The sequence below is a fragment of the Oscarella lobularis genome, chromosome 17 (genome assembly GCF_947507565.1).
Source record: "Oscarella lobularis chromosome 17, ooOscLobu1.1, whole genome shotgun sequence".
Classification (NCBI taxonomy): domain Eukaryota; kingdom Metazoa; phylum Porifera; class Homoscleromorpha; order Homosclerophorida; family Oscarellidae; genus Oscarella; species Oscarella lobularis.
This window is the reverse complement of record NC_089191.1, coordinates 2216169-2288257: the sequence shown is the minus strand read 5'-3', so window position 1 is coordinate 2288257 and position 72089 is coordinate 2216169. Positions and strand designations below refer to the sequence as shown.

Sequence of the window (72089 nt, the reverse complement as noted above, 5' to 3'; positions counted from 1 at the left end):
AGAGGGATGGCTGCGTCTGCCTCGTCGGATTGGAGGAACAACTACACGGTAAAACAATTGACAAAGGGGAAAACAAAGAAAAGTACCTGGCGTCCGCCAAAGTCTTGAGCGAATAAACGTCTCGAACAACTAAAGACATCTTAAAAATAAAACCTATGAATAGAATCCGTACTACATACTGTAACTCTTTTCATCGATCCTCGCTCTTCCTATTGTGTTTGTCCTCCTCCCATATCCATTCCCATACGTTCTCCTCTCTCTTCCAATAGCCTTCTCCTAACCGAAAGAAATTAAAAATGAAACCTAAGAATAGAATCCGTACCTCATACTGTAACTCCTTTCATCGATCCTCGCTCTTCCTACTTCCTACGAATGTCTTCCTAAAAGGAAGGAAAAGATGTTAGGGAATCATTGAAAAATGATCTCTACTGTCTACGTTACTTACCTTGTGACGACGTCGGCATCGACGAAAGTCGGTGCTGGCGACGATTCCAGGGGAGTAGTGACGACATCAGACGTACCTAATGAGAAATCATAGGCCAAATACGTCTAAGAAAATTTGAAGAGAGGTTCACCTTGGTGGGAAACTTCCAAGGCGCCGATTGTCCTTCTAAAAGGAAGGAAAAGATGCTACGGAATCATTGAAGAATGATCTCTCCTATCTACGTTACTTACCCGAGAAATTAACCCCATCACCACCCACACCCATATAATCTACCTAGAGAAAATTAATTAGAAATGATGATTCAACAAGCTAAAACTACATCACTTACCATCGATCCCCCCTAGACAGCCCTCCCTCCTCCTGATCATAATTCCTTCCTTCCCACTCGCGTCCCTTGCTCGTATCCTTCCTCCTTACACCCTTACACACCTAAAAAATGAATTAGAGACTTCTCAATAGCTACAACTCTACCTATATCACATACCTTTGCTCCCTCGATAGTCATCCTCCCTCCTGATCATAATTCCTTCCTTCCCACTCGTGTCCCTTGCTCGTATCCTTCTTCCTTACACTCTTACACATCTAAAAAAACGAATTAGATACTCCTTAATTACTAAAACTCTACCTCCATAACATGCCGTCGATGCCTTGATAGTCATCCTCCCTCCTGATCATAATTCCTTCCTTCCCACTCGCGTCCCTTGCTCGCATCCTTCTTCCTTACACTCTGACACATATAAAAAAACAAATTAGAGACCCCTCAATAACTAAAACTATACCTACATCACATACCTTTGATCCTTTGATAGTCATCCTCCCTCCTGATTGATTTTCCCTCTTTCCTATTCGCGTCCCTTGCTTGTGTCCTTCCTCCTTAGACTCTGACACATCTAAAAAAACGAATTAGAGACTCCTCAATAACTAAAATTCTACCTACATCACATACCTTTGATCCTTTGATAGTCGTTCTCCCTCCTGATTGCTTTTCCTTCCTTCCCACTCGTGTCCCTTGCTGGTATCCTTCTTCCTTAAACTCTTACACATCTAAAAAAACGAATTAGAGACTCCTCAATAACTTAAATTCTACCTACATCACACACCTTTGATCCATAGATAGTCGTCCTTCCTCCTGATAACTTTTCCGTCCTTCCCACTCGCGTCCCTTGTTCATATCCTTTTTCCTTACAGTCTTCCACATCTAGAAAACGAATTAGAAACTCCTTAATTACTAAAACTCTACCTCCATCACATGCTGTTGATCCCTTGATATTCCTCCTTCTCCTTGCTCGCTTGTTCCTCTTCTCCCTCGCGTCCCTTGGTCTTGTCCTCGTTCCTCCCATTCCTATGTACACGCACTTATCTTTCTCCTCATCCCCACACTTTTCTTTCTGCTCATTTCAACACTTTTCTCGAACGTTCGAACGAGGATTCGAACGGGGAATTGAACGTTCGAACGAGGATTCGAACGTTCGAACGTGGAATGGGGAATCGAACGTTCGAACGAGGGGTTCGAACGTTCGAATAGGGGTTCGAACGTTCGAATAGGGGTTCGAACGTTCGTATAGGGGTTCGAACGTTCGAACAGAAGGGTTCGAAAGTTCGAATGGGGGTTCAAACGTTCTAACGGAGGGTTCGAACGTTCGAATAGGGGTTCGAACGTTCGAATGGGGGTTCGAACGTTCGAACAGGGGGTTCGAACGTTCGAATGGCGGTTCTTACGTTCTAACGGAGGGTTCGAACGTTCGAACGGAGGGTCCGAACGTTCGAACAAGGGGTTCGAAAGTTCGAATGGGGGTTTGAACGTTCGAATGGGGTTCGAACGTTCGAATAAGGGTTTGAACGGGAGGTTCGAACGTTCGAATGGGGGTTCGAACGTTCGAACGTGGGTTCGAACGTTCGAATGGGGGTTCGAACGTTCGAACGGAGTTCAAACGTTCGAACGGGGGTTTGAACGTTCGAACGGAGGTTCGAACGTTCGAATAGGGGTTCGAACGTTCGAATGGGGGTTCGAACGTTCGAATGGGAGGTTCGAACGTCCGAACGGGGTTCGAACGTTTGAATAGGGGTTTGAACGTTCGAACGTTCGAATGGGGGTTCGAACGTTCAAACGGGGGTTCGAAAGTTCGAATGCATGACAAATTGTCCCAGGACAAATTGTCCAGGGGACAAATTCTCCCAGGACAAATTGTCCCCAGGACAAATTGACCACAGGACAAATTGTCCCCAGGACAACCTTCCTTCCCACTCGTGTCCCCCTTGCTCGTATCCTTCTTCCTTACATTCTTACACATCTAAAAAAACAAATTAGAGACTCCTCAATAACTTAAATTCTACCTACATCACATACCTTTGCTCCCTAGATAGTCGTCCTTCCTTCTGATTGTTTTTCCTTCTTTCTCATTCGCGTTCCTTGCTTGTATCCTTCCTCCTTACACTCTGACACATCTAAAAAACAAATTAGAGGCTCCTCAATAACTAAAACTCTACCTACATCACATACCTTTGATCTTTGATAGTCGTCCTTCATCCTGATTGTTTTTCCCTCCTTCTCATTCGCGTCCCTTGCTTGTATCCTTCCTTCTTACACTCTTACACATCTAAAAAAAAAATTTAGAGAACTCCTCAATAACTAAAACTCTACCTACATCACATACCTTTGATCCTTTGATAGTCGTCCTTCATCCTGATTGTTTTTTCCTCCTTCCTATTCGCGTCCCTTGCTTGTATCCTTGTTCCTTACACTCTTACACATCTAAAGAAACAAATTAGGGACTCCTCAATAACTAAAATTCTACCTACATCACACATACCTTTGATCCTTTGATAGTCGTCCTTCACCCTGATTGTTTTTCCTTCCTTCCTATTCGCGTCCCTTGCTCGTATCCTTGTTCCTTAAACTCTTACACATCTAAAGAAACGAATTAGGGACTCCTCAATTGCTCAAAATCTACCTACATCACACACCTTTGATCCCTAGATAGTCGTCCTTCCTCCTGATAACTTTTCCGTCCTTCCCACTCGCGTCCCTTGTTCATATCCTTCTTCCTTACAGTCTTCCACATTCTAGAAAACGAATTAGAAACTCCTTAATTACTAAAACTCTACCTCCATCACATGCCGTCGATCCCTTGATATTCCTCCTTCTCCTTGCTCGCTTGTTCCTCTTCTCCCTCGCGTCCCTTGGTCTTGTCCTCGTTCCTCCCATTCCTATGTACACGCACTTATCTTTCTCCTCATCCCCACACTTTTCTTTCTGCTCATTTCAACACTTCTCTCGAACGTTCGAACGAGGATTCGAAAAGGGAATTGAACGTTCGAACGAGGATTCGAACGTTCGAACGTGGAATGAAGCATCGAACGTTCGAACGAGGTGTTCGAACGTATGAATAGGGGTTCGAACGTTCGAATGGGGGTTCGAACGTTCGAACAGAATGGTTCGAAAGTTCGAATGGGGGTTCGAACGTTCTAACATAGGGTTCGAACGTTCGAATAGGCCTTCGAACGTTCGAACAGGGGGTTCGAACGTTCGAATGGGGGTTCAAACGTTCTAACAAGGGGTTCGAACGTTCGAATGGGGGTTCAAACGTTCTAACAAGGGGTTCGAACGTTCGAAAGGGAGGTTCGAACTTTTGAACGAGGTTCGAACGTTCGAACGGAAGTTGGAACGTTCGAACAGGGGTTCGATAGTTCGAATGGGGGTTCAAACGTTCGAATGGGAGGATCGAACGTCCGAACGGGGGGTTCGAACGTTCGAATAAGGGTTCGAACGTTCGAATAGGGGTTCGAACGTTCGAACGTTCGAATGGGGGTTCGAACGTTCGAACGGCGGGTTCGAAACTTCGAATGCATGAAAAATTCTCCCAGGACAAATTGTCCCAGGACAAATTGTCACCAGGACAAATTGTCGCCAAATTCCAAACCACAGTGCTCTACGATGAAGGGAAAGACTTCTACGAGACGTTCGAAACGAGTCCGAAACGCAAAAGTTGGATTTAGGGAAATTTTGACCAAATTTCGATCGCACGCGAAAAAAACCTTTTCGTGCCTTTCAGCCATCCCAAATCCTCCTCAAAAAACCAAAAAAACGGCAGCAGAAGCGACTGCACGGCGCAGAAAATCGAAGGACAAAAATCGATTTTCCAATTCGCGACTCGTTTCGTGAAAAAGCGCACAACTCTGCAAGGAGACGTCGCACGAGCACCGCACCGGTGCCATTCGATTCGTCGTGGTCTCACAAATAAAACCTGGTACAACGTTTACCAATTTTCGCCAATTTTTGACATAAAATTAAGCAAAACAAACAATACGCCTACGCGCGTACACCGTAAACGACACCACCTTAACCGTGCCGCCACTCCGCGACGGCGCGTCGTACGACGATAAGCGGCACTTCGATCGAGAGGGCATATGGTGCAGTTTACAAATTGCCGCCACTCGACGGCATTCGAGTCGCCGTTTGCCGTAGAGCACGTGCGAAAGAAAGGGAACACGCCCCCTTTTACGGACACATTAATTCGGCAAAAACGACGCCGAAAGCGACGCTTCGCGTCGCAAAACGTTCTAAACCGTCTCGAATCCTTCGTTTTGAAGCCATTCGAAACGAAAAATTCACTATTCGAAGCTCGCGCCACAACTTGGCGACGCGACGCGTTCGTACGCGCGCTCCGCGGGCGACGAACGCTCTAAAACTGCTTCGTAACTATCTACTACTTACATTTTGACGTCGCTCGGACCTTCGCATCGTAGAAAACGAGCCAGAAACAGTGTTTCTTCGAAAGGGGACGCGCGCGCTAACATAACCACGTGACCTCACGGGTTTAACAATGTGACGTCATAAATAAACTATTACAAATCGGGGTTTCAAACTGCTACGCCTATAGAATGGCACGGAAACACGTACAGAGCGGTTTCGCGAAGATTGGACGAGTGTAATTTGTCCCCAGGACAAACTGTCCACGGACAAATTGTCCCAGGAAAAATTGTCCCCAGGACAAATTGTCCCAGGACAAATTGTCCCAGGACAAATTGACCCAGGAAAAATTGTCCCAGGACAAATTGTCCCAGGACAAATTGTGCCAGGACAAATTGTCCCAGGACAAATTGTGCCAGGAAAATTTGTCCCAAGAAAAATTGTCCCAAGGAAAAATTGTCCCAGGACAAATTGTCCCAGGACAAAATTGTCCCCAGGACAAATTGTCCCAGGACAAATTGTCCCAAGGACAAATTGTCCCCAGGACAAATTGTCCCAGGACAAATTGTCCCCAGCACAAATTGTCCCAAGGAGAAATTGTCCCAGGACAAATTGTCCTAGGACAAAATTTCCCCAGGACAAATTGTCCCCAAAACAAATTGTCATAGAACAAATTATCACAGGACCAATTGTCCCCAGGACAAATTGTCCCCAGGACAAATTGTCCCCAGAACAGAACAAATTCTCAAAAAAATTACAGGGAAATTACAGGGGGTTACCCAACGTGTCTCTCCTGTAATAAATTACAGGGATATTACAGGGGGTGTATATATTCTGGCAGGCGGTGTACGTAATCCGCCAGCAAGCGGTGTATATATTCCGGCAGGCGGTGTACATATTCCGGCAGGCGGTGTAAATATTCCGGCTGGCGGTGTATACATTCTGGCAGGCGGTGTAAGCACTCAGCCAGCAGGCGGTGAAAATTTTCCGGCAAGCGGTGTACGTACTCCGCCAGCAGGCGGTGTAGATATTCTGGCAGGCGGTGTAAGTACTTCGCCAGCAGACGGTGTATATATTCCGGCAGGCGGTGTATATATTCCGGCAGGCGTTGTATATATTCCGGCAGGCGGTGTACGTACTCCGCCGGCAGACGGTGTATTGTGGGAAATTGTCGTCCGGGACTGCAGCCCGTGACGATAATGGCCCCTCCCTAGTAGGTTATAATAGTCTGTACGCGTGTGATTAGTTAGTTGGGTTAGTGTTGTCCGGTGTAGTGTAGCGTCGAGTGAGTGTGTGCGACCGACTAAGAATAAAACGACTGAGCGCTCATCCGACCCGCATCGAGACTAGATTCGCGACAGTATATATTCCGGCAGGCGGTGTACGTACTCCGCCGGCAGGCGGTGTAGATATTCTGACAGGCGGTGTACGTACTCCGCCGGCAGGCTGTGTATATATTCTGGCAGGCGGGGTACGTACTCCGCCGGCAGGCGGTGTACATATTCCGGCAGGCGGTGTATATATTCAGGAGGGCGGTGTATATATTCTGACAGGCGATGTAAGTACTCAGCCAGAAGGCGGTGTATATTTTCCGGCAAGCGGTGTACGTACTCAGCCAGCGGGCGGTGTATATATTCCGGCAGGCGGTGTATAAATTCCGGCGAGCGGTGTACGTACTCCGACAGCAGGCGGTGTAGATATTTTGGCAGGCGGTGTACGTACTCCGCCGGCAGGCGGTGTATATATTCTCGCAGGCGGTGTACGTACTTCGCCAGCAGGCGGTGTATATATTCCGGCAGGCGGTGTATATATTCCAGAAAGCGGTGTACGTACTCCGCCAGGAGGCGGTGTAGATATTCTGGCAGGAGGTGTACGTACTCGGCCGGCAGGCGGTGTATATATTCTGGCAGGCGGGGTACGTACTCCGCCGGCAGGCGGTGTATATATTCCGGCAGGCGGTGTAAATATTCCGGCAGGCGTTGTATATATTCCGGCAGGCGGTGTACGTACTCCGCCGGCAGACGGCGTATTGTGGGAAATTGTCGTCCGGGACTGCAGCCCGTGACGATAATGGCCCCTCCCTTGTAGGTTATAATAGTCTGTACGCGTGTGATTAGTTAGTTCAGTTAGTGTTGTCCGGTGTAGTGTAGCGTCGAGTGAGTGTGTGCGACCGACTAAGAATAAAACGACTGAGCGCTCATCCGACCCGCATCGAGACCAGATTCGCGACAGTATATATTCCGGCAGGCGGTGTACGTACTCCGCCGGGAAGCGGTGTAGAAATTTTGACAGGCGGTGTACGTACTCCGCCGGCAGGCTGTGTATATATTCTGGCAGGCGGGGTACGTTTTCCGCCGGCAGGCGGTGTATATATTCCGGCAGGCGGTGTATATATTCAGGCAGGCGGTGTATATATTCAGGCAGGCGGTGTAATTACTCAGCCAGAAGGCGGTGTACGTACTCCGCCAGCAGGCGGTGTATATATTCCGGCAGGCGGTGTAAATATTCCGGCAAGCGGTGTACGTACTCCGCCAGCAGGCGGTGTACGTACTCCGCCGGTAGGCGGTGTATATAATCTGGCAGGCGGTGTATATATTCTGGCAGGCGGTGTACGTACTCTGTCGGAAAGCGGTGTACGTACTCCGCCGGCAGGCTGCGTAGATATTCCGGCAGGCGGTTTGCGTACTCCGCCGGCAGTCGGTGTATATATTCCGACAGGCAATGTACGTACTCCGCCAGCAGGCGGTGTATATCTTCCGGCAGGCGGTGTATTCCGGCAGGCGGTGTATATATTCTGGCAGGCGGTGTACGTACTCCGCCAGCAGGCGGTGTATATATTCCGGCAGGCGGTGTATATATTCCGGAAAGCGGTGTACGTACTTAGCCAGAAGGCGGTGTAGATATTCTGGCAGGCGTTGTAATTACTCCGCCAGAAGGCGGTGTATATATTCCGGCAGGCGGTGTAGATATTCCGGCAGGCGGTGAACGTACTCCACCAGAAGGCGGTGTATATATTCCGGCAGGCGGTGTAGATATTTTGGCAGGCGGTGTATATATTCTGGCAGGCAGTGTACGTACTCCGCCAGCAGGCGGTGTATGTATTCCGGCAGGCGGTGTAGATATTCCGGCAGGCGGTGAACGTACTCCACCAGAAGGCGGTGAATATATTCCACCAGGCGGTGTAGATATTTTGGCAGGCGGTGTATATATTCTGGCAGGCAGTGTACGTACTCCGCCGGCAGGCGGTGTTTATATTCTGGCAGGCGGTGTACGTACTCCGCCGGCAGGCGGTTTTATATATTCTCGCAGGCGGTGTACGTACTCCGCCAGAGGCGGTGTATATATTCCGGCAGGCGGTGTATTCCGGCAGGCGGTGTAGATAATCTGGCAGGCGGTGTAAGTACTCCGCCAGCAGGCGGTGTATATATTCCGCCAGGCGGTGTATATATATTACGGAAAGCGGTGTAGATATTCTGGCCCGCGGTGTACGTACTCAGCGGGCGACGAACGCTCTAAACTGCTTCGAAACTATCTACTACTTACCTTTTGACGTCGCTCGGACCTTCGCATCGTCGAAAACGAGCCAGAAACCGTGTTTCTTCGAAACGAGACGCTCGCGCTAACATAAGCACGTGACCACACCGGTTTAACATGGTGACGTCATAAATAAACTCTTAACAATCGGGGTTTCATATTGCTACGCCTATAGAATGGCAAGGCAACACGTACAGAGCGGTTTCGGGAATATTCGAAGAGGGACAATTTGTCCCCAGGACAAATTGTCCCAGGACAAATTGTCCCAGGACAAATTGTGCCAGGACCAATTGTCCCCAGGACAAATTGACCAAGGACAAATTGTCCCCAGGACAAATTGTCCCAGGATAAATTGTCCCCAGGACAAATTGTCCCTGGATAAATTGTCCCCAGAACAAATTGTCCCAGGACAAATTGTCTTTAGGACAAATTGTCCCCAGGACAAATTGTCCCAGGACAAATTGCCCCAGGAGAATTTGTCCTGGGACAATTTGTCCTGGGGACAATTTCTCCCAAAAATTACATCGAAATTACACGGGGTTAGCCAACGGGTATCTCCTGTAATAAATTACAGCGAAATTACAGGGGGTTAGCCATCGGGTCTCTCCTGTAATAAATTACAGCGAACTTACACGGGCTAGCTAAGGCCCTGAAGATAAAGTTGAGGGCCTAAACTCTAATTCTAAGACCCTGAAGATAAAGTTGAAGGCCCAAACATTGATTCTAAGGGCCTGAAGATAAAGGTCAGGGCCAAAACTCTGATTCTAAGGACCTGAAGATAAAGTTGAGGGCCTAAACTTTGAATCTAAGAGCCTGAAGATAAAGTTCATGGCCAAAACTCTGATTCTAAGAGCCTGAAGATAAAGTTGAGGGCCTAAACTTTGATTCTAAGGACCTGAAGATAAAGTTGAGAGACTAAACTTTGATTCTAAGGACCTGAAGATAAAGTTGAGGGCCTAAACTTTGATTCTAAGGATTTGAAGATAAAGTTGAGGGCCTAAATTTTGATTCTAGGGACCTGAAGATAAAGTTGAGGGCCTAAACTTTGATTCTAAGGACCTGAAGATAAAGTTGAGGGCCTAAACTCTGATTCTAAGGCCCTGAAGATAAAGTTGAGGGCCTAAACTTTGATTCTAAGGTTGTGAAGATAAAGTTGAGGGCCTAAACTTTGATTCCAAGGACCTGAAGATAAGTTGAGGGCCTAAAAATTGATTCTAAGGCCCTGAAGACAAAGTTGAGGGCATAAACTTCGATTCTAAGGCCCTGAAGATAAAGATGAGGGCCTAAACTTTGATTGTAAGGCCCTGAAGATAAAGTTGAGGGCATAAACTTCGATTTTAAGGTTCTGAAGATAAAGATGAGGGCCTAAACTTTGATTCAAAGGACCTAAAGATAAAGTTAAGGGCTTAAACTTTGATTCTAAGGAGCTAAAGATAAAGTTGAAGGCCTAAACTCTGTTTCTAAGGCCCTGAAGATAAAGTTGAGGGCCTAAACTTCGATTCTAAGGCATTGAAGATAAAGTTGAGGGCCCAACGGGTCTCTCCTGTAATAAATTACAGCGAAATTACAGGGGTTAGCCAAAGGGTATCTCCTGTAATAAATTAGAGCGAAACTACAGGGGTTAGCCAAAGGGTCTCTCCTGTAATAAATTACAGCGAAATTACAGGGGCTAGCCAACGGGTCTCTCCTCTAATAAATTACAGCGAAATTACAGGGGGCTAGCCAACGGGTCTCTCCTGTAATAAATTACAGCGAAATCACAGGGGGCTAGCCAACGGGTCTCTCCTGTAATAAATTACAGCGAAATTAGAGAGGGCTAGCCAAGGGGTCTCTCTTGTAATAAATTACAGCGAAATCACAGGGGGCTAGCCAACGGGTCTCTCTTGTAATAAATTACAGCGAAATCACAGGGGGCTAGCCAACGGGTCTCTCCTGTAATAAATTACAGCGAATTTACAGGGGGCTAGCCAACGGGTCTCTCTTATAATAAACTACAGCGAAATTACAGGGGGTTAGCCAACGGTTCTCTCTTGTAATAAATTACAGCGAAATTACAGGGCCTAGCCAACGGGTCTCTCATAATGAATGAAATTGAATGAAAACGAAAACATGTGAATTCAAATAAAAGCCTGTGCATTAAAATGAAAGCCTGTGCATTCATATGAAAGCCTGTGCATTCAAATGAAAGCCTCTGCATTCAAATGAAAGCTTGTGCATTCAGATGAAAGTCTGTGCATTCAAATGAAAGCCTGTGCACTCAAATGAAAGCCTGTGCATTCAAATGAAAGCCTGTGCATTCAATTGAGAGCCTGTGCACTTACTTGAGGCAATGTGGATTCAAATGAAAACATGTGCATTCAAATTCAAATTTCCTCAATGTCTTTTCTGTTGTAGGTACTCAATGTGTTTTCTGTTGTAGGTACTCAATATGTTTTCTGTTGAAGGTACTCAATATGTTTTCTGTTGAAGGTACTCAATGTGTTTTCTGTTGTAGGTACTCAATGTGTTTTCTGTTGTAGGTACTCAATGTGTTTTGTAGGTACTCAATATGTTTTCTGTTGAAGGTACTGAATGTGTTTTCTGTTCAGAATAAATGCAGCATTATTCACAATAAATGCAGCATTTTGTCAGAATAATTGCAGCATTTATTCTGAATAAATGCAGCATTTATTCAGAAGAAGGCAAAAGGCAAAGGGAGAAGGCAAAAGGCAAAGGGAGAAGGCAAAAGGCAAAGGGAGAAGGCAAAAGGCAAAGGGAGAAGGCAAAAGGCAAAGGGAGAAGGCAAAAGGCAAAGGGAGAAGGCAAAAGGCAAAGGGAGAAGGCAAAAGGCAAAGGGAGAAGGCAAAAGGCAAAGGGAGAAGGCAAAAGGCAAAGGGAGAAGGCAAAAGGCAAAGGGAGAAGGCAAAAGGCAAAGGGAGAAGGAAAAAGGCAAAGGGAGAAGGCAAAAGGCAAAGGGAGAAGGCAAAAGGCAAAAGGGAGAAGGCAAAAGGCAAAAGGGAGAAGGCAAAAGGCAAAAGGGAGAAGGCAAAAGGCAAAAGGGAGAAGGCAAAAGGCAAAGGGAAAAGGCAAAAGGCAAAAGGCAAAAGGCAAAAGGCAAAAGGCAAAAGGCAAAAGGCAAAAGGCAAAGGGAAAAGGCAAAAGGCAAAAGAGAGAAGGCAAAAGGCAAAAGGCAAAAGGGAGAAGGCAAAAGGCAAAAGGGAGAAGGCAAAAGGCAAAGGGAAAAGGCAAAAGGCAAAAGGCAAAAGGCAAAAGGCAAAAGGCAAAGGGAAAAGGCAAAAGGCAAAAGAGAGAAGGCAAAAGGCAAAAGGCAAAAGGGAGAAGGCAAAAGGCAAAAGGGAGAAGGCAAAAGGCAAAGGGAAAAGGCAAAAGGCAAAAGGCAAAAGGCAAAAGGCAAAAGGCAAAAGGCAAAAGGCAAAGGGAAAAGGCAAAAGGCAAAAGGGAGAAGGCAAAAGGAAAAGGCAAAAGGGAGAAGGCAAAAGGCAAAAGGGAGAAGGCAAAAGGCAAAGGGAAAAGGCAAAAGGCAAAAGGCAAAAGGCAAAAGGCAAAAGGCAAAAGGCAAAAGGCAAAAGGCAAAAGGCAAAAGGCAAAAGGCAAAAGGCAAAAGGCAAAAGGCAAAAGGGAGAAGGCAAAAGGCAAAAGGGAAAAGGCAAAAGGCAAAAGGCAAAAGGCAAAAGGCAAAAGGCAAAAGGCAAAAGGCAAAAGGCAAAGGGAAAAGGCAAAAGGCAAAAGAGAGAAGGCAAAAGGCAAAAGGCAAAAGGGAGAAGGCAAAAGGCAAAAGGGAGAAGGCAAAAGGCAAAGGGAAAAGGCAAAAGGCAAAAGGCAAAAGGCAAAAGGCAAAAGGCAAAGGGAAAAGGCAAAAGGCAAAAGAGAGAAGGCAAAAGGCAAAAGGCAAAAGGGAGAAGGCAAAAGGAAAAAGGGAGAAGGCAAAAGGCAAAGGGAAAAGGCAAAAGGCAAAAGGCAAAAGGCAAAAGGCAAAAGGCAAAAGGCAAAAGGCAAAGGGAAAAGGCAAAAGGCAAAAGGGAGAAGGCAAAAGGAAAAGGCAAAAGGGAGAAGGCAAAAGGCAAAAGGGAGAAGGCAAAAGGCAAAGGGAAAAGGCAAAAGGCAAAAGGCAAAAGGCAAAAGGCAAAAGGCAAAAGGCAAAAGGCAAAAGGCAAAAGGCAAAAGGCAAAAGGCAAAAGGCAAAAGGCAAAAGGCAAAAGGGAGAAGGCAAAAGGCAAAAGGGAGAAGGCAAAAGGCAAAGGGAGAAGGCAAAAGGAAAGGGAGAAGGCAAAAGGCAAAAGGGAGAAGGCAAAAGGCAAAAGGGAGAAGGCAAAAGGCAAAAGGGAGAAGGCAAAAGGCAGAGGGAAAAGGCAAAAGGCAAAGGGAAAAGGGAAAAGGCAAAAGGGAAAAGGCAAAAGGCAAAAGGGAGAAGGCAAAAGGCGAAAGGGAGAAGGCAAAAGGCAAAGGGAAAAGGCAAAAGGCAAAAGGCAAAAGGCAAAAGGCAAAAGGCAAAAGGCAAAAGGCAAAAGGCAAAAGGCAAAAGGCAAAGGGAAAAGGCAAAAGGCAAAAGGGAGAAGGCAAAAGGCAAAGGGAGAAGGCAAAAGGCGAAGGGAGAAGGCAAAACGCAAAGGGAGAAGGCAAAACGCAAAGGGAGAAGGCAAAAGGCAAAGGGAGAAAGCAAATGGCAAAGGGAGAAGGCATAAGGCAAAGGGAGAAGGCAAAAGGCAAAGGGAGAAGGAAAAAGGAAAAGGGAGAAGGCAAAACGAAAAGGGAGAATGCAAAACGCAAAGGGAGAAGGCAAAACGCAAAGGGAGAAGGCAAAAGGCAAAGGGAGAAAGCAAAAGGCAAAGGCAGAAGGCAAAAGGCAAAGGGAGAAGGAAAAAGGCAAAAGGGAGAAGGCAAAAGGCAAAAGGGAGAAAGAAAAAGGCATAGGAGAAGGACAAATTGTCCTAGGAAAAAGTGTCCCCAGGACAAATTGTCCAAGGACAAAATGTCCCCAGGAAAAATTCTCCCCAAGACAAATTGTCCCAGGACAAATTGTCCCAGGACAATTTGTCCCAAGACAATTTGTCCTGGGGACAAATTGTCCCCAGGACAAATTCTGAATAAATGCAGATTTAATTCTGAATAAATGCAGAATTAATTCTGAATTAATGCAGAATTAATTCAGAATTTATTCTGAATTAATTCTGAATTAATGCAGAAAAAATGCGGAATTTATTCTGAATTAATGCAGAATTTATTCTGAATAAATGCAGAAGTTATTCTGAATTAATGCAGAATTTATTCTGAATTAATGCAGAATTAATTCTGAATAAATGCAGAATTAATTCTGAATTTATTCTGAACTAATGCAGAATTTATTCTGAATTAATACAAAATTAATTCTGAATAAATGCAGAATCAATTCTGAATTAATGCAGAATTAATTCAGAATAAATTCAGAATTAATTCTGCATTAATTCAGAATTAATGCAGAACTTATTCTGAATAAAAGCAGAATTTATTCTGAATTAATGCAGAATTTATTCGGAACTAATGCTGAATTTATTCTGAATAAATGCGGAATTTAAACTAAATTAATGCAGAATATATTCTGAATTAATGCAGAATTTATTCTGAATTAATTAAGAATTTATTCTGAATTAATGCAGAATTAATTCAGAATTTATTCTGAATTAATTCAGAATTTATTCTGCATTAATTCAGAATTAATTCTGTATTTATTCAGAATTAATTCTGCATTAATTCAGAATAAATTCTGAATTAATGCAGAATTTATTCTGAATTAATGCAGTATTTATTCTGAATAAATACAGAAGTTATTCTGAATTAAAGCAGAATTTATTCTGAATTAATGCAGAATTTATTCTGAATAAATGCAGAATTTATTCTGAATTAATGCAGAACTTATTCTGAATTAATTCAGAATTAATTCTGAATTAATGCAGAATTTATTCTGAATTAATTCAGAATTAATTCTGAATTAATGCAGAATTTATTCGGAACTGATGCTGAATTTATTCTGAATAAATGCGGAATTTAAACTAAATTAATGCAGAATTTATTCTGAATTAATGCAGAATTTATTCTGAATTAAAGCAGAATTTATTTTGAATTAATGCAGAATTTATTCGGAACTAATGCCGAATTTATTCTGAATAAATGCGGAATTTAAACTAAATTAATGCAGAATTTATTCTGAATTAATGCAGAATTTATTCTGAATTAATGCAGAATTAATTCAGAATTGATTCTGAATTAATTCAGAATTTATTTTGAATTAATTCAGAATTTCTACTGAATTAATGTAGAATTAATGAAGAATTAATGAAGAATTTATTCTGAATTAATGCAGAATTTATTCTGAATTAATGCAGTATTTATTCTGAATAAATACAGAAGTTATTCTGAATTAAAGCAGAATTTATTCTGAATTAATGCAGAATTTATTCTGAATAAATGCAGAATTTATTCTGAATTAATGCAGAACTTATTCTGAATTAATTCAGAATTAATTCTGAATTAATGCAGAATTTATTCTGAATTAATTCAGAATTAATTCTGAATTAATGCAGAATTTATTCTGAATTAATTCAGAATTAATTCTGAATTAATGCAGAATTTATTCTGAATTAATGCAGAATTAATTCTGAATAAATACAGAATTAATTCTGAAATGCAGAATAAAAGATCGTGAACTTACGTAGACAAGGTGCTTCAGCTTTCTTTTCAACATTCTATATTCTTTACGAGAGCTATGCTGCCATGAAGCATCCATGATCGTATGTAAGGTGAAGAAAACGACAGGCGCTCCGTCGTGAGTCGACGATACGTCGGCGATCGTTCTAAAAGATCGCTCGTACACCCCGAAACGCCATGACGACGAAAAACTTAGCAATAACCGTTCAGAAAGTGACGGAACACGACAAGAAGTCGATCAAGAACCTCAAACTCGCTCGCTAAGCGATGCACTTGAGACGAACGACGAGCAGGGCTTTTCGAGTGTAACGCGCGCTAAAACATCGCGAAAAAATCTCACATTCTCTGAATAAACACAGAATTTATTCTGACTTAATGCAGGATTTATTCTGAATTAATTCAGAATTTATTCTGAATTAATTCAGAATTTATACTGAATTAATGTAGAATTAATGAAGAATTAATGAAGAATTTATTCTGCATTAATTCAGAATAAAATTCAGCATTAATTCAGAATAAAATCTGCATTAATTGAGAATAAATTCTGCAATAATTCAGAATAAATTCTGCATTAATTGAGAATAAATTCTGCATTAATTCAGAATTAATTCTGAATTAATTCAGATTTTATTCTGAATTATTGCAGAATTAATTCTGATAAAATGCAAAATAAATTCTAAATTAATGCAGAATAAATGCGGAATTTATTCTGAATAAATGCAAAATTTATTCTGAATTAATGCAGAATTTATTCTGAATTAATGCAGAACTTATTCTGAATAAAAGCAGAATTTATTCTGAATTAATGCAGAATTTATTCGGAACTAATCCCGAATTTATTCTGACTAAATGCAGAATTTATTCTGAATTAATGCAGAATTTATTCTGAATTAATGCAGAATTTATTCTGAATTAATGCAGAATTTATTCTGAATAAATGTAGCATTTATTCTGAATTAATTCAGAATTAATTCTGAATTAATGCAGAATTTATTCTGAATTAATGCAGAATTTATTCTGAATAAATGCAGAATTAATTCTGAATTAATGCAGAATAAATGCGAAATTTATTCTGAATTAATGCAGAATTTATTTTGAATGAATTCAGAATTTATTCTGAATTAATGCAGAATTTATTCTGAATTAATGCAGTATTTATTCTGAATAAATGCAGAAGTTATTCTGAATTAAAGCAGAATTTATTCTGAATTAATGCAGAATTTATTCTGAATTAATGCAAAATTAATTCTGAATAAATGCAGAATTAATTCTGAATTCATGCAGAATTAATTCAGAATTTATTCTGAATAAATGCAGAATTAATTCTGAATTAATGCAGAAAAAATGCGCAATTTATTCTGAATTAATGCAGAATTTATTCTGAATAAATGCAGAATTTATTCTGAATTAAAGAAGAATTTATTCTGAATTAATGCAGAATTAATTTAGAATTTATTCTGAATTAATGCAGAATTTATTCTGAACTAATGCAGAATTTATTCTGAATTAATACAAAATTAATTCTGAATAAATGCAGAATCAATTCTGAATTAATGCAGAATTAATTCAGAATTTATTCTGAACTAATGCAGAATTTATTCTGAATTAATACAAAATTAATTCTGAATTAATGCAGAATTTATTCTGAATTAATGCAGAATTAATTCAGAATTTATTCTGAATTAATGCAGAATTTATTCTGAATTAATGCAGAACTTGTTCTGAATAAAAGCAGAATTTATTCTGAATTAATGCAGAATTTATTCGGAACTAATGCCGAATTTTTTCTGAATTTATTCTGAATTAATGCAGAATTTATTCTGAATTAATGCAGAACTTATTCTGAATTAATGCAGAATTTAATCTGAATAAATGTAGCATTTATTCTGAATTAATTCAGAATTAATTCTGAATTAATGCAGAATTTATTCTGAATTAATGCAGAATTTATTCTGAATAAATGCAGAAGTTATTCTGAATTAATGCAGAATTTATTCTGAATTAATGCAGAATTTATTCTGAATTAATGCAGTATTTATTCTGAATAAATGCAGAAGTTATTCTGAATTAAAGCAGAATTTATTCTGAATTAATGCAGAATTTATTCTGAATTAATGCAAAATTAATTCGGAATAAATGCAGAATTAATTCTGAATTAATGCAGAATTAATTCAGAATTTATTCTGAATAAATGCAGAATTAATTCTGAATTAATGCAGAAAAAATGCGGAATTTATTCTGAATTAATGCAGAATTTATTCTGAATTAATGCAGAATTTATTCTGAATAAATGCAGAATTAATTCTGAATTAATGCAGAAAAAATGCGGAATTTATTCTGAATTAATTCAGAATTAATTCTGAATTAATGCAGAATTTATTCTGAATTAATTCAGAATTAATTCTGAATTAATGCAGAATTTATTCTGAATTAATTCAGAATTAATTCTGAATTAATGCAGAATTTATTCTGAATTAATGCAGAATTAATTCTGAATAAATACAGAATTAATTCTGAAATGCAGAATAAAAGATCGTGAACTTACGTAGACAAGGTGCTTCAGCTTTCTTTTCAACATTCTATATTCTTTACGAGAGCTATGCTGCCATGAAGCATCCATGATCGTATGTAAGGTGAAGAAAACGACAGGCGCTCCGTCGTGAGTCGACGATACGTCGGCGATCGTTCTAAAAGATCGCTCGTACACCCCGAAACGCCATGACGACGAAAAACTTAGCAATAACCGTTCAGAAAGTGACGGAACACGACAAGAAGTCGATCAAGAACCTCAAACTCGCTCGCTAAGCGATGCACTTGAGACGAACGACGAGCAGGGCTTTTCGAGTGTAACGCGCGCTAAAACATCGCGAAAAAATCTCACATTCTCTGAATAAACACAGAATTTATTCTGACTTAATGCAGGATTTATTCTGAATTAATTCAGAATTTATTCTGAATTAATTCAGAATTTATACTGAATTAATGTAGAATTAATGAAGAATTAATGAAGAATTTATTCTGCATTAATTCAGAATAAAATTCAGCATTAATTCAGAATAAAATCTGCATTAATTGAGAATAAATTCTGCAATAATTCAGAATAAATTCTGCATTAATTGAGAATAAATTCTGCATTAATTCAGAATTAATTCTGAATTAATTCAGATTTTATTCTGAATTATTGCAGAATTAATTCTGATAAAATGCAAAATAAATTCTAAATTAATGCAGAATAAATGCGGAATTTATTCTGAATAAATGCAAAATTTATTCTGAATTAATGCAGAATTTATTCTCAATTATTGCAGAATAAATGCGAAATTTATTCTCAATTAATTCAGAATTTATTCTGAAATTATTCTAGATTAATGCAGAATTTATTCTGAAATAATGCAGAATTTATTTTCAATTATTGCAGAATTAATTCTGAATAAATGCAGATTTAATTCTTAATTAATGCAGAATAAATCGGGAATTTATTCTGCATTAATGCAGAATTTATTCTGAATTAACTTAGAATTTCAAGGAACAATTGTAGAAGGAAAAATTGCCCCAGGACAAATTGTCCTGGGAACAAATTGTCCCCAGGAAAAATTGTGCTGGGGACAAATTGTCCCAGGACAAATTGTCCCAGGACAAATTCTCCCAGGACAAATTGTCCCCAGGACAAATTGTCCCCAGGACAAATTGTCCCAGGACAAATTGTTCCAGGACAAATTGTCCCCAGGACAAATTGTCCCCAAGACAAATTGTCCCCACGACAAATTGTCCCAGGACAAATTGTCCCAGGACAAATTGTGAAGGACAATTTGTCCCCAGGACAAATTGTCCCCACGACAAATTGTCCCCAGGACAAATTGTCCCCAGGACAAATTGTCCCAGGACAAATTGTCCCAGGACAAATTGCGCCAGGACAAATTGTCGTAGGACAAATTGTGTCAGGACAAATTGTCCCAGGACAAATTGTCCTAGGACAAATTGACCCCAGGACAAATTGTCCCCAGGACAAATTGTCCCAGGACAAATTGTCCTAGGACAAATTGTCCCCAGGACAAATTGTCCCCAGGACAAATTGTCCCAGGACAAATTGTCCCAGGACAAATTGTCCCCAGGACAAATTGTCCCAGAACAAATTGTCCCACGACAAATTGTCCCAGGACAAATTGTCCCAGGACAAATTGTGCCAGGACAAATTGTCGTAGGACAAATTGTGTCAGGACAAATTGTCCCAGGACAAATTGTCCTAGGAAAAATTGTCCCAGGACAAATTGTGCCAGGACAAATTGTCGTAGGACAAATTGTGTCAGGACAAATTGTCCCAGGACAAATTGTCCTAGGAAAAATTGTCCCAGGACAAATTGTCCTAGGACAAATTGTCCCCAGGACAAATTGTCCCCAGGACAAATTGTCCCAGGACAAATTGTGCCAGGACAAATTGTCCCCAGGACAAATTGTCCCGAGGACAAATTGTCCCAGGACAAATTGTCCCAGGACAAATTGTCCCCAGGACAAATTGTCCCAGGACAAATTGTCTTAGGACAAATTGTCCCCAGGACAAATTGTCCCCAGGACAAATTGTCCCAGGACAAATTGTCCTAGGACAAATTGTCCCCAGGACAAATTGTCCCCAGGACAAATTGTCCCAGGACAAATTGTCCCCAGGACAAATTGTCCCAGGACAAATTGTCCTAGGACAAATTGTCCCCAGGACAAATTGTGCCAGGACAAATTGTCCCCAGGACAAATTGTCCTGGGGACAAATTGTCCCCAGGACAAATTGTCCCAGGACAAATTGTCCCAGGACAAATTGTCCCAGGACAAATTGTCCTAGGACAAATTGTCCCAAGGACAAATTGTCCCCAGGACAAATTGTCCCAGGACAAATTGTCCTAGGACAAATTGTCCCCAGGACAAATTGTCCCCAGGACAAATTGTCCCAGGACAAATTGTCCCAGGACAAATTGTCCCAGGACAAATTGTGCCAGGAAAAATTGTCGTAGGACAAATTGTGTCAGGACAAATTGTCCCAGGACAAATTGTCCTAGGAAAAATTGTCCCAGGACAAATTGTCCTAGGACAAATTGTCCCCAGGACAAATTGTCCCCAGGACAAATTGTCCCAGGACAAATTGTGTCAGGACAAATTGTCCCAGGACAAATTGTGCCAGGACAAATTGTCCCCAGGACAAATTGTCCCGAGGACAAATTGTCCCAGGACAAATTGTGCCAGGACAAATTGTCCCCAGGACAAATTGTCCCGAGGACAAATTGTCCCAGGACAAATTGTCCCAGGACAAATTGTCCCCAGGACAAATTGTCCCTGGACAAATTGTCCTAGGACAAATTGTCCCCAGGACAAATTGTCCCCAGGACAAATTGTCCCAGGACAAATTGTCCTAGGACAAATTGTCCCCAGGACAAATTGTCCCCAGGACAAATTTTCCCAGGACAAATTGTCCCCAGGACAAATTGTCCCAGGACAAATTGTCCTAGGACAAATTGTCCCCAGGACAAATTGTGCCAGGACAAATTGTCGTATAACAAATTGTGTCTGGACAAATTGTACCAGGACAAATTGTCCTAGGAAAAATTGTCCCAGGACAAATTGTCCTAGGACAAATTGTCCCCAGGACAAATTGTCCCCAGGACAAATTGTCCCAGGACAAATTGTGCCAGGACAAATTGTCCCCAGGACAAATTGTCCCAGGACAAATTGTCCCAGGACAAATTGTCCCCAGGACAAATTGTCCCAGGACAAATTGTCCTAGGACAAATTGTCCCCAGGACAAATTGTCCCCAGGACAAATTGTCCCAGGACAAATTGTCCTAGGAAAAATTGTCCCCAGGACAAATTGTCCCAGGACAAATTGTCCTAGGACAAATTGTCCCCAGGACAAATTGTCCCCAGGACAAATTGTCCCAAGACAAATTGTCCCAGGACAAATTGTCCCAGGACAAATTGTCCCCAGGACAAATTGTCCCCAGGACAAATTGTCCCAGGACAAATTGTCCCAGGACAAATTGTCCCCAGGACAAATTGTCCCAGGACAAATTGTCCTAGGACAAATTGTCCCCAGGACAAATTGTCCCCTGGACAAATTGTCCCAGGACAAATTGTCCTAGGACAAATTGTCCCCAGGACAAATTGTCCCCAGGACAAATTGTCCCAGGACAAATTGTCCCAGGACAAATTGTCCCCAGGACAAATTGTCCCAGGACAAATTGTCCTAGGACAAATTGTCCCCAGGACAAATTGTCCCCAGGACAAATTGTCCCAGGACAAATTGTCCTAGGACAAATTGTCCCCAGGACAAATTGTCCCCAGGACAAATTGTCCCAGGACAAATTGTCCCCAGGACAAATTGTCGCAGGACAAATTGTCCTAGGACAAATTGTCCCCAGGACAAATTGTCCCCAGGACAAATTGTCCCAGGACAAATTGTCCCAGGACAAATTGTCCCCAGGACAAATTGTCCCAGGACAAATTGTCCCAAGACAAATTGTCCCAGGACAATTTGTCCTGGGGACAATTTGTCCTAGGACAATTTGTCCTGGGACAATTTGTCCTGGGACAATTTGTCCTGGGACAATTTGTCCTGGGACAATTTGTCCTGGGGACAATTTGTCCTGGGGACAATTTGTCCTAGGACAATTTGTCCTGGGACAATTTGTCCCCAGGACAAATTGTCCCCAGGACAAATTGTCCCAGGACAAATTGTCCTAGGACAAATTGTCCCCAGGACAAATTGTCCCCAGGACAAATTGTCCCAGGACAAATTGTCCCCAGGACAAATTGTCGCAGGACAATTTGTCCTAGGACAAATTGTCCCCAGGACAAATTGTCCCCAGGACAAATTGTCCCAGGACAAATTGTCCCAGGACAAATTGTCCCCAGGACAAATTGTCCCAGAACAAATTTTCCCACGACAAATTGTCCCAGGACAAATTGTCCCAGGACAAATTTTGCCAGGACAAATTGTCGTAGGACAAATTGTGTCAGGACAAATTGTCCCAGGACAAATTGTCCTAGGAAAAATTGTCCCAGGACAAATTGTGCCAGGACAAATTGTCGTAGGACAAATTGTGTCAGGACAAATTGTCCCAGGACAAATTGTCCTAGGAAAAATTGTCCCAGGACAAATTGTCCTAGGACAAATTGTTCCCAGGACAAATTGTCCCCAGGACAAATTGTCCCAGGACAAATTGTGCCAGGACAAATTGTCCCCAGGACAAATTGTCCCGAGGACAAATTGTCCCAGGACAAATTGTCCCAGGACAAATTGTCCCCAGGACAAATTGTCCCAGGACAAATTGTCCTAGGACAAATTGTCCCCAGGACAAATTGTGCCAGGACAAATTGTCCCCAGGACAAATTGTCCTGGGGACAAATTGTCCCCAGGACAAATTGTCCCAGGACAAATTGTCCCAGGACAAATTGTCCCAGGACAAATTGTCCTAGGACAAATTGTCCCCAGGACAAATTGTCCCCAGGACAAATTGTCCCAGGACAAATTGTCCTAGGACAAATTGTCCCCAGGACAAATTGTCCCCACGACAAATTGTCCCAGGACAAATTGTCCCAGGACAAATTGTCCCCAGGACAAATTGTCCCAGGACAAATTGTCCCAGGACAAATTGTCCCAGGACAAATTGTCCCAGGACAAATTGTGCCAGGACAAATTGTCGTAGGACCAATTGTGTCAGGACAAATTGTCCCAGGACAAATTGTCCTAGGAAAAATTGTCCCAGGACAAATTGTCCTAGGACAAATTGTCCCCAGGACAAATTGTCCCCAGGACAAATTGTCCCAGGACAAATTGTGTCAGGACAAATTGTCCCAGGACAAATTGTGCCATGACAAATTGTCCCCAGGACAAATTGTCCCGAGGACAAATTGTCCCAGGACAAATTGTGCCAGGACAAATTGTCCCCAGGACAAATTGTCCCGAGGACAAATTGTCCCAGGACAAATTGTCCCAGGACAAATTGTCCCCAGGACAAATTGTCCCTGGACAAATTGTCCTAGGACAAATTGTCCCCAGGACAAATTGTCCCCAGGACAAATTGTCCCAGGACAAATTGTCCTAGGACAAATTGTCCCCAGGACAAATTGTCCCCAGGACAAATTTTCCCAGGACAAATTGTCCCCAGGACAAATTGTCCCAGGACAAATTGTCCTAGGACAAATTGTCCCCAGGACAAATTGTGCCAGGACAAATTGTCGTAGGACAAATTGTGTCTGGACAAATTGTCCCAGGACAAATTGTCCTAGGAAAAATTGTCCCAGGACAAATTGTCCTAGGACAAATTGTCCCCAGGACAAATTGTCCCCAGGACAAATTGTCCCAGGACAAATTGTGCCAGGACAAATTGTCCCCAGGACAAATTGTCCCAGGACAAATTGTCCCAGGACAAATTGTCCCCAGGACAAATTGTCCCAGGACAAATTGTCCCCAGGACAAATTGTCCCAGGACAAATTGTCCTAGGAAAAATTGTCCCCAGGACAAATTGTCCCAGGACAAATTGTCCTAGGACAAATTGTCCCCAGGACAAATTGTCCCCAGGACAAATTGTCCCAGGACAAATTGTCCCAGGACAAATTGTCCCAGGACAAATTGTCCCCAGGACAAATTGTCCCCAGGACAAATTGTCCCAGGACAAATTGTCCCAGGACAAATTGTCCCCAGGACAAATTGTCCCAGGACAAATTGTCCTAGGACAAATTGTCCCCAGGACAAATTGTCCCCAGGACAAATTGTCCCAGGACAAATTGTCCTAGGACAAATTGTCCCCATGACAAATTGTCCCCAGGACAAATTGTCCCAGGACAAATTGTCCCAGGACAAATTGTCCCCAGGACAAATTGTCCCAGGACAAATTGTCCTAGGACAAATTGTCCCCAGGACAAATTGTCCCCAGGACAAATTGTCCCAGGACAAATTGTCCTAGGACAAATTGTCCCCAGGACAAATTGTCCCCAGGACAAATTGTCCAAGGACAAATTGTCCCCAGGACAAATTGTCGCAGGACAAATTGTCCTAGGACAAATTGTCCCCAGGACAAATTGTCCCCAGGACAAATTGTCCCAGGACAAATTGTCCCAGGACAAATTGTGCCAGGACAAATTGTCCCAGGACAAATTGTCCTAGGACAAATTGTCCCCAGGACAAATTGTCCCCAGGACAAATTGTCCCAGGACAAATTGTGCCAGGACAAATTGTCCCCAGGACAAATTGTCCCCAGGACAAATTGTCCCAGGACAAATTGTCCTAGGACAAATTGTCCCCAGGACAAATTGTCCCCAGGACAAATTGTCCCAGGACAAATTGTCCTAGGAAAAATTGTCCCCAGGACAAATTGTCCCAGGACAAATTGTCCTAGGACAAATTGTCCCCAGGACAAATTGTCCCCAGGACAAATTGTCCCAGGACAAATTGTCCCAGGACAAATTGTCCCAGGACAAATTGTCCCCAGGACAAATTGTCCCAAGGACAAATTGTCCCAGGACAAATTGTCCCAGGACAAATTGTCCCCAGGACAAATTGTCCCAGGACAAATTGTCCTAGGACAAATTGTCCCCAGGACAAATTGTCCCCAGGACAAATTGTCCCAGGACAAATTGTCCTAGGACAAATTGTCCCCAGGACAAATTGTCCCCAGGACAAATTGTCCCAGGACAAATTGTCCCAGGACAAATTGTCCCCAGGACAAATTGTCCCAGGACAAATTGTCCTAGGACAAATTGTCCCCAGGACAAATTGTCCCCAGGACAAATTGTCCCAGGACAAATTGTCCTAGGACAAATTGTCCCCAGGACAAATTGTCCCCAGGACAAATTGTCCCAGGACAAATTGTCCCCAGGACAAATTGTCGCAGGACAAATTGTCCTAGGACAAATTGTCCCCAGGACAAATTGTCCCCAGGACAAATTGTCCCAGGACAAATTGTCCCAGGACAAATTGTCCCAGGACAAATTGTCCCAGGATAAATTGTCCTAGGACAAATTGTCCCCAGGACAAATTGTCCCCAGGACAAATTGTCCCAGGACAAATTGTCCCAGGACAAATTGTCCCAGGACAAATTGTCCCAGGACAAATTGTCCTAGGACAAATTGTCCCCAGGACAAATTGTCCCCAGGACAAATTGTCCCAGGACAAATTGTCCCAGGACAAATTGTGAAGGACAATTTGTCCCCAGGACAAATTGTCCCTAGGACAAATTTTCCCAGGACAAATTGTCCCCAGGACAAATTGTCCCAGGACAAATTGTCCTAGGACAAATTGTCCCCAGGACAAATTGTCCCCAGGACAAATTGTCCCAGGACAAATTGTCCCAGGACAAATTGTCCCAGGACAAATTGTCCCAGGACAAATTGTGCCAGGACAAATTGTCGTAGGACAAATTGTGTCAGGACAATTTGCCCTGGGGACAAATTGTCCCCAGGACAAATTGTCCCAGGACAAATTGTCCCAGGACAAATTGTCCCAGGACAAATTGTCCTAGGACAAATTGTCCCCAGGACAAATTGTCCCCAGGACAAATTGTCCCAGGACAAATTGTCCTAGGACAAATTGTCCCTAGGACAAATTGTCCCCAGGACAAATTGTCCCAGGACAAATTGTCCCAGGACAAATTGTCCCAGGACAAATTGTCCCAGGACAAATTGTCCTAGGACAAATTGTCCAAAGGACAAATTGTCCATAGGACAAATTGTCCCAGGACAAATTGTCCCAGGACAAATTGTCCCAGGACAAATTGTCCCAGGACAAATTGTCCTAGGACAAATTGTCCCCAGGACAAATTGTCCCCAGGACGAATTGTCCCAGGACAAATTGTCCCAGGACAAATTGTGAAGGACAATTTGTCCCCAGGACAAATTGTCCCTAGGACAAATTTTCCCAGGACAAATTGTCCCCAGGACAAATTGTCCCAGGACAAATTGTCCTAGGACAAATTGTCCCCAGGACAAATTGTCCCCAGGACAAATTGTCCCAGGACAAATTGTCCCAGGACAAATTGTCCCCAGGACAAATTGTCCCAGGACAAATTGTCCCAGGACAAATTGTCCCAGGACAAATTGTCCCAGGACAAATTGTGCCAGGACAAATTGTCGTAGGACAAATTGTGTCAGGACAATTTGCCCTGGGGACAAATTGTCCCCAGGACAAATTGTCCCAGGACAAATTGTCCTAGGACAAATTGTCCCAGGACAAATTGTCCTAGGACAAATTGTCCCAGGACAAATTGTCCCCAGGACAAATTGTCCCAGGACAAATTGTCCCAGGACAAATTGTCCCAGGACAAATTGTCGTAGGACAAATTGTGCCAGGACAAATTGTCGTAGGACAAATTGTGTCAGGACAAATTGTCCCAGGACAAATTGTCCTAGGAAAAATTGTCCCAGGACAAATTGTCCTAGGACAAATTGTCCCCAGGACAAATTGTCCCCAGGACAAATTGTCCCAGGACAAATTGTGCCAGGACAAATTGTCCCCAGGACAAATTGTCCCGAGGACAAATTGTCCCAGGACAAATTGTCCCAGGACAAATTGTCCCCAGGACAAATTGTCCCAGGACAAATTGTCCTAGGACAAATTGTCCCCAGGACAAATTGTCCCAGGACAAATTGTCCCAGGACAAATTGTCCCAGGACAAATTGTCCCCAGGACAAATTGTCCCCAGGACAAATTGTCCCAGGACAAATTGTCCCAGGACAAATTGTCCCCAGGACAAATTGTCCCAGGACAAATTGTCCTAGGACAAATTGTCCCCAGGACAAATTGTCCCCAGGACAAATTGTCCCAGGACAAATTGTCCTAGGACAAATTGTCCCCAGGACAAATTGTCCCCAGGACAAATTGTCCCAGGACAAATTGTCCCAGGACAAATTGTCCCCAGAACAAATTGTCCCAGGACAAATTGTCCTAGGACAAATTGTCCCCAGGACAAATTGTCCCCAGGACAAATTGTCCCAGGACAAATTGTCCTAGGACAAATTGTCCCCAGGACAAATTGTCCCCAGGACAAATTGTCCCAGGACAAATTGTCCCCAGGACAAATTGTCCCAGGACAAATTGTCCTAGGACAAATTGTCCCCAGGACAAATTGTCCTCAGGACAAATTGTCCCAGGACAAATTGTCCCAGGACAAATTGTCCCAGGACAAATTGTCCCAGGACAAATTGTCCTAGGACAAATTGTCCCCAGGACAAATTGTCCCCAGGACAAATTGTCCCAGGACAAATTGTCCCAGGACAAATTGTCCCAGGACAAATTGTCCCAGGACAAATTGTCCTAGGACAAATTGTCCCCAGGACAAATTGTCCCCAGGACAAATTGTCCCAGGACAAATTGTCCCAGGACAAATTGTGAAGGACAATTTGTCCCCAGGACAAATTGTCCCTAGGACAAATTTTCCCAGGACAAATTGTCCCCAGGACAAATTTGTCCTAGGACAAATTGTCCCCAGGACAAATTGTCCCCAGGACAAATTGTCCCAGGACAAATTGTCCCAGGACAAATTGTCCCAGGACAAATTGTCCCAGGACAAATTGTGCCAGGACAAATTGTCGTAGGACAAATTGTGTCAGGACAATTTGTCCTGGGGACAAATTGTCCCCAGGACAAATTGTCCCAGGACAAATTGTCCCAGGACAAATTGTCCCAGGACAAATTGTCCCAGGACAAATTGTCCTAGGACAAATTGTCCCCAGGACAAATTGTCCCAGGACAAATTGTCCCCAGGACAAATTGTCCCAGGACAAATTGTCCCCAGGACAAATTGTCCCCAGGACAAATTGTCCCAGGACGAATTGTCCCAGGACAAATTGTCCCCAAGACAAATTGTCCCAGGACAAATTGTCCTAGGACAAATTGTCCCCAGGACAAATTGTCCCAGGACAAATTGTCCCAGGACAAATTGTCCCAGGACAAATTGTCCTAGGACAAATTGTCCCCAGGACAAATTGTCCCCAGGACAAATTGTCCCAGGACAAATTGTCCCAGGACAAATTGTCCCCAGGACAAATTGTCCCAGGACAAATTGTCCTAGGACAAATTGTCCCCAGGACAAATTGTCCCCAGGACAAATTGTCCCAGGACAAATTGTCCCAGGACAAATTGTCCCAGGACAAATTGCGCCAGGACAAATTGTCGTAGGACAAATTGTGTCAGGACAATTTGTCCTGGGGACAAATTGTCCCCAGGACAAATTGTCCCAGGACAAATTGTCCCAGGACAAATTGTCCCAGGACAAATTGTCCCAGGACAAATTGTCCTAGGACAAATTGTCCCCAGGACAAATTGTCCCCAGGACAAATTGTCCCAGGACAAATTGTCCTAGGACAAATTGTCCCCAGGACAAATTGTCCCCAGGACAAATTGTCCCAGGACAAATTGTCCCAGGACAAATTGTCCCCAGGACAAATTGTCCCAGGACAAATTGTCCCCAGGACAAATTGTCCCCAGGACAAATTGTCCCAGGACAAATTGTCCTAGGACAAATTGTCCCCAGGACAAATTGTCCCCAGGACAAATTGTCCCAGGACAAATTGTCCCAGGACAAATTGTCCCCAGGACAAATTGTCCCAGGACAAATTGTCCCAGGACAAATTGTCCCAGGACAAATTGTCCCAGGACAAATTGTCCCAGGACAAATTGTCCCAGGACAAATTGTCCCAAGACAAATTGTGCCAGGACAAATTGTCGTAGGACAAATTGTGTCAGGACAAATTGTCCCAGGACAAATTGTCCTAGGAAAAATTGTCCCAGGACAAATTGTCCTAGGACAAATTGTCCCCAGGACAAATTGTCCCCAGGACAAATTGTCCCAGGACAAATTGTGCCAGGACAAATTGTCCCCAGGACAAATTGTCCCGAGGACAAATTGTCCCAGGACAAATTGTCCCAGGACAAATTGTCCCCAGGACAAATTGTCCCAGGACAAATTGTCCTAGGACAAATTGTCCCCAGGACAAATTGTCCCCAGGACAAAAAGTCCCAGGACAAATTGTCCCCAGGACAAATTGTCCCAGGACAAATTGTCCTAGGACAAATTGTCCCCAGGACAAATTGTCCCCAGGACAAATTGTCCCAGGACAAATTGTCCCAGGACAAATTGTCCCAGGACAAATTGTCCCCAGAAAAAATTGTCCCGAGGACAAATTGTCCCAGGACAAATTGTCCCAGGACAAATTGTCCCCAGGACAAATTGTCCCAGGACAAATTGTCCTAGGACAAATTGTCCCCAGGACAAATTGTCCCCAGGACAAATTGTCCCAGGACAAATTGTCCTAGGACAAATTGTCCCCAGGACAAATTGTCCCCAGGACAAATTGTCCCAGGACAAATTGTCCCAGGACAAATTGTCCCCAGGACAAATTGTCCCAGGACAAATTGTCCCAGGACAAATTGTCCCCAGGACAAATTGTCCCAGGACAAATTGTCCCAGGACAAATTGTCCTAGGACAAATTGTCCCCAGGACAAATTGTCCCCAGGACAAATTGTCCCAGGACAAATTGTCCCAGGACAAATTGTCCCAGGACAAATTGTCCCAGGACAAATTGTGCCAGGACAAATTGTCGTAGGACAAATTGTGTCAGGACAATTTGTCCTGGGGACAAATTGTCCCCAGGACAAATTGTCCCAGGACAAATTGTCCCAGGACAAATTGTCCCAGGACAAATTGTCCCAGGACAAATTGTCCTAGGACAAATTGTCCCCAGGACAAATTGTCCCCAGGACAAATTGTCCCAGGACAAATTGTCCCAGGACAAATTGTCCCCAGGACAAATTGTCCCAGGACAAATTGTCCCCAGGACAAATTGTCCCCAGGACAAATTGTCCCAGGACGAATTGTCCCAGGACAAATTGTCCCCAAGACAAATTGTCCCAGGACAAATTGTCCTAGGACAAATTGTCCCCAGGACAAATTGTCCCAGGACAAATTGTCCCAGGACAAATTGTCCCAGGACAAATTGTCCTAGGACAAATTGTCCCCAGGACAAATTGTCCTAGGACAAATTGTCCCCAGGACAAATTGTCCCCAGGACAAATTGTCCCAGGACAAATTGTCCCAGGACAAATTGTCCCAGGACAAATTGCGCCAGGACAAATTGTCGTAGGACAAATTGTGTCAGGACAATTTGTCCTGGGGACAAATTGTCCCCAGGACAAATTGTCCCAGGACAAATTGTCCCAGGACAAATTGTCCAAGGACAAATTGTCCCAGGACAAATTGTCCTAGGACAAATTGTCCCCAGGACAAATTGTCCCCAGGACAAATTGTCCCAGGACAAATTGTCCTAGGACAAATTGTCCCCAGGACAAATTGTCCCCAGGACAAATTGTCCCAGGACAAATTGTCCCAGGACAAATTGTCCCCAGGACAAATTGTCCCAGGACAAATTGTCCCCAGGACAAATTATCCCCAGGACAAATTGTCCCAGGACAAATTGTCCCAGGACAAATTGTCCCAGGACAAATTGTCCCAGGACAAATTGTCCTAGGACAAATTGTCCCCAGGACAAATTGTCCCCAGGACAAATTGTCCCAGGACAAATTGTCCCAGGACAAATTGTGAAGGACAATTTGTCCCCAGGACAAATTGTCCCTATTACAAATTTTCCCAGGACAAATTGTCCCCAGGACAAATTTGTCCTAGGACAAATTGTCCCCAGGACAAATTGTCCCCAGGACAAATTGTCCCAGGACAAATTGTCCCAGGACAAATTGTCCCCAGGACAAATTGTCCCAGGACAAATTGTCCCAGGACAAATTGTCCCAGGACAAATTGTCCCAGGACAAATTGTCCCAGGACAAATTGTCCCAGGACAAATTGTCCCAGGACAAATTGTCCCAGGACAAATTGTCCTAGGACAAATTGTCCCCAGGACAAATTGTCCCCAGGAGAAATTGTCCCAGGACAAATTGTCCTAGGACAAATTGTCCCCAGGACAAATTGTCCCAGGACAAATTGTCCCCAGGACAAATTGTCCCCAGGACAAATTGTCCCAGGACAAATTGTCCTAGGACAAATTGTCCCCAGGACAAATTGTCCCCAGGACAAATTGTCCCAGGACAAATTGTCCCAGGACAAATTGTCCCCAGGACAAATTGTCCCAGGACAAATTGTCCCAGGACAAATTGTCCCAGGACAAATTGTCCCAAGACAAATTGTGCCAGGACAAATTGTCGTAGGACAAATTGTGTCAGGACAAATTGTCCCAGGACAAATTGTCCTAGGAAAAATTGTCCCAGGACAAATTGTCCTAGGACAAATTGTCCCCAGGACAAATTGTCCCCAGGACAAATTGTCCCAGGACAAATTGTGCCAGGACAAATTGTCCCCAGGACAAATTGTCCCGAGGACAAATTGTCCCAGGACAAATTGTCCCAGGACAAATTGTCCCCAGGACAAATTGTCCCAGGACAAATTGTCCTAGGACAAATTGTCCCCAGGACAAATTGTCCCCAGGACAAATTGTCCCAGGACAAATTGTCCCCAGGACAAATTGTCCCAGGACAAATTGTCCTAGGACAAATTGTCCCCAGGACAAATTGTCCCCAGGACAAATTGTCCCAGGACAAATTGTCCCAGGACAAATTGTCCCAGGACAAATTGTCCCCAGGACAAATTGTCCCGAGGACAAATTGTCCCAGGACAAATTGTCCCAGGACAAATTGTCCCCAGGACAAATTGTCCCAGGACAAATTGTCCTAGGACAAATTGTCCCCAGGACAAATTGTCCCCAGGACAAATTGTCCCAGGACAAATTGTCCTAGGACAAATTGTCCCCAGGACAAATTGTCCCCAGGACAAATTGTCCCAGGACAAATTGTCCCAGGACAAATTGTCCCCAGGACAAATTGTCCCAGGACAAATTGTCCCAGGACAAATTGTCCTAGGACAAATTGTCCCCAGGACAAATTGTCCCCAGGACAAATTGTCCCCAGGACAAATTGTCCCAGGACAAATTGTCCTAGGACAAATTGTCCCCAGGACAAATTGTCCCCAGGACAAATTGTCCCAGGACAAATTGTCCCAGGACAAATTGTCCCCAGGACAAATTGTCCCAGGACAAATTGTCCCAGGACAAATTGTCCCAGGACAAATTGTCCCAAGACAAATTGTGCCAGGACAAATTGTCGTAGGACAAATTGTGTCAGGACAAATTGTCCCAGGACAAATTGTCCTAGGAAAAATTGTCCCAGGACAAATTGTCCTAGGACAAATTGTCCCCAGGACAAATTGTCCCCAGGACAAATTGTCCCAGGACAAATTGTGCCAGGACAAATTGTCCCCAGGACAAATTGTCCCGAGGACAAATTGTCCCAGGACAAATTGTCCCAGGACAAATTGTCCCCAGGACAAATTGTCCCAGGACAAATTGTCCTAGGACAAATTGTCCCCAGGACAAATTGTCCCAAGGACAAATTGTCCCAGGACAAATTGTCCCCAGGACAAATTGTCCCAGGACAAATTGTCCTAGGACAAATTGTCCCCAGGACAAATTGTCCCCAGGACAAATTGTCACAGGACAAATTGTCCCAGGACAAATTGTCCCAGGACAAATTGTCCCCAGGACAAATTGTCCCGAGGACAAATTGTCCCAGGACAAATTGTCCCAGGACAAATTGTCCCCAGGACAAATTGTCCCAGGACAAATTGTCCTAGGACAAATTGTCCCCAGGACAAATTGTCCCCAGGACAAATTGTCCCAGGACAAATTGTCCTAGGACAAATTGTCCCCAGGACAAATTGTCCCCAGGACAAATTGTCCCAGGACAAATTGTCCCAGGACAAATTGTCCCCAGGACAAATTGTCCCAGGACAAATTGTCCTAGGACAAATTGTCCCCAGGACAAATTGTCCCCAGGACAAATTGTCCCAGGACAAATTGTCCTAGGACAAATTGTCCCCAGGACAAATTGTCACCAGGACAAATTGTCCCAGGACAAATTGTCCCCAGGACAAATTGTCCCAGGACAAATTGTCCTAGGACAAATTGTCCCCAGGACAAATTGTCCCCAGGACAAATTGTCCCAGGGCAAATTGTCCCAGGACAAATTGTCCCAGGACAAATTGTCCCAGGACAAATTGTCCTAGGACAAATTGTCCCCAGGACAAATTGTCCCCAGGACAAATTGTCCCAGGACAAATTGTCCCAGGACAAATTGTCCCAGGACAAATTGTCCCAGGACAAATTGTCCTAGGACAAATTGTCCCCAGGACAAATTGTCCCCAGGACAAATTGTCCCAGGACAAATTGTCCCAGGACAAATTGTGAAGGACAATTTGTCCCCAGGACAAATTGTCCCTAGGACAAATTTTCCCAGGACAAATTGTCCCCAGGACAAATTGTCCCAGGACAAATTGTCCTAGGACAAATTGTCCCCAGGACAAATTGTCCCCAGGACAAATTGTCCCAGGACAAATTGTCCCAGGACAAATTGTCCCCAGGACAAATTGTCCCAGGACAAATTGTCCCAGGACAAATTGTCCCAGGACAAATTGTCCCAGGACAAATTGTGCCAGGACAAATTGTCGTAGGACAAATTGTGTCAGGACAATTTGTCCTGGGGACAAATTGTCCCCAGGACAAATTGTCCCAGGACAAATTGTCCCAGGACAAATTGTCCCAGGACAAATTGTCCCAGGACAAATTGTCCTAGGACAAATTGTCCCCAGGACAAATTGTCCCCAGGACAAATTGTACCAGGACAAATTGTCCCAGGACAAATTGTCCCCAGGACAAATTGTCCCAGGACAAATTGTCCCCAGGACAAATTGTCCCCAGGACAAATTGTCCCAGGACAAATTGTCCCAGGACAAATTGTCCCCAAGACAAATTGTCCCAGGACAAATTGTCCTAGGACAAATTGTCCCCAGGACAAATTGTCCCAGGACAAATTGTCCCAGGACAAATTGTCCCAGGACAAATTGTCCTAGGACAAATTGTCCCCAGGACAAATTGTCCCCAGGACAAATTGTCCCAGGACAAATTGTCCCAGGACAAATTGTCCCCAGGACAAATTGTCCCAGGACAAATTGTCCTAGGACAAATTGTCCCCAGGACAAATTGTCCCCAGGACAAATTGTCCCAGGACAAATTGTCCTAGGACAAATTGTCCCCAGGACAAATTGTCCCCAGGACAAATTGTCCCAGGACAAATTGTCCCCAGGACAAATTGTCCCAGGACAAATTGTCCTAGGACAAATTGTCCCCAGGACAAATTGTCCCCAGGACAAATTGTCCCAGGACAAATTGTCCCAGGACAAATTGTCCCAGGACAAATTGTCCCCAGGACAAATTGTCCCCAGGACAAATTGTCCCAGGACAAATTGTCCCAGGACAAATTGTCCCCAGGACAAATTGTCCCAGGACAAATTGTCCTAGGACAAATTGTCCCCAGGACAAATTGTCCCCAGGACAAATTGTCCCAGGACAAATTGTCCTAGGACAAATTGTCCCCAGGACAAATTGTCCCCAGGACAAATTGTCCCAGGACAAATTGTCCCAGGACAAATTGTCCCCAGGACAAATTGTCCCAGGACAAATTGTCCTAGGACAAATTGTCCCCAGGACAAATTGTCCCCAGGACAAATTGTCCCAGGACAAATTGTCCCCAGGACAAATTGTCCCAGGACAAATTGTCCTAGGACAAATTGTCCCCAGGACAAATTGTCCTCAGGACAAATTGTCCCCAGGACAAATTGTCCCCAGGACAAATTGTCCCAGGACAAATTGTCCCAGGACAAATTGTCCCCAGGACAAATTGTCCCAGGACAAATTGTCCTAGGACAAATTGTCCCCAGGACAAATTGTCCCCAGGACAAATTGTCCCAGGACAAATTGTCCTAGGACAAATTGTCCCCAGGACAAATTGTCCCCAGGACAAATTGTCCCAGGACAAATTGTCCCAGGACAAATTGTCCCCAGGACAAATTGTCCCAGGACAAATTGTCCTAGGACAAATTGTCCCCAGGACAAATTGTCCCCAGGACAAATTGTCCCAGGACAAATTGTCCTAGGACAAATTGTCCCCAGGACAAATTGTCCCCAGGACAAATTGTCCCAGGACAAATTGTCCCCAGGACAAATTGTCCCAGGACAAATTGTCCTAGGACAAATTGTCCCCAGGACAAATTGTCCCAGGACAAATTGTCCCAGGACAAATTGTCCCCAGGACAAATTGTCCCAGGACAAATTGTCCTAGGACAAATTGTCCCCAGGACAAATTGTCCCCAGGACAAATTGTCCCAGGACAAATTGTCCTAGGACAAATTGTCCCCAGGACAAATTGTCACCAGGACAAATTGTCCCAGGACAAATTGTCCCCAGGACAAATTGTCCCAGGACAAATTGTCCTAGGACAAATTGTCCCCAGGACAAATTGTCCCCAGGACAAATTGTCCCAGGGCAAATTGTCCCAGGACAAATTGTCCCAGGACAAATTGTCCCAGGACAAATTGTCCTAGGACAAATTGTCCCCAGGACAAATTGTCCCCAGGACAAATTGTCCCAGGACAAATTGTCCCAGGACAAATTGTCCCAGGACAAATTGTCCCAGGACAAATTGTCCTAGGACAAATTGTCCCCAGGACAAATTGTCCCCAGGACAAATTGTCCCAGGACAAATTGTCCCAGGACAAATTGTGAAGGACAATTTGTCCCCAGGACAAATTGTCCCCAGGACAAATTTTCCCAGGACAAATTGTCCCCAGGACAAATTGTCCCAGGACAAATTGTCCTAGGACAAATTGTCCCCAGGACAAATTGTCCCCAGGACAAATTGTCCCAGGACAAATTGTCCCAGGACAAATTGTCCCCAGGACAAATTGTCCCAGGACAAATTGTCCCAGGACAAATTGTCCCAGGACAAATTGTCCCAGGACAAATTGTGCCAGGAAAAATTGTCGTAGGACAAATTGTGTCAGGACAATTTGTCCTGGGGACAAATTGTCCCCAGGACAAATTGTCCCAGGACAAATTGTCCCAGGACAAATTGTCCCAGGACAAATTGTCCCAGGACAAATTGTCCTAGGACAAATTGTCCCCAGGACAAATTGTCCCCAGGACAAATTGTACCAGGACAAATTGTCCCAGGACAAATTGTCCCCAGGACAAATTGTCCCAGGACAAATTGTCCCCAGGACAAATTGTCCCCAGGACAAATTGTCCCAGGACAAATTGTCCCAGGACAAATTGTCCCCAAGACAAATTGTCCCAGGACAAATTGTCCTAGGACAAATTGTCCCCAGGACAAATTGTCCCAGGACAAATTGTCCCAGGACAAATTGTCCCAGGACAAATTGTCCTAGGACAAATTGTCCCCAGGACAAATTGTCCCCAGGACAAATTGTCCCAGGACAAATTGTCCCAGGACAAATTGTCCCCAGGACAAATTGTCCCAGGACAAATTGTCCTAGGACAAATTGTCCCCAGGACAAATTGTCCCCAGGACAAATTGTCCCAGGACAAATTGTCCTAGGACAAATTGTCCCCAGGACAAATTGTCCCCAGGACAAATTGTCCCAGGACAAATTGTCCCCAGGACAAATTGTCCCAGGACAAATTGTCCTAGGACAAATTGTCCCCAGGACAAATTGTCCCCAGGACAAATTGTCCCAGGACAAATTGTCCCAGGACAAATTGTCCCAGGACAAATTGTCCCCAGGACAAATTGTCCCCAGGACAAATTGTCCCAGGACAAATTGTCCCAGGACAAATTGTCCCCAGGACAAATTGTCCCAGGACAAATTGTCCTAGGACAAATTGTCCCCAGGACAAATTGTCCCCAGGACAAATTGTCCCAGGACAAATTGTCCTAGGACAAATTGTCCCCAGGACAAATTGTCCCCAGGACAAATTGTCCCAGGACAAATTGTCCCAGGACAAATTGTCCCCAGGACAAATTGTCCCAGGACAAATTGTCCTAGGACAAATTGTCCCCAGGACAAATTGTCCCCAGGACAAATTGTCCCAGGACAAATTGTCCCCAGGACAAATTGTCCCAGGACAAATTGTCCTAGGACAAAATGTCCCCAGGACAAATTGTCCTCAGGACAAATTGTCCCCAGGACAAATTGTCCCCAGGACAAATTGTCCCAGGACAAATTGTCCCAGGACAAATTGTCCCCAGGACAAATTGTCCCAGGACAAATTGTCCTAGGACAAATTGTCCCCAGGACAAATTGTCCCCAGGACAAATTGTCCCAGGACAAATTGTCCTAGGACAAATTGTCCCCAGGACAAATTGTCCCCAGGACAAATTGTCCCAGGACAAATTGTCCCAGGACAAATTGTCCCCAGGACAAATTGTCCCAGGACAAATTGTCCTAGGACAAATTGTCCCCAGGACAAATTGTCCCGAGGACAAATTGTCCCAGGACAAATTGTCCTAGGACAAATTGTCCCCAGGACAAATTGTCCCCAGGACAAATTGTCCCAGGACAAATTGTCCCCAGGACAAATTGTCCCAGGACAAATTGTCCTAGGACAAATTGTCCCCAGGACAAATTGTCCCCAGGACAAATTGTCCCAGGACAAATTGTCCCAGGACAAATTGTCCCAGGACAAATTGTCCCAAGACAAATTGTCCTAGGACAAATTGTCCCAGGACAAATTGTCCTAGGACAAATTGTCCCAGGACAAATTGTCCCCAGGACAAATTGTCCCCAGGACAAATTGTCCCAGGACAAATTGTCCCAGGACAAATTGTGAAGGACAATTTGTCCCCAGGACAAATTGTCCCCACGACAAATTGTCCCCAGGACAAATTGTCCCCAGGACAAATTGTCCCAGGACAAATTGTCCCAGGACAAATTGTGAAGGACAATTTGTCCCCAGGACAAATTGTCCACAGGACAAATTGTCCCAGGACAAATTGTCCCCAGGACAAATTGTCCAATTGTCCCAGGACAAATTGTCCCAGGACAAATTGTCCCAGGACAAATTGTTCTAGGACAAATTGTCCCCAGGACAAATTGTCCCCAGGACAAATTGTCCAAAGGACAAATTGTCCCAGGACAAATTGTCCGAAGACAAATTGTCCCAGGACAATTTGTCCTGGGGACAAATTGTACCCAAGAAAAATTCTGAATAAATGCAGAATTAATTCTGAATAAATGCAGAATTAATTTTGAATTAATGCAGAAGAAATGCCGAATTTATTCTGAATTAATGAAGAATTTATTCCGAATAAATGTAAAATTTATTCTGAATTAATGCAGAATTTATTCTGAATTAATGGAGAATTTTTTCTGAATTAATGCAGAATTTATTTTGCATTAATCTAGAATAATTTCTGCATTAATGCAGAATTAATTCAGAATTATTCAGAATTAATGCAGAATTTATTCTGAATTAATCTAGAATTTATTCTGAATTATTGCAGAATTTATTCTGAATTAATGCAGAATTTATTCTGAATAAATGCAGAAGGTATTCTGAATTAATGCAGAATTTATTCTGAATTAATGCAGAATTAATTCAGAATTTATTCTGAATTAATGCAGAATTTATTCTGAACTAATGCAGAATTTATTCTGAATTAATGCAGAATTTATTCTGAATAAATGCAGAATCAATTCTGAATTAATGCAGAATTAATTCAGAATTTATTCTGAATTAATGCAGAATTTATTCTGAATTAATGCAGAACTTATTCTGAATAAAAGCAGAATTTATTCTGAATTAATGCAGAATTTATTCGGAACTAATCCCGAATTTATTCTGACTAAATGCAGAATTTATTCTGAATTAATGCAGAATTTATTCTGAATTAATGCAGAATTTATTCTGAATTAATGCAGAATTTATTCTGAATAAATGTAGCATTTATTCTGAATTAATTCAGAATTAATTCTGAATTAATGCAGAATTTATTCTGAATTAATGCAGAATTTATTCTGAATAAATGCAGAATTAATTCTGAATTAATGCAGAATAAATGCGAAATTTATTCTGAATTAATGCAGAATTTATTTTGAATGAATTCAGAATTTATTCTGAATTAATGCAGAATTTATTCTGAATTAATGCAGTATTTATTCTGAATAAATGCAGAAGTTATTCTGAATTAAAGCAGAATTTATTCTGAATTAATGCAGAATTTATTCTGAATTAATGCAAAATTAATTCTGAATAAATGCAGAATTAATTCTGAATTCATGCAGAATTAATTCAGAATTTATTCTGAATAAATGCAGAATTAATTCTGAATTAATGCAGAAAAAATGCGCAATTTATTCTGAATTAATGCAGAATTTATTCTGAATAAATGCAGAATTTATTCTGAATTAAAGAAGAATTTATTCTGAATTAATGCAGAATTAATTTAGAATTTATTCTGAATTAATGCAGAATTTATTCTGAACTAATGCAGAATTTATTCTGAATTAATACAAAATTAATTCTGAATAAATGCAGAATCAATTCTGAATTAATGCAGAATTAATTCAGAATTTATTCTGAACTAATGCAGAATTTATTCTGAATTAATACAAAATTAATTCTGAATTAATGCAGAATTTATTCTGAATTAATGCAGAATTAATTCAGAATTTATTCTGAATTAATGCAGAATTTATTCTGAATTAATGCAGAACTTGTTCTGAATAAAAGCAGAATTTATTCTGAATTAATGCAGAATTTATTCGGAACTAATGCCGAATTTTTTCTGAATTTATTCTGAATTAATGCAGAATTTATTCTGAATTAATGCAGAACTTATTCTGAATTAATGCAGAATTTAATCTGAATAAATGTAGCATTTATTCTGAATTAATTCAGAATTAATTCTGAATTAATGCAGAATTTATTCTGAATTAATGCAGAATTTATTCTGAATAAATGCAGAAGTTATTCTGAATTAATGCAGAATTTATTCTGAATTAATGCAGAATTTATTCTGAATTAATGCAGTATTTATTCTGAATAAATGCAGAAGTTATTCTGAATTAAAGCAGAATTTATTCTGAATTAATGCAGAATTTATTCTGAATTAATGCAAAATTAATTCGGAATAAATGCAGAATTAATTCTGAATTAATGCAGAATTAATTCAGAATTTATTCTGAATAAATGCAGAATTAATTCTGAATTAATGCAGAAAAAATGCGGAATTTATTCTGAATTAATGCAGAATTTATTCTGAATTAATGCAGAATTAATTCTGAATAAATACAGAATTAATTCTGAATTAATGCAGAATAAAAGATCGTGAACTTACGTAGACAAGGTGCTTCAGCTTTCTTTTCAACATTCTATATTCTTTACGAGAGCTATGCTGCCATGAAGCATCCATGATCGTATGTAAGGTGAAGAAAACGACAGGCGCTCCGTCGTGAGTCGACGATACGTCGGCGATCGTTCTAAAAGATCGCTCGTACACCCCGAAACGCCATGACGACGAAAAACTTAGCAATAACCGTTCAGAAAGTGACGGAACACGACAAGAAGTCGATCAAGAACCTCAAACTCGCTCGCTAAGCGATACGATGCACTTGAGACGAACGACGAGCAGGGCTTTTCGAGTGTAACGCGCGCTAAAACATCGCGAAAAAATCTCACATTCTCTGAATAAACACAGAATTTATTCTGACTTAATGCAGGATTTATTCTGAATTAATTCAGAATTTATTCTGAATTAATTCAGAATTTATACTGAATTAATGTAGAATTAATGAAGAATTAATGAAGAATTTCTTCTGCATTAGTTCAGAATAAAATTCAGCATTAATTCAGAATAAAATCTGCATTAATTCAGAATAAATTCTGCATTAATTGAGAATAAATTCTGCATTAATTCAGAATTCATTCTGAATTAATTCAGATTTTATTCTGAATTATTGCGGAAATAATTCTGATAAAATGAAAAATAAATTCTAAATTAATGCTTAATAAATGCGGAATTTATTCTGAATAAATGCAGAATTTATTCTGAATTAATGCAGAATTAATTCAGAATTTATTCTGAATAAATGCAGAGTTAATTCTGAATTAATGCAGAAAAAATGCGGAATTTATTCTGAATTATTGCGGAAATAATTCTAATAAAATGAAAAATAAAGTCTAAATTAATGCAGAAAAAATGCGGAATTTATTCTGAATAAATGCGGAATTTATTCTGAATTTATGCAGAATATATTCTGAAATAATGCAGAACTTATTCTGAATTAATGCACAGTTTATTCTGAATTAATGCAGAAATTATTCTAGATTAATGCCAAATTTATTCTGAAATAATGCAGAATTTATTTTCAATTATTGCAGAATCAATTCTGAATAAATGCAGAATTAATTTTTAATTAATGCAGAATAAATTGAGAATTTATTCTGCATTAATGCAGAATTTATTCTGAATTAACTTAGAATTTCAAAGAAGAATTGTAGAAGGAAAAATTGCCCCAGGACAAATTGTCCTGGGAAGAAATTGTCCCCAGGAAAAATTGTCCTGGGGACAAATTCCAGGACAAATTGTCCGAGGACAAATTGTCCCAGGACAAAATGTCCCCAGGACAAATTGTCCGAGGACAAATTGTCCGTAGGACAAATTGTCCCCAGGACAAATTGTCCCCAGGACAAATTGTCACAGGACAAATTGCCTCAGGAAAAATTGGCCCCAGGACAAATTGTCCTGGGGACAAATTGTCACAGGACAAATTGCCTCAGGAAAAATTGGCCCCAGAACAAATTGTCCTGGGGACAAATTGTCCCAGGACAAATTGTCCCAGGACAAATTGTCCCCAGGACAAATTGTCCCCAGGACAAATTGTCCCCAGGACAAATTGTCCCAGGACAAATTGTCCCAGGAAAAATTGTCCGCAAAACAAATTGTCCCAGGACAAATTGTCCCAGGACAAATTGTCCCCAGGACAACTTGTCCCAAGAGAAATTGTCCCATGACAAATTGTTCCCAGGACAAATTGTCACAGGACAAATTGCCTCAGGAAAAATTGGCCCCAGGACAAATTGTCCTGGGGACAAATTGTCACAGGACAAATTGCCTCAGGAAAAATTGGCCCCAGGACAAATTGTCCTGGGGACAAATTGTCCCAGGACAAATTGTCCCAGGACAAATTGTCCCCAGGACAAATTGTCCCCAGGACAAATTGTCCCCAGGACAAATTGTCCCAGGACAAATTGTCCCAGGAAAAATTGTCCGCAGGACAAATTGTCCCAGGACAAATTGTCCCAGGACAAATTGTCCCCAGGACAACTTGTCCCAAGAGAAATTGTCCCATGACAAATTGTTCCCAGGACAAATTGTCCCAGGACAAATTGTTCCCAGGACAAATTGTCCTCAGGACAAATTGTCCCCAGGACAATTTGTCCCCAGGACAAATTGTCCGAGGTCAAATTGTCCCAGGACAAATTGTCCCAGGACAAATTTATTTGAGAGCCTGTGCTACTACTTGAGGCAATTTAGATTTAAATGAAAACATGTGCATTCATATAAGCCTGTGCATTCAAATGAAAGCCTGTGCATTCAAATGAAAGCCTGTGCATTCAAATGAAAGCCTGTGCATTCAATTGAAAGCCTGTGCATTCAATTGAGATCGTTTGCATTCAAATGAAAGCCTGGGCATTCAATTGAGAGCGTGTGCATTCAAATGAAAGCCTGTGCAATCAAATGAAAGCATGTGCATTCAAATGAAAGCCTCTGCATTCAAATGTAAGCCTGTGCATTCAAATGAAAGCAAGTGCATTCAAATGAAAGCCTGTGCATTCAATTGAGATCGTTTGCATTGAAATGAAAGCCTGTGCATTCAATTGAGAGCCTGTGCATTCAAATGAAAGCCTGTGCAATCAAATGATTGCATGTGCATTCAAATGAAAGCCTGTGCATTCAAATGAAAGCCTGTGCATTCAAATGAAAGCCTGTGCATTCAAATGAAAGCTTGTGCATTCAATTGAGAGCGTGTGCATTCAAATGAAAGCCTGTGCATTCAATAGAAAGCCAGTGCATTCAAATGAAAGCTTGTGTATTCAAATGAAAGCCTGTGCAATCAAGAAAGCCTGTGCAATCAAATGTAAGCCTCTGCATTCAAATAAAAGCCTGTGCATTCAAATGAAAGCCTTTGCATTCAAATGAAAGCTTGTGCATTCAAATGTAAGCCTCTGCATTCAAATGAAAGCCTGTGCATTCAAATGAAAGCCTGTGCATTCAAATGAAAGCCTGTGCATTCAAATGAAAGCCTGTTTTTTCAAATGAAAGCCTGTGCATTTATTTGAGAGCCTGTGCACTTACTTGAGGCCCTGTGCATTCAAATGAAAGCCTGTGCATTCAAATGAAAGCCTGTGCACTTACTTGAGGCCCTGTGGATTCAGTCGAACTATGCCTTATCTGAGGCATAAAAATGTTTTCAACCCTGCCTGAGCCTTTAGAAAATGGAAATTTTCGCGGCCCTTTCGTAATGCCTCTTTTTCATCTTTTGCGCATGGTAACTTTGTCGATTGTTTTTGCGCATCAAAACCTTGACGACCGTTTTTGCGCATCAAAACGCTTGCGATCGTTTTAGCGCATCAAAATTATTGCGATCGTTTTTGCGCATCAAAACCTTTGCGATCGTTTCTGCGCATCAAAACTATGGCGATCGTTTTTGCGCATCAAAACTATTGCGATCGTTTTGCGTATCAAAACTATTGCGATCGTTTTTGCGCATGAAAAACTACTCGCGCATCAAAACTTTTTGCGAACGTTTAGGCGCATCAAAACTTTTGCGATCGTTTTTGCGCGAATGATCCAATACTAAGAGAATTATAACTGTTAGTGAAACAGAATAGCTATTTTATTAATATCCTAATGGGGCCTCACTTTTCAAATCAAACTTTTTTGCTTGTTTTACGATGGGAATCAGTCGAGCGGTGTGTTATCTAAGGAAAAAAATGTTTTCAACGCTTCCTAAGCCTTCATAAGAGTAAAATTTTCGCGGCCCGGTTCCTAATGGGGCCCAATTTTTATGTAAAACATTTTCGCTTATTTTATGCTGGAAATCAGCCGAACGATGTTTTATCTGTTGCAGAAAAACGTTTTCAACGCTTTCTTAGCTTTTGTAAGAGTAAAATTTTCGCGGCCCGGTTCCTAATGGGGCCCCAATTTCTTCTGAAATTGTTTTTCTTATTTTACGCTGGGAATCAATCAAGCGATGTTTTATCTGATGCAGATAAATGTTTTCAACGCTTCCTTAGCCTTTAAAAGAGCGAAATTTTCGCGGCCCGGATTCTAATGGGGCCCCATTTTTATCTAAAACATTTTCGCTTATTTTATGCTGGGAATCATCCGAACGATGTCTTATCTCAAGCAGAAAAACGTTTTCAACGCTTCCTTAGACTTTGAAAGAGCCAAATTTTTGCGGCCCGGTTCCTAATGGGGCCCCATTTTCTTCTAAAATTGTTTTTCTTGTTTTATGCTGGGAATCAGTCCAGCGGTGTCTTATCTGATGCATAAAAACGTTTTCAACGCTTCCTTAGCCTTTGAAAGAGCCAAATTTTCGCGGCCAGGTTCCTAATGGGGCCCCAATTTTTCTGAAATTGTTTTTCTTATTTTACGCTGGGAATCAATCAAGTGATGTTTTATCTGATGCAGAAAAATGTTTTCAACGCTTCCTTGGCCTTTAAAAGAGCGAAATTTTCGCGGCCCTGTTCCTAATGGGGCCCCATTTTTATCTAAAACATTTTCGCTTATTTTATGCTGGGAATCATCCGCACGATGTCTTATCTCAAGCAGAAAAACGTTTTCAACGCTTCCTTAGACTTTTAAAGAGCCAAATTTCCGCGGCCAGGTTCCTAATGGGGGCCCCATTTTCATCTAAGATTGTTTCTCTTGTTTTACGCCGAGAATCAGTCGAGCGTTGTAAGAGATTGTTTGTCTGATTCCTAGCGTGAAATTAGCGAATATTTTTTAGATAAAAACGAGGCCCCATTATTAGGAACCGGTCCTTAAAATTTTGTTCATTTAAAAGGCAAAGGAAGCGTTGGAAACGTTTTTCTGCATCAAATAAAATCTTGTTAGACTGATTTCTAGCGTCAAATGTACTATTATTTTATAGACAAAAATGAGGCCCCATTAGGAACCAGGCCGCGACAATTTTTCATTTCATTAACCGTAAAGCAAAATCATATCTGAAGGAGCTGAAGGGGTCTGTCTGAAGGTTACTTTATTTATGATAAGCACGTGACTGTACAAGCAGTCAATAACCCGGACAACTGTAATATTAAAAAGCTTGATTCACTTACGGAAATACTGAAATAAAAATTTATTTGGTTGACTGGTGATGATGGTGCTGGTGGTGGAGGTGCTTAGTGGTGATGGAGGTGCTATTGGTGCTGGAGGTGATGATGATGATGATGATGATGATGATGATGATGATGATGATGATGATGAATTGATGATGGAGGAACCTAGCTACCTAACTACCTAGCTACCTACCTGACTAGTAATTTAATTATTTATTATTTATATAAGTTTAAATAATTAGTTATGTATTACCTTCTTTCTTGGCCCGATGACGATGAGGCGGCTGCGTCGTCTTCGCGTCTGCCAAGAGATGAAAAAAATAATAACATTTGCTACGTAGAAAAACGCGATCTTAGGCTGCAGTCGTCTTGAGGCGCTGGCGTCGTCCTTCGGCGGCTGCGTCGTCTTCGCGTCTGCCAAGAGATGAAAAAAAATAATAACATTTGCTACGTAGAAAAACGCGATCTTAGGCTGCAGTCGTCTTGAGGGGCTGGCGTCGTCCTTCGGCGGCTGCGTCGTCTTCGCGTCTGCCAAGAGATGAAAAAAAATAATAACATTTGCTACGTAGAAAAACGCGATCTTAGGCTGCAGTCGTCTTGAGGCGCTGTCGTCGTCCTTCGGCGGCTGCGTCGTCTTCGCGTCTGCCAAGAGATGAAAACCAATTAATAAAATTTGCTACGTACAAAAACGCGATCTTAGGCTGCAGTCGTCTTGAGGCGCTGGCGTCGTCCTTCGGCGGCATCTTGCATCCAACCTAAATCTCAAAAGAAGCCAGCAAGGGAAAAAACAAACGGTCCATACAGATACCTCTAGTGTTGACGGCTTCGTCCACATCCGTCGTCTTCATCCGTCGTCTTCATCCCCACGTCTGCATCTAAAACTCAAAAAAGAGCAAGCATGGGGGAAAATGTGGGCGTTATATACAGATACCTCGTGTCTTCGTCCCCATCCTCCACTTACCAGTCCTGCGACGACTTTGACGGGGCGTAGCACTCTTCCTCCGCGTCGGTGACGTCCTGCCAAAGGAAAAATGAATTAGAAAAATGACGTCAAAAATTTGATTGATTCAATGCTGATATAGTACATATTATTATTTATTTATTTATTCCTCTAATTCCTCTACCCTAACTGCCTCTAAAATAAAGATGATAGATGATGACGTGGAGATGACGTGTAGATGACGTGTAAATGACGAAAATGACGTGTAAATGACGAAAATGAAGTGTCAATGGAGAAAATGAAGTGTAAATGGCGAAAATGAAGTGTAAATGGAAAAGGTAGAAGAATGAAGTGCAATAAATGGAGTGAAGGCTGCTAAATGAAATAATGACAGGTGGAAGGTGATCTGAGTGGGAGGTCCACTGTCAAACAAAAATCTGTCTTGACATTGACAGACATGTACCTAAAAACGGGCAACAGTTAAGATAGATGCAATAATTAAATGACCGTCACAATCCACGTGACTTACTGACGAGTCTCCTCCCCCCGCTCGCTCGGAGGCGGGGTCAAGCTGCGAACACAAACGAAAAATCGCCTTACTGTCGAGGCTTACCTAAACTCGCCACGCACACTTCCCGAGCATCATCGCATCTTCAGCTTCTCCGATTCAATGATTGCAGAGAGCCTAAAAGGAGACCCCTCTCGATAAACGATAGTACGAGACGTAGACGCTGCTAAGAGACGCGCGCGGAGCAGCGAACGTCGCGAACGACGCACTGAGCGACGCACGTGGCGAAGAAAAGCCCTCGCACGCCTCTAAAAAACACCAGACGAAGCACAAACCTGCAGGCGTGACGACAGGCTGCGTGCGTGGCGACAGGCAGCGTCCGTTCGCCTTCCGATCGAGCGAGAAGCGAGCGAGGAATCCGCGTGGCTGCTGCTCCGCTATCTGCACGAATGATGTCGGCTGTTGTCTGCGATTGCGTGAGACGAAATACTAGAAGGCGTTTTGAAGCGTGCGATTGACGTCCTAATTGTCTGTGCAAGATAGGAAAGTATAGTCACGTGATTATTTAACCTGGTGTTTGACAGCTGGGATTGATTCGATTAGAAATTTCTGGCGGTTGTTGTCCGGGGGTTGCGTGTATACGGGGTTGTGACTTCAGTCATTTGTTTGAAACGACTCCATATGAGACAAAGGGGACGAAGGAGGACGGATTCGGCTGTCGCGAAGGGTAAGTTATGCATTCGCGTGTCATTTCGCACCGCACGTTCCGGTTCTGGGGCCCTATTCGCCTTCGACGGATTTTACTACTACTTTCCTTCGTTCCCTTCGCGATTTTGAGAGTTTAAACTTCTCACGGTGAGGTTTGGAGCGTGTTCGGGGGTCCGTTAACGTTGCGCGTAGGAAACTGGGTGCCCGAAGGGGGAGAAGCGCGTTTTTCCACGATTTTCGCAGTCGCGAGCGTTTTATACTGCGCGGCTGGGTTTAAAACGGGGTCCTGTGTCTTTGTTCCGTTTGTGTCTATCCGAAGTAGTCGTTTTCTGTTTCTTGGGGAGGTTTTCTTAGTTCCATAGGTGGACGTACTTATTTTTTATTTTTTTATTTTTTAGTACTTTTTTAGGGGAAAGCATTTTCTTTGAACGAGGAGGTTTGGGACGTTTTATCGTTCATTGGAATTTTTCAAAGGTAATACTCTGGACAGAATTATTTATTCCTTTCGTTCGCATTGTGACAGTGTTATTCTACTCGTGGGGCTCATTCAAGGGGTTCAATCAGATAAGTGCCTCGTAGTTTTATGCGTTAATGGGAGCTTTGTATTTTTGTGTATTATATAGGAAGAAGTCGAGCGGCGATTAGCATAAGGTATCGGTTTCTTTTTAGTTTTTGGATTATTCTGTACTCTCGTTTTTATCTAGGGGAACTCACTTGGAAGGAAGAACAGAGGACAGAAGACACGCAGAGGGAGGAAAAAGATCGACAGGGACAAAGGAAGGGCAAGTGGAGGAAGATTATCAACAGGTACGGAATTATTTTACATTTGTTTATCACACTTCATTTTTTTTGTTTAGGAACTCACAATGGGATAGGACGAGGATGTGAGAGACGGACAAGGGACACGCACAGGGAAGGAAAGGAATCGACAAGGACAAAGGAAGGGCACGTGGAGGAAGACTACCAACAGGTACGGAATTGTTTTACATTTGTTTATCACACTTCACTTCTTCTATTTCTTTTATTTAGGAACACTCAATGGGATGGAAGGACGATGCATGAGAAAGATAAGGGACACGCACAGGGAAAGGACGGGATCAACACGGACAAGGGAAGTACAAGTGGAGGAAGGCTATCAACAGGTACGGAATTATTTTGCATTTGTTTATCACACTTCATTTCTTCTATTTCTTTTATTTAGGAACACTCAATGGGATGGAACGACGATGCAGGAGAAGAACAAGGGCCACGCACAGGGAAAGGAAGGGATCAACTCGGATAAGGGAAGTACAAGTGGAAGAAGGCTATGACTTACATTTGTTTATCACACTTCATTTCCTTTACTTCCTTTATTTAGGAACACTCAATGAATGGGATGGGACGACGATGCAGGAGACGGACAAGGGATAGGGGACCTCAGGGTTAGGATCAGGGTGGGTCAGGGGTGGGAGTAGGGAGTAGGACGAACGGAACTCGCTTCCCGTTATAGCAGTATTTTATATACCTGGAGATTGGCATGTTTTGAAAGGTGTCATCAGCCTTCCTATTGTACTTCTTTGTCGTCCAGGGAATATTCGTTTTCTGTTAATTAATTACTGTTGGGATCATTGCATTATTATTTCTAATTGTTCGTTTTAGGCTCTTATCTCTATGTCATTGGTATGTCTAAGAGATATTGATTGATAGAAGGCAAGGAGCTGGGATTTTAAAAGGTACGTCAGCGCCACCATCAAAATTGAATATATGTTTTCATTCATATGGCAACAGGCGACAAAGAAAAGAATTAGCAAAATGAAAAATGACTTTATGTGTCTTACTTTGCATTACGTAATAATTTTTTGATTAGCACTAGGCGCATAATACAATCACGCGCGCTCGCGTCGCACGTGCTCGCAGTAGTTAGACGCGAGAACAGCTAGGGTCGCACAACGAGTCGAAAAGTAGGATGAGACATGTCAAATTTTATTTGAATAAAGTCCCGGATGTAGATACAAAAATTAAACAGAGTTTCCCCTCTCCTCCATCCACCCCCTCGCCCCACATGGGAGGCAAGGCCAGGTGGGCACCTGCTGTGAGTCAAAGGACTCGTAGGGTCACTCCATACTCCCCCGCGGAGGGTGAGCCCGTTTAACCTCCTGGCTCCGAGCCTTGGACTGTGAAAGTGGCAGCTGGGATGTCAGTCCACTCACAGGTGCAATTCCAAGGGGCGTCACTGATTTACCCGCCAGTGCTCTGCCTTACGCGGGGAGGCAACTCTATAGCCTCTGCAGAGGTATGGCCTATTTATCGCTCTTGGCCACAGAGGGATGGCTGCGTCTGCCTCGTCGGATTGGAGGAACAACTACACGGCAAACCAATTGACAAAGGGGAAAACAAAGAAAAGTACCTGGCGTCGGCCAAAGTCTCGAGTAGATAAACGTCCGGAACAACTAAAGACCTATTTGTCGCTCTTGGCCACAGAGGAATTGCTAGCATGAAATATAAGGTCTATGAGTAATTTTATTAGAAATAGAAAATTACTCAAGGGACTATGAGTAAACTTGGGATACCTCTATAGTTATTACTCTAAGCCTAGTCCTTATGGAAGACGTTTCTCAACTGAAGCGATGTAACTTCTTACCTCAACATCTGCATAGGGGTCCGGATGGTCTTTGACATAGCTACACGCCCGAAGGATATTCTGTCGCGTTTTCGCGGCCCCAAGGGCCCGCTTGAAACAAGGGAAGATACACCTAAAAAATAAAAAACAATTTTATTTTTTGGTTGCTATGGCAACGATACCTTGGCTATCAACAACTCCGGGGTCAGAGAGACCAGATAAAAAATCTCGCCTCTATCCGACAAAGGGAAGGCACTTTGCCAACGTCGCAAAGATGTACAAAAAGCCAAAAAGTTTGCGAGTAGAAATTTCACTCAAAAATTTGACCGACGGCCACCAAACCCTTTCGTCCCTTGCGTACCACCCAATAGAAATCCTCTCCAGGAAAAATCGCGAACGAATTCCTTCAGGGGACGGAGAAAATCGAAAAACAATTTCGAATTTTCTCGTTCGCGATCAAACGACTTAAAAATTGTGCCATTTCGCCACGAAACGTCGCACGACGACAGGACCACGACCAATCGAATCGCCAACGACGACTCTATAAGATTGGTTCAAAGCCATGTCGAAATTCGCGAATTTTCGACATAAAAACGTGTCAAATAAACAAACACGCCTTCTCGCGTGCGTCGAAATCACCCCACCTTTGCGACGCCGTCGTGCCTCAACGACGCCACGTACCGCGACGAACGTACCATCGATCGAAACCCTATATCATCTAGTTTTCGATTTTCGATTCGCCGACGGCATACGATACGCCGTTTGTCGTGGAGCGAGCGCGAAAGTTAAGGGCCACGCCCCCTTTTCGCACATCGAAATCGTCGCAAACGACTCGAAATACGCCACGGAATGCAGCTAAACGCTTCGTAACGTTCCGAAAACATGATTACGCGTCGAAACGAAACGATTCCAGCGCATTTCGCAGGGCGCGTCGCACCTTGGCGACCCGACGCCTCGATTTCGATCGTTTCGCGCCATTGCGAACGGTCGAACGGGTTCTAAACTACTCAAGACTCACCTCTTTCACTCTTTTGACTTCGCTCAAGCTTCGAATCTGTCGTTTTGAGCCATTTTCCATTCATTCGTAACAAACGAGTCAAGCGCGCTAACGCACGCACGTGACTATTGTGGATTATATAAGTGACGTCAAAAAAAGTATTGAAAACAAAGATTTCAAACTATTTACAATCGATAATAGTGTAGCAGGGGTTTGCGAGGGTGTTCGAGGCAAAACGGTACACGTTAAGCGTTAAACGAGCCCGAATTCCACTCGACGGCAGCTCTACACAGTCTGTTCGCTCTAACTCGGTTCGCTTTGTACCTAACCCGATCCCTACCTTCTAAACCTTCACCCCAGTATCTGTCCACGCGGTTCTCGCTTTCCACGTGTCCGTTGCGCCTGTTATGACGACTGGAACGGCGCGTCGTTCGTATTCTCGAAAATTGTCCTAGGACAATTTTATAATTGTCCCAGAACAAATTGTCCCAAGGACAAATTGTCCCAAGGACAATTTTGAAAAGATCCTTTACTCATAATGAAGGTAGAACCTTCACTCCTAATGAAGGTACAGGGTTCTGCCAAGAATATTTTTAGTGTGGGAAGAAGGTATGGAAGGATAGATAAAATACGCAATTTTAAAAAAAGTCCGAGACAATTTTAAAAATCGTCAAAGACAATTTTAAAATGGTCCTAGGCAATTTAAAAAATTTCTTAAAACAATTTTTAAAATTGTCTTGGACCATTTTTAAAACTGTTTTGGCGATTTTTAAATTTTTTAAATTGTCTCAGGACAATTTTAAAAATTGTCCCAAGACAATTTTAAAGGATTGTCTTGGAACAATTTTTAAAATTGTCCTGAGACAATTTTAGACTTGTCTTGGGACAATTTTTAGAATTGTCTGGGGACAATCTTTAGAAATGTCTTGAGATCTACGAATCTACGATCTACGAATCTACGATCTACAAATCTACAAATCTACGATCTATATTTACAATCTACAAATCTAACGATCTACAAATCTACAATCTACAAATCTACGATCTACGAATCTACGATCTACGAATCTCCAATCTACGAATGTACAAATCTACGATCTATATTTACAATCTACAAATCTAACGATCTACAAATCTACAATCTACAAATCTACGATCTACGAATCTACGATCTACGATCTACAATCTACAAATCTACGATCTACAATCTATAATCTACAAATCTACGAATCTACGATCTACAAATCTACGATCTACAAATCTACGATCTACGATCTACGAATCTACAATCTACAAATCTACGATCTACAAATCTACGATCTACGATCTACGAATCTACAATCTACAAATCTAAAAATCTACGATCTACGAATCTACGATCTACAATCTACAAATCTAACGATCTACAAACCTACAAATCTACAAATCTACAATCTACGATCTACAATCTACAAATCTACGATCTACAATCTATAATCTACAAATCTACGAATCTACGATCTACAAATCGAAGCTACAAATCTACAAAATCGAAGCTACGAATCTACAAATCTACGAATCTACAAATCTACAAATCTACAAATCGAAGCTACAAATCTACTACAAATCTACAAATCGAAGCTACAAATCTACTACAAATCTACGATCTACGAATCTACGATCTACAAATGTACAAATCTACGATCTATATTTACAATCTACAAATCAAACGATCTACAAATCTACAATCTACAAATCTACGATCTACAATCTATAATCTACAAATCTACGAATCTACGATCTACAAATCTACGATCTACAAATCTACAATCTACAAATCGAAGCTACAAATCAACAAAATCGAAGCTACGAATCCACAAATCTACGAATCTACAAATCTACAAATCTACAAATCTACGATCTACGAATCTACGATCTACGATCTACAATCTACAAATCTACGATCTACAATCTATAATCTACAAATCTACGAATCTACGATCTACAAATCTACGATCTACAAATCTACGATCTACGATCTACGAATCTACAATCTACAAATCTACGATCTACAAATCTACGATCTACGATCTACGAATCTACAATCTACAAATCTAAAAATCTACGATCTACGAATCTACGATCTACAATCTACAAATCTAACGATCTACAAACCTACAAATCTACAAATCTACAATCTACGATCTACAATCTACAAATCTACGATCTACAATCTATAATCTACAAATCTACGAATCTACGATCTACAAATCGAAGCTACAAATCTACAAAATCGAAGCTACGAATCTACAAATCTACGAATCTACAAATCTACAAATCTACAAATCGAAGCTACAAATCTACTACAAATCTACAAATCGAAGCTACAAATCTACTACAAATCTACGATCTACGAATCTACGATCTACAAATGTACAAATCTACGATCTATATTTACAATCTACAAATCAAACGATCTACAAATCTACAATCTACAAATCTACGATCTACAATCTATAATCTACAAATCTACGAATCTACGATCTACAAATCTACGATCTACAAATCTACAATCTACAAATCGAAGCTACAAATCAACAAAATCGAAGCTACGAATCCACAAATCTACGAATCTACAAATCTACAAATCTACAAATCTACGATCTACGAATCTACGATCTACGATCTACAATCTACAAATCTACGATCTACAATCTATAATCTACAAATCTACGAATCTACGATCTACAAATCTACGATCTACAAATCTACGATCTACGATCTACGAATCTACAATCTACAAATCTACGATCTACAAATCTACGATCTACGATCTACGAATCTACAATCTACAAATCTAAAAATCTACGATCTACGAATCTACGATCTACAATCTACAAATCTAACGATCTACAAACCTACAAATCTACAAATCTACAATCTACGATCTACAATCTACAAATCTACGATCTACAATCTATAATCTACAAATCTACGAATCTACGATCTACAAATCGAAGCTACAAATCTACAAAATCGAAGCTACGAATGTACAAATCTACGAATCTACAAATCTACAAATCTACAAATCGAAGCTACAAATCTACTACAAATCTACAAATCGAAGCTACAAATCTACTAGTAATCTACGATCTACGAATCTACGATCTACAAATGTACAAATCTACGATCTATATTTACAATCTACAAATCAAACGATCTACAAATCTACAATCTACAAATCTACGATCTACAATCTATAATCTACAAATCTACGAATCTACGATCTACAAATCTACGATCTACAAATCTACAATCTACAAATCGAAGCTATAAATCAACAAAATCGAAGCTACGAATCCACAAATCTACGAATCTACAAATCTACAAATCTACAAATCGAAGCTACAAATCTACTACAAATCTACGATCTACGAATCTACGATCTACAAATGTACAAATCATCGATCTATATTTACAATCTACAAATCTAACGATCTACAAATCTACGATCTACAATCTATAATCTACAAATCTACGAATCTACGATCTACAAATCTACGATCTACAAATCTACGAATCTACGAATCTAACGATCTACAAATCTACAATCTACAAATCTACGATCTACAAATCTACGATCTACGATCTACGAATCTACAATCTACAAATCTAAAAATCTACGATCTACGAATCTACGATCTACAATCTACAAATCTAACGATCTACAAATCTACAAATCTACAAATCTACAATCTACGATCTACAATCTACAAATACGATCTACAATCTATAATCTACAAATCTACGAATATACGATCTACAAATCTACGATCAACAAATCTACAATCTACAAATCGAAGCTACAAATCTACAAAATCGAAGCTACGAATCTACAAATCTACGAATCTACAAATCTACAAATCTACAAATCGAAGCTACAAATCTACTACAAATCTAAATATCGAAGCTACAAATCTACTACAAATCTACGATCTACGAATCTACGATCTACAAATGTACAAATCTACGATCTATATTTACAATCTACAAATCAAACGATCTACAAATCTACAATCTACAAATCTACGATCTACAATCTATAATCTACAAATCTACGAATCTACGATCTACAAATCTACGATCTACAAATCTACAATCTACAAATAGAAGCTAGAAATCAACAAAATCGAAGCTACGAATCCACAAATCTACGAATCTACAAATCTACAAATCTACAAATCGAAGCTACAAATCTACTACAAATCTACGATCTACGAATCTACGATCTACGAATCTACGATCTACGAATCTACAATCTACGAATCTACAATCTACGAATCTATATTTACAATCTACAAATCTAACGATCTACAAATCTACAATCTACAAATCTACGATCTACGAATCTACGATCTACGAATCTACAATCTACGAATCTAACGATCTACAAATCTACAATCTACAAATCTACGATCTACGAATCTACGATCTACGAATCTACAATCTACGAATCTAACGATCTACAAATCTACGATCTACGAATCTACGATCTACGAATCTACAATCTACGAATCTAACGATCTACAAATCTACAATCTACGAATCTAACGATCTACAAATCTACGATCTACGAATCTACGATCTACGAATCTACAATCTACGATCTACGATCTACGAATCTACAATCTACAAATCTAAAAATCTACGATCTACGAATCTACGATCTACAATCTACAAATCTAACGATCTACAAATCTACAAATCTACAAATCTACAATCTACGATCTACAATCTACAAATCTACGATCTACAATCTATAATCTACAAATCTACGAATCTACGATCTACAAATCTACGATCTACAAATCTACAATCTACAAATCGAAGCTACAAATCTACAAAATCGAAGCTACGAATCTACAAATCTACAAATCTACAAATCTACAAATCGAAGCTACAAATCTACTACAAATCGACGATCTACGAATCTACAATCTACAAATCTACAATCTACGAATTTACGATCTACAATCTACAAATCTAAAATCTGCAATCTATAATCTACAAATCTACGAATCTACCATCTACAAATCTACGATCTATAATCTACAAATCGAAGCTACAAATCTACGAATCTACAAATCTACAAATCTACAAATCTACAAATCTACAAATCTACAAATCTACAAATCGAAGCTACAAATCTACTACAAATCTACGATCTACGAATCTACAATCTACAAATCTACAATCTACGACTTTACGATCTACAATCTACAAATCTAAAAATCTACAATCTATAATCTACAAATCTACGAATCTACGATCTACAAATCTACGATCTAAAATCTACAAATCGAAGCTACAAATCTACGAATCTACAAATCTACAAATCTACAAATCTACAAATCTACAAATCTACTACAAATCTACGATCTACGAATCTACGATCTACGAATCTACGATCTACGAATCTACTATCTACAAATCTACGAATCTACAAATCTACAATCTACGAATCTACTATCTACAAATCTACAAATCTACGAATCTACAAATCTACAATCTACAAAACTACAAATCTACGAAGCTACAAATCTACTAATCTACAATCTACAAATCTACGATCTACGAATCTACGATCTACGAATCTACAATCTACAAATCTACAAATCTACGATCTATGAATCTACGATCTACGAATCTACAATCTACGAATCTACAAATCTACAATCTACAAATCTACAATCTACAAATCTACAATCTACCTACCATCTAATTTTTCTTGGGACAATTTTTAAAATTGTCTTGGACAATTTTAAAAATTGTCCTGGACGGTTGTTTTGGACGATGTACCCGGCAGTAATTATTGCAAGCTACGGGCTGGCATAACGTTATAGTAGTATGGGTCGACGATAGGCGAGTAAGGGTCGGGGCCGACCCATGCCGACCCATGTGGGCAGAACCCTGAAGGTAGAACTTTTACTCGTTGTGAATGTAGAACCTTCACTAGTAGTAAAGGTAGAACCTTTACTCGTTGTGGAGGTAGAGCCTTTACTCGTAGTGTAGATAGAACCTTCACTAATATAGAAGGTAAAACCTTCCCTTGTTGTGAAGGTATAACCTTCACTCATAGTGAAGGTAGAACTTTCACTCCTAGTGAAGGCAGAACCTTCCCTCGAAGTGAAGGTAGAATCATCACTCTTTGTGAAGGTAGAACCTTCACTCCTAATGAAGGTAAAACTTGTACTACTAATGAAATTAGAACATTCACTACTAATGAATGATCTCTCCTAATGAAGGTAGAACCTTCACTCGTTGTGAAGGTAGAACTTTCACTCGCTGTGAAGGTACAACATACACTCCTAGTGAAGGTAGAACTTTTACTTGTTGAGAATAAATACAGAATTAATTCCGAATAAATGCCGCATTAATTCCGAATAAATGCCGCATTAATTACGAATAAATTCTCCCCAAGACAAATTCTCCCCAGGTAAAATTGTCCCAGGACAAATTGTCCCAGGACAAATTGTACCAAGGACAAATTGTCCCGGGAAAAATTGTCCCCAGGAAAAATTGTCCCCAGGACAAATTGTCCGCAGGAAAAATTGTGCAGGACAAATTGTCCAAGGACAAATTGTCCCAGGACAAATTGTCCCAGCAGAAATTGTCCCCAGGACAAATTGTCCCAGAACAAATTGTCCCCAGGACAAATTATCCTGGGGACAAATTGTCCCAGGACAAATTGTCCCCAGCACAAATTGCCCCAGGATAAATTGTCCGAGGATAAAAGATTGTCCCAGGACAATTTGTCCAGGGGACAAATTGTCCGAGGACAAATTGTCCAGGGGACAAATTGTCCCAGGACAAATTGTCCCAGGACATATTGACCCCAGGACAAATTGTCCAAGAAAAAATTGTCCCCAAGACAAATTGTCGCAGGACAATTTGTCCTGGGGACAAAATGTCCCAGGACAAATTGTCCTGGGACAATTTGTCCTGGGACAATTTGTCCTGGGACAAATTGTCTCAGGACAAATTGTCCCACGACAAATTGTCCCGGGACAAATTGTCCCAGGACAAATTGTCCCAGGAGAAATTGTCCCCAGGACAAATTGTCCCAGAACAAATTCTCCCAAAAATTACAGCGAAATTACAGGGGGTTAGCAAACGGGTCTCTCCTGTAATAGATTACAGTGTAATTACAGGGGGTTAGAGAAGGGGTCTCTCCTGTGATAAACTACAGCGAAATTACAGGGGCTACCCAACGGGTCTCTCCTGTAATAAATTACAGCGAAATTACAGGGGCTAGCCAACGGGTCTCTCCTGTGAGGACAAATTGACCCAGGAAAAATTGTCCGAGGACAAATTGTCCCCAGGACAGATTGTCCCAGGACAAATTGTCCAAGGACAAATTGTCCCCAGGATAAATTGTCCCCAAGACAAATTTTCCCAGGACAAATTGTCCTAGGACAAATTCTCCCAGGACAAATAGTCCCAGGACAAATTGTCCCTGGACAAATTGTCACAGGACCAATTGTCCCCAGGACAAATAGTCCCAGGACAAATTGTCCCTGGACAAATTGTCCCAGGACCAATTGTCCCCAGGACAAATTGTGCCAGGACAATTTGTCCTGGGGACAAATTGTGCAAGGACAATTTGTGCCAGGACAATTTGTCCCAGGACAAATTCTCCCCAGGAGAAATTCTCCCAGGACAAATTTTCCCTGGACAAATTGTCCCAGGACAATATGTCCTGGGGACAATTGTCCCCAGGACAACTCTACCCACATCACATACCTTTGCCCCCTCGAGAGTCATCCTTCCTTCTGATTGCCTTCCCTTTCTTTCCTCCCCTTCCCACACGCGTCCCTTGCTTATATCCTTCTTCTTTACATATATAAAGAAACAAATTAGAGACCCCTCAATAACTAAAACTCTACCTACATCACATACCTTTGCTCCATCCATAGCCATCGTTCCTTCTGATTGTTTTTCCTTCCTTTCCCTCCCCTCTCACTCGCGTCCCTTGCTTATATCCATCTTTCTTACGCTCTTACACATCTAAAGAAACGAATTAGAGACCCCCAATAACTAAAACTCTACCTACATCACATACCATCGATCCCTTGATATTCCTTCTCTTCCTTGCCTGCCTGTTTCTCTTCTCCCTCAGGCCCCATCTCCTTGTCATTGTTCCTCCCATCCCTATGCCCCTAAGAAAACTAATTAGAAATATGTAACACAATTAGGAACCATTATATACCTATCAGTATTGACTCTGCCCTAACATTGCCCCTATACACATTAACAAAGCCACACAACTCATAAACAATTGCACGGCACTTTTCTGACATCCTCCAGAAAGCCCCTGTTTACAAAAAGGGAGAAGGCAAAAGGCAAAGGGAGAAGGCAAAAGGCAAAGGGAAAAGGCAAAAGGCAAAGGGAGAAGGCAAAAGGCAAAGGGAAAAGGCAAAAGGCAAAGAAGAAGGCACCGGTGCCATTCGATTCGTCGTGGTCTGACAAATAAAACCTGGTACCACGTTTACCAATTTTCGCCAATTTTTGACATAAAATTAAGCGAAACCAACAATACGCCTACGCGCGTACACAGTAAACGACACAACCTTAACCGTGCCGCCACTCCGCGACGGCGCGTCGTACGACGATAAGCGGCACTTCGATCGAGAGGGCATATGGTGCAGTTTACAAATTGCCGCCACTCGACGGCATCCGAGTCGCCGTTTGCCGTAGAGCACGTGCGAAAGAAAGGGAACACGCCCCCTTTTACGGACACATTAATTCGGCAAAAACGACGCCAAAAGCGACGCTTCGCGTCGCAAAACGTTCTAAACCGTCTCGAATCCTTCGTTTCGAAGCCATTCGAAGCTCGCGCCACAACTTGGCGACGCGACGCGTTCGTACGCGCGCTCCGCGAGCGACGAACGCTCTAAAACTGCTTCGTAACTATCTACTACTTACATTTTGACGTCGCACGGACCTTCGCATCGTAGAAAACGAGCCAGAAACAGTGTTTCTTCGAAAGGGGACGCGCGCTTACATAAGCACGTGACCTCACGGGTTTAACAATGTGACGTCATAAATAAACTATTGCAAATCGGGGTTTCAAACTGCTACGCCTATAGAATGGCACGGCAACACGTACAGAGCGGTTTCGCGAAGATTGGACGAGTGTAATTTGTCCCCAGGACAAACTGTCCATGGACAAATTGTCCAAGGAAAAATTGTCCCCAGGACAAATTGTCCCAGGACAAATTGTCCCAGGACAAATTGACCCAGGAAAAATTGTCCCAGGACAAATTGTCCACAGGACAAATTGACCCAGGACAAATTGACCCAGGAAAAATTGTCCCAGGACAAATTGTCCACAGGACAAATTGTCCCAGGACAAATTGTTCAAGGACAAATTGTGCCAGGACAAATTGTCCCAGGACAAATTGTGCCAGGACAATTTGTCCCAAGAAAAATTGTCCAAGGAAAAATTGTCCCAAGACAAATTGTCCCCAGGACAAATTGTCCCCAGGACAAATTGTCCCAGGACAAATTGTCCCCAGCACAAATTGTTCCAAGGAGAAATTGTCCCAGGACAAATTGTCCTAGGACAAAATTTCCCCAGGACAAATTGTCCCCAAAACAAATTGTCATAGAACAAATTATCCCAGGACCAATTGTCCCCAGGACAAATTGTCCCCAGGAAAAATTGTCGCAGAACAAATTCTCAAAAAATTACAGAGAAATTACAGGGGGTTAGCCAACGTGTCTCTCCTGTAATAAATTACAGAGAAATTACAGGGGATTACCCAACTGGTCTCTCCTGTAATAAATTACATGGAAATTACAGGGGTTGTATATAATCTGGCAGGCGGTGTACGTACTCCGCCAGCAGGCGGTGTATATATTCCGGCAGGCGGTGTCAATATTCCGGCAGGCGGTGTAAATATTCCGGCTGGCGGTGCATACATTCTAGCAGGCGGTGTACGTACTCAGCCAGCAGGCGGTGTATATATTCAGGCAGGCGGCGAACGTACTCCACAAGCAGGCGGTGTATGTATTCCGGCAGGCGGTGTATATATTCTGGCAGGCGGTTTATATATTCCGGCAGGCGGGGTAAATATTCCGGCAGGCGGCGTAGATATTTCGGCAGGCGGCGTATATATTCCGGGAGGCGGTGTACGTACACAGCCGGCAGGCGGTGTATATATTCTGGCAGGCGGGATACGTACTCCGCCGGCAGGCGGTGTATATATTCCGGCAGGCGGTGTATATATTCAGGCCGGCGGTGTATATATTCTGGCAGGCGGTGTAAGTACTCAGCGAGCAGGCGGTGTATATTTTCCGGCAAGCGGTGTACGTACTCCGCCAGCAGGCGGTGTATATATTCCGGCAGGCGGTGTATATATTCCGGCAAGCGGTGTACGTACTCCGCCAGCGGGCGGTGTAGATATTCTGGCAGGCGGAGTAGATATTCTGGCAGGCGGTGTACGTACTCCGCCTGCAGGCGGTGTATATATTTTGGCAGGCGGTGTAAGTACTCCGCCTGCAGGCGGTGTATATATTCTGGCAGGCGGTGTACGTACTCCGCCGGCAGGCGGTGTATATATTCTCGCAGGCGGCGTACGTACTCCGCCAGCAGGCGGTGTATATATTCCGGCAAGCGGTGTACCTACTCCGCCAGCAGGCGGTGTATATATTCCGGCAGGCGGTGTATATATTCCTGCAAGCGGTGTACGTACTCCGCCAGCGGGCGGTGTAGATATTCTGGCAGGCGGTGTACGTACTCCGTCTGCAGGCGGTGTATATATTTTGGCAGGCGGTGTAAGTACTCCGCCTGCAGGCGGTGTATATATTCTGGCAGGCGGTGTACGTACTCCGCCGGCAGGCGGTGTATATATTCTCGCAGGCGGCGTACGTACTCCGCCAGCAGGCGGTGTATATATTCCGGCAAGCGGTGTACCTTCTCCGCCACCAGTCGGTGTATATATTCCGGCAGGCGGTGTATATATTCCGGAAAGCGGTGTACGTACTCCGCCAGTAGGCGGAGTAGATATTTTAGCAGGCGGTGTACGTACTCCGCCGGCATTCGATGTACGTACTCCGCCGGCAGGCGGTGTATATAATCTGGCAGGCGGTGTATATATTCTGGCAGGCGGTGTACGTACTCTGCCGGCAGGCGGCGTAGATATTCCGGCAGGCGGCGTATATATTCCGGCAAGCGGTGTACGTACTCCGCCAGAGGGCGGCGTAGATATTCTGGCAGGCGGTGTATTCCTGCAGGCGGTGTATATATTCCGGCAGGCGGTGTACGTACTCCGCCAGCAGGCGGTGTATATATTCTGGCAGGCGGTGTAAGTACTCCGCCAGCAGGCGGTGTATGTATTCCGGCAGGCGGTGTATATATTCCGGCAGGCGGTGTACGTACTCCGCAAGAGGCGGTGTATATATTCCGGCAGGCGGTGTATTCCGGCAGGCGGTGTAGATATTCTGGCAGGCGGTGTATATATTCTGGCAGGCGGGGTACGTACTCCGCCGGCAGGCGGTGTATATATTCCGGCAAGCGGTGTATATATTCCGGCAGGCGGTGTATATATTCCGGCAGGCGGTGTACGTACTCCGCCGGCAGGCGGTGTAGATATTCTGGCAGGCGGTGTACGTACTCCGCCGGCAGGCGGTGTATATATTCTGGCAGGCGGGGTACGTACTCCGTCGGAAGGCGGTGTATATATTCCGGCAGGCGGTGTATATATTCAGGCAGGCGGTGTATATATTCTGGCAGGCGGTGTAAGTACTCAGCCAGCAGGTGGTGTATATTTTCCGGCAAGCGGTGTATATTTTCCGGCAGGCGGTGTATATATTCCGGCAGGCGGTGTACGTACTCCGCCGGCAGGCGGTGTAGATATTCTGGCAGGCGGTGTACGTACTCCGCCGGCAGGCGGTGTATATATTCTGGCAGGCGGGGTACGTACTCCGTCGGAAGGCGGTGTATATATTCCGGCAGGCGGTGTATATATTCCGGCAGGCGGTGTACGTACTCTGCCGGCAGGCGGTGTAGATATTCTGGCAGGCGGTGTACGTACTCCGCCGGCAGGCGGTGTATATATTCTGGAAGGCGCGGTACGTACTCCGTCGGAAGGCGGTGTATATATTCCGGCAGGCGGTGTATATATTCAGGCAGGCGGTGTATATATTCTGGCAGGCGGTGTAAGTACTCAGCCAGCAGGTGGTGTATATTTTCCGGCAAGCGGTGTACGTACTACGCCAGCAGGCGGTGTATATATTCTGGGAGGCGGTGTACGTACTCCTCCAGCAGGCGGTGCATATATTCCGTCAAGTTGTGCACGTACTCCGCCAGCAGGCGGTGTAGATATTCTGGCAGGCGGTGTAGATATTTTGGCAGGCGGGGTATATATTCTGGCAGGCAGTGTACCTACTCCGCCAGCAGGCGGTGTATATATTCCGGCAGGCTGTGTATATATTCCGGAAAGCGGTGTAAGTACTCCGCAAGCAGGCTGTGTATATATTCCGGAAGGCGGTGTAGATATTCCGGCAGGCGGTGAACGTACTCCACCAGCAGGCGGAGTATATATTCCGGCAAGCGGTGTAGATATTTTGGCAGGCGGTGTATATATTCTGGCAGGCGGTGTACGTACTCCGCCGGCAGGCGGTGTATATATTCCGGAAAACGGTGTATATATTCCGAAAGGCAGTGTACGTACTCCGCCGGAAGGCGGTGTATATACACCCGCAGGCGTGTACGTTCTCCGCCGGCAGGCGGTGTATATACTCCGGAGAGCGGTGTATATATTCCGGAAGGCAGCGTACGTACTTTGCCGACAGGCGTTCTATATATTCCGGCAAGCGGTGTACGTACTCCGCCGGCAGGCTTTGTATATATTCCGGCAAGCGGTGTACGTACTCCGCCGGCAGGCTTTGTATATATTACGGCAAGCGGTGTACGTACTTCGCCGGCAGGCGGTGTATATATTACGGCAAGTGGTGTATATACTCCGAAGGCAGGCGGTGTATATATTACGGCAAGCGGTGCACATACTCCGCGGGCAGGCGGTGTATATATTCCGGCAGGCGTGTACGTACTCCGCCGGAGGCGGTGTATATATTCCGGCAAGCATTGTATATATTCCGGAAGGCAGTGTACGTACTTTGCCGACAGGCGTTGTATATATTCCGGCAGGCGTGTACGTACTCCGCCGGCAGGCGGTGTATATATTCCTGCAAGCGTGTACGTACTCTGCCAGCAGGCGGTGTATATATTACGGCAAGCGGTGTACGTACTCCGCCGGCAGGCGGTGTATATATTCCAGCAGGCGGTTTATATATATTCCGGCAAGCGGTGTACGTACTCCGCCGGAAGGCGGTGTATATATTCCGGAAAGCGGTGTATATATTCCGGAAGGCAGTGTACGTACTCCACCGGCAGGCTTTTTATATATTCCGGCAAGCGGTGTATATATTACGGCAAGCGGTGTATATATTACGGCAAGCGGTGTACATACTCCGGAGGCAGGCGGTGTATATATTACGGCAAGCGGTGTATATATTCCGGAAGGCAGTGTGCGTACTCCGCCGGAAGGCGGTGTATATATACAGTCAGGCGTGTACGTACTCCGCCGGCAAGCGGTGTATATATTCCGGAAGGCGATGTATATATTCCGGCAAGCGGTGTACGTACTCCGCCGGCAGGCGGTGTACATATTCCGGCAGGCGGTGTATATATTCCGGCAAGCGGTGTATATATTCCGGCAAGAAACTACAACGGCTACAACTACAAGAACTACCACAACGGCTACAAAGGACCTGAAGATAAAGTTGATGGCCTAAACTTTGATTCTAAGGGCCTGAAGATAAAGTTGAGGGCCTAAAGTTTTATTCTAAGGGCCTGAAGATAAATTTGAGGGCCTAGACTTTGATTCTAAGGGCCTGAAGATAAAGTTGATGGCCTAAACTTTGATTCTAAGGGCCTGAAGATAAAGTTGAGGGCCTAAACTCTGATTCTAAGGCCCTGAAGATAAACTTCAGGGCCTAGAAATTGATTCTAAGGCCCTGAAGATAAAGTTGAGGGCCCAACGGGTCTCTCCTGTAATAAATTAGAGCGAAACTACCGGGGCTAGCCAAAGGGTCTCTCCTGTAATAAATTAAAGCGAAATTACAGGGGCTAGCCAAAGGGTCTGTCCTGTAATAAACTACAGCGAAATTACAGGGGGTTAGCAAACGGGTCTCTCCTGTAATAAACTACAGCGAAATTACAGGGTGTTAGCAAACGGGTCTCTCCTGTAATAAATTGCAGCGAGATTACAGGGGGTTAGCAAACGGGTCTCTCCTGTAATAAATTACAGCGAAATTACAGGGGCTAGCCAAAGGGTCTCTCCTGTAATAAATTACAGCAAAATTACAGGGGGTTAGCAAAAAAGTCTCTCCTGTAATAAATTACAGCGAAATTACAGGGGGTTAGCAAACAAGTCTCTCCTGTAATAAATTACAGCAAAATTACAGGGGGATAGCCAACGGGTCTTTCCTGTAATAAATTACAGCGAAATTACAGGGGCTAGCAAAAGGGTCTCTCCTGTAATAAATTACAGCGAACTTACAGGGGCTAGCCAACGGGTCTCTCCTGCAATAAATTACAGCGAAGTTACAGGGGGCTAGCCAACGGGTCTCTCCTGTAATAAATTACAGCGAATTTACAGGGGCTAGCCAACGGGTCTCTTCTGTAATAAATTACAGCGAAATTACAGGGGGTTAGCCAACGGGTCTCTCCTGTAATAAATTACAGCGAAATTACTTGGGGTTAGCAAACGGGTATCTCCTGTAATAAATTACAGCGAATTTACAGGGGGCTAGCCAACGGGTGTCTCCTGTAATAAACTACAGAGAAATTACAGGGGGTTAGCCAACGGGTCTCTCCTGTAATAAATTACAGCGAATTTATAGGGGCTAGCCAATGGGTCTCTCCTGGAATAAATTACAGCCAACTTACAAGGGGCTAGCCAACGGGTCTCTCCTGTAAAAAGTTACAGCCAAATTACAGGGGGCTAGCCAACGGGTCTCTCCTGGAATAAATTACAGCGAAATTACAGGGGCTAGACAACGGGTCTATCCTAATAATAAATTACAGCGAAATTACACGGGGTTAGCCAAAGGATCTCTCCTGTAATAAATTACAGCGAACTTACACGGGCTAGCTAAGGCCCTGAAGATAAAGTTGAACGCCTAAAATTTGATTCTAAGGGCCTGAAGATAAAGTTGAGGTCCTAAACTTTGATTCTAAGGACTTGAAGATAAAATTGAACGCCTAAACTCCGATTCTAAGGACCTGAAGATAAAATTCAGAAACTAAACTTTGATTCTAAGGACTTGAAGATAAAGTTGAGGGTCTAAACTTTGATTCTAAGGTGCTGAAGAGAAATTTGAAGGCCCTAACTTTGATTCTAAGGGTCTGAAGTTAAAGTTCAGGGCCAAAACTCTGATTCTAAGAACCTGAAGATAAAGTTGAGGGCCTAAACTCTGATTCTAAGGAGATGAAGATAAAGTTGAGAGACTAAACTTTGATTCTAAGGACCCGAAGATAACGTTGAGGGCCGAAACTTTGATTCTAAGGACCTTAAGATAAAGTTGATGCCCTAAACTTTGATTCTAAGGACCTTAAGATAAAGTTGATCGCCTAAACTTTGATTCTAAGAGCCTTAAGATAAAGTTAATGGCCTAAACTTTTATTCTAAGGGCCTGAAGATAAAGTTGAGGGCCTAAACTCTGATTCTAAGGCCCTGAAGATAAAGTTGAAGGCCCAAACATTGATTCTAAGGGCCTGAAGATAAAGGTCATGACCAAAATTCTGATTCTAAGGACCTGAAGATAAAGTTGAGGGCCTAAACTTTGATTCTAAGAGCCTGAAGATAAAGTTGAGGGCCTAAACTTTGATTCTAAGGACTTGAAGATAAAGTTGATCGCCTAAACTTTGATTCTAAGGGCCTGAAGATAAAGTTGAACGCCTAAACTTTGATTCTAAAGCCCTGAAGATAAAGTTGAACGCCTAAACTTTGATTCTAAGGGCCTGAAGATAAAGTTGAGGGCCTAAACTTTGATTCTAAGGACCTGAAGATAAAGTTGAGGGCCTAAACTTTGATTCTAGGGACCTGAAGATGAAGTTGAGGGCCTAATTTTTGATTCTAAGGACCTGAAGATAAAGTTGAGGGCTTAAACTCTGATTCTAAGGCCCTGAAGATAAAGTTGAGGGCCTAGACTTTGATTCTAAGGACCTGAAGATAAAGTTGAAGGCCTAAACTTTGATTCTAAGGCCCTGAAGAGAAATTTGAAGGCCAAAACTTTGATTCTAAGGGTCTGAAGTTAAAGTTCAGGGCCAAAACTCTGATTCTAAGGACCTGAAGATAAAGTTGAGGGCCTAAATTTTGATTCTGAGGACCTGAAGATAAAGTTGAGGGCCTAAACTCTGATTCTAAGGCCCTGAAGATAAACTTGAGGGCCTAGACTTTGATTCTAAGGCCCTGAAGATAAAGTTGAAGGCCTAAACTTTGATTCTAAGGCCTTGAAGAGAAATTTGAAGGCCAAAACTTTGATTCTAAAGGTCTGAAGTTAAAGTTCAAGGCCAAAACTCTGATTCTAAGGACGTGAAGATAAAGTTGATGGCCTAAACTTTGATTCTAAGGCCTTGAAGATAAAGTTGAGGGCATAAACTTCGATTTTAAGGTTCTGAAGATAAAGATGAGGGCCTAAACTTTGATTCTAAGGTCCTAAAGTTAAAATTACGGGCTTAAACTTTGATTCTAAGGAGCTCAAGATAAAGTTGAGGGCCTCAACTTTGATTCTAAGGACGAGAAGATAAAGTTGAGGGCCTAAACTTTGATTCCAAGGACCTGAAGATAAGTTGAGGGCGTAAAAATTGATTCTAAGGCCCTGAAGATAAAGATGAGGGCCTAAACTTTGATTCTAAGGCCTTGAAGATAAAGTTGAGGGCATAAACTTCGATTTTAAGGTTCTGAAGATAAAGATGAGGGCCTAAACTTTGATTCTAAGGTCCTAAAGTTAAAATTACGGGCTTAAACTTTGATTCTAAGGAGCTCAAGATAAAGTTGAGGGCCTCAACTCTGTTTCTAAGGCCCTGAAGATAAAGTTGAGGGCGGAAACTTCGATTCTAAGGCATTGAAGATAAAGTTGAGGGCCCAACGGGTTTCTCCTGTAATAAATTACAGCGAAATTACAGGGGTAGCCAAAGGGTCTCTCCTGTAATAAATTAGAGCGAAACTAGAAGGGTTAGCCAAAGGGTCTCTCCTGTAATAAATTACAGCAAAATTACAGGAGGTTAGCCAAACCGTCTCTCCTGTAAAAAATTACAGCGAAATTACAGGGGGTTAGCAAACAAGTCTCTCCTGTAATAAATTACAGCGAAATTACAGGGGCTAGCCAACGGGTCTCTCCTGTAAGAAATAACAGCGAAATTACAGGGGCTAGCAAAAGGGTCTCTCCTGTAATAAATTACAGCGAACTTACAGGGGCTAGCCAACGGGTCTCTCATGTAATAAATTACAACGAATTTACAGGGGGTTAGCCAACGGGTCTCTCCTGTAATAAATTACAGCGAAATTACTTGGGGTTAGCAAACGGGTCTCTCCTGTAATAAATTACAGCGAAATTACAGGGGGTTAGCAAACGGGTCTCTCCTGTAATAAATTACAGCAAAATTACAGGAGGTTAGCCAACGGGTCTCTCCTGTAATAAATTACAGCGAAATTACAGAGGCTAGCTAACGGGTATCTCCTGTAATAAATTACAGCGAATTTATAAGGGCTAGCCAATGGGTCTCTCCTGGAATAAATCACAGCCAACTTACAAGGGGCTAGCCAACGGGTCTCTCCTGTAAAAAGTTACAGCCAAATTACAGGGGGCTAGCCAACGGGTCTCTCCTAATAATAAATTACAGCGAAATTACACGGGGTTAGCCAACGGGTCTCTCCTGTAATAAATTACAGCGAACTTACACGGGCTAGCTAAGGCCCTGAAGATAAAGTTGAGAGCCTAAACTTTCATTCTAAGGACCTGAAGATAAAGTTGAGGGTCTAAACTTTGATTCTAAGGAGCTAAAGATAAAGTTGAGGGCCTAAACTCTAATTCTAAGACCCTGAAGATAAAGTTGAAGGCCCAAACATTGATTCTAAGGACATGAGGATAAAGTTGAGGGCCTAAACTTTGATTCTAAGAGCCTGAAGAAAAAGTTGAACGCCTAAACTTTGATTCTAAGGGCCTGAAGATAAAGTTGAGGTCCTAAACTTTGATTCTAAGGACTTGAAGATAAAGTTGAGGGCCTAAACTCCGATTCTAAGGACCTGAAGATAAAGTTGAGAGACTAAACTTTCATTCTAAGGACCTGAAGATAAAGTTGAGGGTCTAAACTTTGATTCTAAGGAGCTAAAGATAAAGTTGAGGGCCTAAACTCTAATTCTAAGACCCTGAAGATAAAGTTGAAGGCCCAAACATTGATTCTAAGGACCTGAGGATAAAGTTGAGGGCCTAAACTTTGATTCTAAGAGCCTGAAGATAAAGTTGAGGACCTAGACTTTGATTCTAATGACCTGAAGATAAAGTTGATGGCCTAAACTTTTATTCTAAGGCCCTGAAGATAAAGTTGAGGGCCTAAACTCTAATTCTAAGACCCTGAAGATAAAGTTGAAGGCCCAAACATTGATTCTAAGGGCCTGAAGATAAAGGTCATGGCCAAAACTCTGATTCTAAGGACCTGAAGATAAAGTTGAGGGCCTAAACTTCGATTCTAAGGACCTGAAGATAAAGTTGAACGCCTAAACTTTGATTCTAAGGGCCTGAAGATAAAGTTGAGGTCCTAAACTTTGATTCTAAGGACTTGAAGATAAAGTTGAGGGCCTAAACTCCGATTCTAAGGACCTGAAGATAAAGTTGAGAGACTAAACTTTCATTCTAAGGACCTGAAGATAAAGTTGAGGGTCTAAACTTTGATTCTAAGGAGCTAAAGATAAAGTTGAGGGCCTAAACTCTAATTCTAAGACCCTGAAGATAAAGTTGAAGGCCCAAACATTGATTCTAAGGACCTGAGGATAAAGTTGAGGGCCTAAACTTTGATTCTAAGAGCCTGAAGATAAAGTTGAGGACCTAGACTTTGATTCTAATGACCTGAAGATAAAGTTGATGGCCTAAACTTTTATTCTAAGGCCCTGAAGATAAAGTTGAGGGCCTAAACTCTAATTCTAAGACCCTGAAGATAAAGTTGAAGGCCCAAACATTGATTCTAAGGGCCTGAAGATAAAGGTCATGGCCAAAACTCTGATTCTAAGGACCTGAAGATAAAGTTGAGGGCCTAAACTTCGATTCTAAGGACCTGAAGATAAAGTTGAGAGACTAAACTTTGATTCTAAGGACCTGAGGATAAAGTTGAGGGCCTAAACTTTGATTCTAAGGCCCTCAAGAGAAATTTGAAGGCCCAAACTTTGATTCTAAGGGTCTGAAGTTAAAGTTCAGGGCCAAAACTCTGATTCTCAGGACCTGAAGAAAAAGTTGAGAGACTAAACTTTGATTCTAAGGACCTGAAGATAAAGTTGAGGGCCTAAACTTTGACTCTAAGGCCCTGAAGATAAAGTTGAACGCCTAAACTTTGATTCTAAGGGCCTGAAGATAAAGTTGAGGGCCTAAACTCCGATTCTAAGGACTTGAAGATAAAGTTGAGAGACTAAACTTTGATTCTAAGGACCTGAAGATAAAGTTGAGGGCCTAAACTCTGATACTAAGGCACTGAAGATAAAGTTGAGGGCCTAAACTTTGATTCTAGGGACCTGAAGATGAAGTTGAGGGCCTAAACTCTGATTGTAAGGCCCTGAAGATAAAGTTGAAGGCCTAAACTTTGATTCTAAGGCCCTGAAGAGAAATTTGAAGGCCCAAACTTTGATTCTAAGGGTCTGAAGTTAAAGTTCAGGGCCAAATCTCTGATTCTAAGCACCTGAAGATAAAGTCGATGGCCTAAACTTTGATTCTAAGAGCCTGAAGATAAAGTTGAGGGCCTAAACTTTTATTCTAAGGGCCTGAAGATAAAGATGAGGGCCTAGACTTTGATTCTAAGGGCCTGAAGATAAAGTTGAGGGCCTAAACTCTGATTCTAAGGCCCTGAAGATAAACTTGAGGGCCTAGACTTTGATTCTAATGACCTGAAGATAAAGTTGAAGGCCATAACTTTGATTCTAAGGCCCTGAAGAGAAATTTGAGGGCCTAGACTTTGATTCTAATGACCTGAAGATAAAGTTGATGGCCTAAACATTTATTCTAAGGCCCTGAAGATAAAGTTGAAGGCCCAAAGATTGATTGTAAGGGCCTGAAGATAAGGGTCATGGCCAAAACTCTGATTCTAAGGACCTGAAGATAAAGTTGAGGGCCTAAACTTTGATTCTAAGGACCTGAAGATAAAGTTGAGAGACTAAACTTTGATTCTAAGGACCTGAAGATAAAGTTGAGGACCTAAACTCTGATTCTAAGGCCCTGAAGATAAAGTTGAGGGCTTAAACTCTGATTCTAAGGCGCTGAAGATAAAGTTGAACGCGTAAACTTTGATTCTAAGGGCCTGAAGATAAAGTTGAGGGCCTAAACTTTTATTCTAAGGCCCTGAAGATAAAGTTGAGGGCCTAAACTCTAATTCTAAGACCCTGAAGATAAAGTTGAAGGCCCAAACATTGATTCTAAGGGCCTGAAGATAAA

The 72089-nt window shown here is 42.5% G+C and overlaps 1 protein-coding gene and 3 long non-coding RNA genes across 18 annotated transcripts in view; 1 reads left to right on the top strand and 3 right to left on the bottom strand.

Annotated features, from left to right (window-relative positions):
• The window catches only part of LOC136197608 (uncharacterized), a 5556-nt gene extending 359 nt beyond the window's left edge, over positions 1–5197 (bottom strand). The window contains exons 1-15 of one of the 13 annotated variants that reach the window (XR_010672535.1): positions 5160–5197; positions 3564–3652; positions 3410–3508; positions 3256–3353; positions 3100–3197; positions 2946–3042; positions 2793–2890; positions 930–1027; positions 774–874; positions 676–718; positions 576–610; positions 446–521; positions 323–380; positions 180–276; positions 1–129 (exon numbers count right to left, since the gene is read on the bottom strand). The exon at positions 1–129 is cut by the window's left edge and continues 359 nt beyond it. Coding sequence is in view for 4 of the 13 variants with exons in the window: in XM_065987403.1 (XP_065843475.1) it covers positions 1320–1335; positions 1392–1489; positions 1537–1643; positions 1686–1785 (321 nt within the window). In the remaining 9 variants the exon portion in view is untranslated. The other 12 variants (XR_010672537.1, XR_010672536.1, XR_010672533.1 and 9 more) reach the window with 12 other exon arrangements.
• A 42495-nt stretch (positions 5198–47692) lies between these two features.
• LOC136197215 (uncharacterized) lies at positions 47693–49732 on the top strand. 3 transcript variants are annotated; one of them, XR_010672484.1, is made up of 8 exons: positions 47693–47767; positions 48147–48399; positions 48453–48555; positions 48606–48718; positions 48778–48890; positions 48950–49169; positions 49387–49460; positions 49516–49732. It is a non-coding gene; the product is annotated as an uncharacterized lncRNA (long non-coding RNA). The 3 variants fall into 3 exon arrangements; XR_010672483.1 differs by having other exon boundaries at positions 48950–49181; XR_010672485.1 differs by having other exon boundaries at positions 47705–47767; positions 48158–48399; positions 48950–49181.
• On the bottom strand, positions 49709–51895 carry LOC136197214 (uncharacterized). Its single transcript, XR_010672482.1, has 3 exons — positions 50530–51895; positions 50369–50480; positions 49709–50235 (listed from the first exon to the last, which is right to left on the bottom strand). It is a non-coding gene; the product is annotated as an uncharacterized lncRNA (long non-coding RNA).
• Positions 51896–59118: 7223 nt separating this feature from the next.
• Positions 59119–60256, bottom strand: LOC136197153 (uncharacterized). Its single transcript, XR_010672452.1, has 4 exons — positions 59593–60256; positions 59446–59542; positions 59283–59390; positions 59119–59216 (listed from the first exon to the last, which is right to left on the bottom strand). It is a non-coding gene; the product is annotated as an uncharacterized lncRNA (long non-coding RNA).
• Positions 60257–72089: the final 11833 nt, after the last annotated feature.